The sequence below is a fragment of the Zea mays genome, chromosome 5 (assembly GCF_902167145.1).
Source record: "Zea mays cultivar B73 chromosome 5, Zm-B73-REFERENCE-NAM-5.0, whole genome shotgun sequence".
Taxonomy (NCBI): domain Eukaryota; kingdom Viridiplantae; phylum Streptophyta; class Magnoliopsida; order Poales; family Poaceae; genus Zea; species Zea mays.
The window spans coordinates 73,860,009-73,932,097 of NC_050100.1; the positions used below are offsets into that span (position 1 = coordinate 73,860,009).

The following is a 72,089-nucleotide window of genomic DNA, read 5'->3' on the forward strand; positions in this document are numbered from 1 at the left end:
CAATAGACCCACGACACACCCGCGGGTGCAAGAGACCCGCGAACAAACCCGCGTGGCCGCCATACAACAAGTAATAATTTCAAACACAAGCAATTTCCAAATAGTCCCATACAACAAACATACAACAGCTCCAGTTCCATACATATATAGTTTACAACTTCCAAGACATCAGTTCATAGCAATAATAAATGTCAAACAAGTTATAGGATAACAATCACAAATTTAAGTTTAAACTAATCATCCGAAGCGATACAAGGATCCTCCTTCATTTCCTCTTCAATGTCTTCAAGACATGACCAAAAGCTATTAACATCCACATTATCTTCACCTATATTGTAAAACAAAATACATATTAGTATATAGAAAATTGATTCACTTAGAATATTAGCAAGGCACATTTCTTTACCTTTAAGAGCATGACGAAACTAACTTTGAGTGCACATCAAAGCTTCTAACATTTGTGGTGTGAGACGACTCCGATGCTCACTTAGAACCCTACCACTAATGCTAAAAGTTGATTCATAAGCTACTGTGGTTATTGGAATAGCCAAAACATCACGAGCAATTAACCTCAATGTAGGATAACAAGTACCAGCAACCTTCCACCAACCAAGTATATCGAAGTACTCATTCTCATCATGAGGAAGAGTTTCTTCTTCCAAATAGCGATCTAGCTCATTCTTGCTTTTCACAATGGTTGTTGTCTTTTTACTTGCAGCAAGTGATTTGAATATTGACAAAACAGCAGTTGCACTAATTGTAGTTGTAAAAGAAGCGCCACTAGATGATGTACCCACACACTCTTGATCAGATTGCAATAGGTACTGATTTATCAAATTAGTTAGCACTTCATAACTCTTTGAAACATATATCTCAGCTTCTTCCTCTCCCAACAAAGCAATATAACAAGCATGCAACATTGTCATCTTAAGGCGTGGATCAAGGATAACAGCAATAGCCATAAGTCCTTGAACATCAGTCCAATACTTATTGAAAGGGAAATAGGGTCACACCTTTTCCTAATTGATTTTGGTGGTTGAATTGCCCAACACAAATTATTGGACTAACTAGTTTGCTCTAGAGTATATGTTCCACAGGTGCCAAAGGTTCACAACAAACCAATACAAATATAAAAGAAAGGGTTCAAATCAAAGGAGCAAAGAAAACCGAGGCTGCCCTGGTCTGGCGCATCGGACTGTCCGGTGTGCCACCGGACAGTGTCCGGTGCCCCAGGGAGAATCCCCTCCAACTGCTAAGCTTTGGGTTTCTGAAAATGGCTCTCCGCTATAATTCACCGGACTGTCCGGTGTAGCACCGGACTGTCCGGTGTGCCAAGTGGAGTAACGGCTACAACGCCAACGGTCGTCTGCAAAAGGTGAACAGTGATCTACAGTGCGCGTGCTGCACGCGCAGAAGTCAGAGCAGGCGCAGATGGCGCACCGGACAGTGCACAGTGACTGTCCGGTGCACCACCGGACTGTCCGGTGGCCCCACATGTCAGAGCTCCAACGGTCGAACCCTAACTGTTGGGTGACGTGGCTGGCGCACCGGACAGTGTCCGGTGGTGCACCGGACTGTCCGGTGCGCCCGTCGATAGAAGCCTTCCCCAACGACCACTTTGGTGGTTGGGGCTATAAATACCCCCAACCACCAACACTTCAAGGTATCCAAGTTTTCAGACATTCCACCCAATACAAGAGCTAGTGCATTCAATACAAGACACAAATAGAGTGAATCAAAATCTCTCCAAGTCCCAATTCCACTCAAAGCATTAGTGACTAGAAGAGAGAGTTTTTTGTTGTGTTCTTTTGAGCTCTTGCGCTTGGATCGCTTTTCTTCTTCCCCATTTCTTGTTCCTAAGATCTTTATAATCAAAGCAAGAGACACCAAGTTGTGGTGGTCCTTGTAGCGGACTAAGTGTCCCGTTTGATTGAAGAGAAAAGCTCACTCGGTCTAAGTGACCGTTTGAGAGAGGGAAAGGGTTGAAAGAGACCCGGTCTTTGTGACCACCTCAACGGGGAGTAGGTTTGCAAGAACCGAACCTCGGTAAAACAAATCATCATGTCATCCGCCTTATTTGCTTGTGATTTGTTTTTTGCCCTCTCTTTCGGACTCGATTATATTTCTAACGCTAACCTCGACTTGTAGTTGTGCTTAAACTTTATAAATTTCAGATTTGCCTATTCACCTCCCTCTAGGCGACTTTCAATTGGTATCAGAGCCCGGTACTTCATTAGAGCCTAACCGCTCGAAGTTATGTCAGGAGCTCACGCCAAGAAGGAGATGGTGACCGACGAGAAGCCCGCCACAAGCCACGGGAAAGCTCCATCGGGAGAGTCCGGCAACAAGAAGAGGGAGGAATCACCTCCCCACGTCAAGTCGCACCGGAGTGGCGATAAGAAGAAGAAAATGAAGAAAGTGGTCTACTACGAGATCGATTCTTCGTCGCCCTCCACCTTCGGCTCCGACACGCCGTCTGTGGGGACAGATATCCCCCGGGTCCACTGGAAGAGTAAAAGACCTCACGAAAGGCCCAAGGGCCCAATAAATCATAAGGTCATTCTTTCGTGGGCCTGGGGAGGGACAATCAGCAAAGCAGGTTGACATGAGGCCGGATTGGTGCAAGCCCGGACGACCCACAACGTTGAGCGAGCGACCACAACAGAGATCCGACTTTCCCGCGCTAGAGCCCCCATGCAACGGAGCCATGCGAGGATAGGTCGGCAGAACTATAGAGAGATAAACTCAAACAGTTCACTATCTTTTAGGTGCACATAGTTATCATATCCACGTGTATTGCCCCACGGTCGAATATATAAGGCCTAGGGGGCACCCCTTCAAAACGATCGACCCTTTTTACTCAGCCACCCACCTCAACTCTCTGCATTCTCAATTCAGAGAGCTACCTTGTAACCTCAATCACCAAGCATACTCACCAGGACATAGGGTGTTACGCATCTCTAAGCGGCCCGAACCTGTAAACATTGTCCACCGTCCCTCGTGCACCTGGCACGAACCATTTTGCTACAGTCGGCGACACCGTCCTACTCCTAAAAACACCTTGAGGGGCAACCCCGGGTGTGCGGTCGGACCCAAAACATCGACAGCTGGCGCGCCAGGTAGGGGGTGTGTCGACGATCCAAGCTAGCTCAATGGCCGTCACCTTCCACAGCAAGATCACCCTCCGTCCCGGATCCGAATTCTGCTTCAGAACAATCTCATTCGTAGAAGATGAAGAGGGAACTCTACACAGCATTGCAGATCCGCCGAAAAAGAAGTCTCCTCCAACAAACTCCGAAAATGTCGGAGAAGCACAACATCCAGTTCTCCGGAAAAAGATCGCCTTCAGAAAGTCAGGGGCCGAGAGCCCGCTGACCCGGAGAACTCCCTTGTCTACTTCCCCGACAAAAGAATGGACACAAATCGCGAGGAAGAAGGAGACCAAGGGGAAGCAAGTTGTTCTTTCCGTTCCTCCGCCCTCAAAGGAGAACGGAAAGAAGGTCGCCATGATAGCAGCATCATTCTATCCCGACGTCCTCTTCATCGGGAGAGTAGAGTCGCCTCCCGTCTCCGACGACGAGCCGACCGCACCCGGAGAAGAACCACCTCAACAAGAATCCCGCCGACGGAGAAACCGACGCCGGAACGTTCGGCGACATCACGAGGCCGGAGAACGGGATCCGGAGCAACCTGTCTCGTGGGACGAGGTCTCGGAGATAGGAGAAACTCCGGAGGAACACGTCTTCAGAGAACGAAGGAACTCCCGATGACGTGATCGCCGCCGAGCCCAAGAACAAGCTGAGCAAGACGCAAGGCAACGCCGGGAGAACCCACTCTTCGGGCGCAACTTGAATCCCGACTTCGCCCGAGCCATGAACACGCCGAGTGAAGTTGGGGGAGTACTAGCTCGGATAGCTGACGGACTCCCTCGGACTCCCGACGCCGAGGGCTACCGACGACTGTTCACCCAGGCAGCCAACCATCTTCTACCGCTTGCTCACCCGCCGAACGATCTACGACACACCATCAACAGTCGCCGAGACGCGCGAAGCTCCATCAATGCTTCGCGTGAACGACGGCATGAGAATGAGATCCGCCGCCGGGAGGAGTACGACAGGGATCATGGCATCCCAGCTCAGAGCCAGGCCACCAGAACTGAGTCGGCAACGGCCTCGATTGGCGGTACTACCCGGGGACGGTCGAGGAACCACAACAACTACTCCCCTCCCTGGGACAGACATCATCCCCGACGACAGGAGGACACGTGTGGAGTGTCTGCTCTTACTCCACGCCTTAGGGCCATCCAATGGCCCCCTAACTTCAAGGTATCCAATGTCGATAAATATGAACCTAAGCAGGATCCAGGGGGCTGGCTAGCCGTCTACACCACTGCTGCTCGAGCTGCCGGGGCGTCCGAAGACATGATGATCGCGTACTTACCCATTGTCCTCGGGCAAGACGCGCTGCAATGGCTGCGACTTCTACCCCGACACTGCATCGACGACTGGGGCGACTTCAGTCGACGCTTCACCGCCAATTTCCAGTCCCTCTCCAACAAACCGACGCAACCGTGGGACCTCAAATCCATCAAGCGCCGGGGAGACGAAACTCTCTGGTCATACCTCAAAAGGTTCCAGACCATGAGAAATCGTATCCCTGAGGTCACGGAGGCAGCCGTGATCGAGGACTTCTACAGAGGATCCAATGACTCGGCCTTCGTCCGAGCCATATTGCAAAAGGCGTCGACTACCTCCGAGGAGCTGTTCCGGGAAGCCGACCTCTACATCACCACCGACGAGCGGGCCCAGGACCTCATCGGAGGAGCGAAGCCCGCACCAGCGGCACCACGACGCGACGCGAACCAGCAGCCCGACAAACGCTGGGAGAAGAGACCTCGTGAAGAAGTACACGCCGCCGGACCACCAGCCTCTCGCGCCTGAGGAGGACCTCGCGGAGGCGAGCGCACGCTGGACGACATCCTCGACGCCCCGTGCCTGTACCACAAGGACATGCGCCACACTCTTCGGAACTGCCGGGACTTCAAGCACTCCGTCGGGCACGGCCGACCTTTCCAACCTCTACCTCCTCCTCCGCCGAGGGGAGGACCAGAAGAACCACGACAACCCCATCAGCAGGAGGAGGGAGGAGGAGGAGCTTTCCTGCGCGTTGACAGGGAGGTCAACGTCATCTTCGGCGGACACGGGTCGCAGGAGAACAAAAGACAACAAAAGCTCAACGATCGCTAGATACTGGTGGCGACCACCGGTCCTCTCGCCCCATACCGGTGGTCGGAGCACCCGATCACTTTCACTCGGGCGGATCAATGGCTCAACTTCGACCACCCTGGCAAATACCCGCTCCTCGTCGATCCGGTGATCCGAGAGAGCAGGGTGAAGAAGGTGCTAGTGGACGGGAGGAGCAGCATCAACGTCACCTTTCCCCGGACACTCCAAGGCTTGGGAGTTCACCTCAAAGAGCTCCACGAGTCGGACACTCCCTTCTTCGGCATCGTGCCGACTGAAGGGGAATACCCGCTGGGCCACATCTACATGCCCGTCACCTTCGGAACTCCGGAGAACTACAGAACCGAGTTCCTGAGGTTCGAAGTGGCGAACTTCGACTGCGGGTACAACGCCATCATCGGGAGGCCGGGATTGGCCAAATTCATGGCCATTCCTCATTACACGTACATGATACTGAAGATGCCAGGACCACAAGGAATCATAACTGTGCGCGCCGACTTCCAAGGCGCCGCAGAGTGTTTCCGAGTGGCCATCCAAGCGGCCCTCATCACCAAGCCGTCGACAATTTCTTCAACACAGGCGAACTCTAAGCCTGAGGAGGACCTTGCAGTACCGGCAAACGAAGCTCAGGTCGCGACCTCTATTCGGCCGACTGAAGAAACTAAAAGGATTAACCTGGGGTTCGCTGATGAACGCAAGACTGCCATCATCAGCTCCAGCCTGGACGACAAATAGGAAAGCACGCTCATCCAGTTTCTACAAGATAAACGAGACGTATTCGCGTGGCAACCTGCGGATATGTCGGGAGTCCCAAGAGAACTGGCCGAGCACAAACTGAAGGTCTATCCCTAGGCAAGGCCGATCCGACAAAAACTACGACGTTTCACGCCCGACAAGAGAGAGGCCATTCGCGCCGAGCTAGCTCGCTTGGTCGCGGCTGGATTCATTAGAGAGGTGTTACACCCCCGAGTGGTTAGCCAACCCTGTTCTTGTACTCAAAAAGAATAAAGTGGATTGGCGCATGTGCGTCGACTATACTAATCTCAACAAACATTGTCCAAAGGATCCCTTCGGGCTCCCGAGGATAGACCAGGTGGTAGACTCCACCGCTGGATGTTCTGTGCTGTCTTTCCTGGATTGCTATTCCGGATACCATCAGATTAGTTTGGCAAAGAAAGACGAGGAAAAAACGTCGTTTATTACTCCGTTTGGTGCTTTCTGTTATACCTTCATGTCGTTCGGCCTCAAAAACGCTGGAGCGACTTATCAAAGAGCCATTCAAACATGCTTATCCGATCACTGGGGCAAGCGTGTAGATGCCTACGTAGATGATGTGGTAATCAAAACGGAGAACTCGGAAAACTTCATCGAAGACTTACAGCTGGTTTTCAACAGCCTGAGGCGGTATCGATGGAAGCTTAATCCCGAAAAATGTGTTTTTGGGGTACCAGCAGGAAAGTTACTCGGGTTTATTGTCAGCCACCGGGGAATTGAGGCTAATCCGGATAAGATTGAAGCTATCATGAAGATGGAAGCACCTCGATCACAAAAGAAGGTTCAGCGACTTACTGGATGTATGGCAGCTCTGAGCAGATTTATATCCAAGCTGGGAGAAAAAGGTTTACCATTTTACAAGCTACTCAAGAAAGTGGATAAGTTTCAGTGGACTTCAGAGGCACAGGAAGCTCTAGATGCACTGAAAAGATTCTTGACAACACCACCAGTACTGAAGCCGCCATGGCGAGTCACATCAACTCAACCAGCTAAAGATCTGCTGCTGTACATCTCTTGCATGACTCACGTGGTAAGCACCGTGTTGGTAGTCGAGCAAGCAGAAGAAGAACATACCTACCCAGTGCAACATCCTGTTTACTTCATCAGTGAAGTTCTGGGTCCCTCGAAGAAAAAGTACCCTCAAGTTCAATAGCTATTATATGCAGTACTTCTAACTGCCCGCAAGCTATGTCACTACTTTGATGACCACAAAGTCATAGTAGTCACTGGTTTTCCGATAGGGGATATTCTTCATAACAAGGAAGCCATTGGTCGAATAGCCAAGTGGGCTTGTGAGCTGGGATCTCATGACATCGAATTTCGACCTCGCACTGCCATCAAAACTCAAGCATTGGTTGATTTCGTATCAGAGTGGACTGAACAGCAAGTACCAGATAACCCAGAGACTGCAGAAGTATGGCGAATGTATTTTGATGGCTCGCTGAAGCTGTAGGGAGCAGGAGCGGGAATTCTCTTCACCGCGCCTGGAGGCGAGCACCTCAAATATGCCCTCCAGTTGCTGTTTTCGGCCTCCAACAATGCAGCCGAGTATGAAGCTCTGATCCATGGATTGAACATCGCCATATCATTGGGCATCAAGAGACTGATGGTGTACCGAGACTCTCTGGTAGTCATTAGCCAGATAAACAAAGAGTGGGATTGTTCAAGCGATTCAATGGGAAAGTACTGCACTGTCGTCCGAAAGCTGGAAGATAAATTTGAGGGTCTGGAATTTCATCATGTAGAAAGAGATCGGAACACGACAGCCGATGTATTGTCCAAGCTAGGATCCAGTCGAACTCAGGTCCCACCTGGAGTCTTTGTACAAGAAATACTACAGCCGAGCATCTCAATGGATCAAGCAGAAGAGTGTAATATTGTGAATCAACTGGAGTCAGACTCTGATGACTGGAGAAGGCCAATCATCAGGTATATAAAGAATGAAGAGGAACCAGATGACAAAAATGCGACCGAGCGTATTGCTAGACAGTCAGCTCACTACACACTCATTGGGGAAACATTATATAGAAGGGGTGCATCAGGCGTCCTTATGAAGTGCATCCTCTCATCTACTGGGAAGCAACTTCTGGATGAGGTCCATTCTGGGCAGTGTGGAGTACACGCAGCATCTAAGACACTAGTCGGGAAGGTCTTCAGGTCAGGATTCTATTGGCCAACAGCGAAGAGTGATGCAGCCGAACTAGTTCAGAGGTGCGAAGCTTGCCAGTACTTGTCAAAACAACAACATTTACCAGCACAACAACTGCAGACCATACCAGTGACTTGGCCCTTTGCGTGCCGGGGACTGGATATGATTGGACCTTTCAAGAAGGCCCAAGGAGGATACACTCATGTACTGGTAGCAATCGACAAATTCACTAAATGGATAGAATTCAAACCTATTGCCTCTTTGACCTCAGCTAAGGCCGTGGAATTCATACAAGACATAATATTCAGATTCGGGATACCAAACATCATCATAACTGACCTAGGATCCAACTTCACAAGTTCAGAGTTCTTCGACTTCTGCGAGCAAAAAAGCATTCAGATCAAGTATGCTTCTGTAGCACATCCAAGAGCCAACGGGCAGGTGGAGCGAGCCAACGGGATGATACTAGAAGCACTCAGGAAAAAGGTCTTCGATAATAATGAAAAGTTCGCAGGAAAATGGATAAGGGAATTGCCCTATGTCGTCTGGAGCCTAAGAACCCAGCCTAGCCGAGCTCTGCATGGAAACACTCCTTTCTTCATGGTCTATGGGTCAGAGGCAGTATTACCAGCCGACCTCAAGTTCGGAGCGCCAAGGTTGATCTTCGAAAGCATAGCAGAAGTTGAAGCCACCAGGCTGAAGGACATTGATGTACTCGAGGAAGAACGGCTGAATGCAGTAATCCAATCAGCACGATACCAGCAGACTCTAAGGCGCTATCACGACAAGGCCGTGCGGCAGCGATCCTTCTCAGTAGGAGATCTCGTCCTCCGCCGAATTCTAACAGGGGAGGGACGGCACAAGTTACCACCCTTATGGGAAGGACCCTTCATAGTAGCAGAAGTCACTCGGCCAGGATCATATCGTCTCACTCAGATGGACGGCACAGAAGTCGGGAACTCCTGGAATATAGAACACCTCAGGAAGTTTTATCCCTAGCTGTATTTCAAAAGCTATCGGGACGACGATGTACTCTGTAAAATGGAAATATGTCATCAATAAAAAAGGGCTTCCAAGATACTCAGTTTGTTCATGATTAACTTGCACTCTTACTTAACTCGGGGTGACCACTATGCCCTGCTAACGGAGCAATCGACTTAAGTCGGCAACGACTTAAGCCGGTGCAACATGCTCGCGCTTACTTAACTCGGGGTGACCACTATGCCCTGCTAACGGAGCAATCGACTTAAGTCGGCAACGACTTAAGCCAGTGCAACATGCTCGCGCTTACTTAACTCGGGGTGACCACTATGCCCTGCTAACGGAGCAATCGACTTAAGTCGGCAACGACTTAAGCCGGTGCAACATGCTCGCGCTTACTTAACTCGGGGTGACCACTATGCCCTGCTAACGGAGCAATCGACTTAAGTCGGCAACGACTTAAGCCGGTGCAACATGCTCGCGCTTACTTAACTCGGGGTGACCACTATGCCCTGCTAACGGAGCAATCAACTTAAGTCGGCAACGACTTAAGCCGGTGCAACATGCTCGCGCTTACTTAACTCGGGGTGACCACTATGCCCTGCTAACGGAGCAATCGACTTAAGTCGGCAACGACTTAAGCCGGTGCAACATGCTCGCGCTTACTTAACTCGGGGTGACCACTATGCCCTGCTAACGGAGCAATCGACTTAAGTCGGCAATGACTTAAGCCGATGCAACATGCTCACGCTTACCTATCTCGGGGTGACCACTATGCCCTGCTAACGGAGCAATCGGCTAAAGTCGGTGATAGTCGCCTAGAGGGGGGTGAATAGGGCGAAACTGAAATTTACAAATATAAACACAACTACAAGCCGGGTTAGCGTTAGAAATAAAAACGAGTCCGCGAGAGAGAGGGTGCAAAACAAATCGCAAGCAAATGAAGAGTGTGACACGCGGATTTGTTTTACTGAGGTTCGATTCTCGCAAACCTACTCCCCGTTGAGGAGGCCACAAAGGCCGGGTCTCTTTCAACCCTTCCCTCTCTTAAACGGTCCCTCGGACCGAGTGAGCTTCTCTTCTCAAATCACTTGGGAATCAAACTTCCCGCAAGGACCACCACACAATTGGTGTCTCTTGCCTCAATTACAAGTGAGTGTTTGATCACAAGAAAGAATGCCAAAGAAAAGAAGCGATCCAAGCGCAAGAGCTCAAATGAACACTACAAATCACTCTCTCTAGACACTAAAGCTTTGTGTGGAGTTGGGAGAGGATTTGATCTCTTTTGGTGTGCTTTGCAATGAATGCTAGCTCTTGTATAGTGGTTGGAAGCTCGAAAACTTGGATGCAATGAATGGTGGGGTGGTTGGGGTATTTATAGCCCCAACCACCAAACATGACCGTTGGTGGAGGCTGTCTGTCGTATGGTGCACCGGACAGTCCGGTGCACACCGGACATGTCCGGTGCGCCAGCCACGTCACCAATTCCGTTGGGATTCGACCGTTGGAGCTCTGACTTCTGGGCCCGCCTGGATGTCCGGTGCACACCGGACATGTACTGTTCAATGTTCGGTGTGCCAGCGCGCGCGTTCCTGACTTCTGTGTGCTTCTGGCGCGCATTAAATGCGCTGCAGGTAGCCGTTGGCGCGAAGTAGCCGTTGCTCCGAAGTTGCACCGGACAGTCCGGTGTACACCGGACATGTCCGGTGAATTATAGCGGAGCAGCCGCTCTGATTTCCCGAAGCTGGCGAGTTCCTGAGGCCGCTCTTCCTTGGAGCACCGGACACTATCCGGTGTACACCGGACAGTCCGGTGAATTATAGCGGAGTGCCTCTGGAAATTCCCGAAGGTGGCGAGTTTGAGTTGGAGTCCTCTGGTGTACCGAACACTGTCCGGTGGTGCACCGGACAGTCCGGTGCCCCAGACCAGAGGTGCCTTCGGTTGTCCCTTTGCTCCTTTGTTGAATCCAATACTTGATCTTTTTATTGGCTAAGTGTGAACCTTTTACACCTGTATAACTTATACACTAGAGCAAACTAGTTAGTCCAATTATTTGTTTTGGGCAATTCAACCACCAAAATCATTTAGGAACTAGGTGTAAGCCTAATTCCCTTTCAGTCGGCAACAACTTAAGCCGGTGCAACATGCTCGCGCCTACATAACTCGGGGTGACCACTATGCCCTATTAACAAAAGCAACCGACTTAAGTCAGTAGCAACTCAAGGCGATCTGACGCGCTTACGATTACTCATACAGGGATGACTTCTACATCCCGCAAATAAGTTTCAAAACCATCGCACATCATTTTACTACTGCAAATTTACGAACTGATGAATTCTGAAACAATAGGAGAATAACAATGTCGTTTAAGTACTGAAATGACATCCTCTAACAAATGTCTGACCATGCTAACCGCGCGCTCAAAGCACGCAAAATGTTTCTCTATTTTGTGATATCTTTCTCAGGAGCAATCGACGAGGAAGGGCGACTCGAGGAATCAGGAGCAGCATTCACGTCAGCCCTTATATCTTCGGGAACAACCACGTCGGGTCTCCTCATCAAGATTCATCTCGCCCGAATGGCCTTATACATGGCTCTGTCGCGCTGGTGCTCTGAGAGTAACGGAAGTTTCTTCAGCAACCTTGACAGCCAACCGAGCAGCTTCTAACTCCTGGGCGATGGATTTCTTGGAAGCACAGAGTTCTTTGATAGTAGCATCCTTCGCTGATATCAATTGCTTGAGCCGGGTCACCTCATCCGTGGATTCCTGCAGTTTACAGCGTTGGTTGTCTAACTCTTCCATGGTGAAGCGATGACTCCTCTCCAGGATAGTCAGCGAGTTGCTAGAATCGCGATACAATCTGTCAAGACTGTCGCGAGAAGCAGCAATGATACGTTTTTCTTCCTACAAACAAAAGTCAACTCCCTCAAACATCAAGCAAGCAATAGGAGCACAACGAGGCAAGGCACAGTTTCACAAGTCACCTTTTCAGAATTAAGCTGAGCGTGAAGGGAAGAGCTCAGTGCATTGGCGTCATCTAAGGCAGTAGAGACCTGAGCTAGTTCAGTCTGACTTTGAGAATACTTTTCTTCAAAGTCAGAGCACCGCTGGACCAATTCAGCTTGATCTCGAGAATGTTTTTCTTCAAGAGTGGAAATCTGCCGAGTCATACCTAGCAGGAGACAATCAAACAAAAGGGGTCAGAATGTAAAGCAGTTTAATAGTGAAGACAAAGAGAAGCAAAAAAGCACTAACCAGCATTGGTCGCCTCCAAGTCAGAGACACGATGTTGAAGTAACACTGGATTCCAACGTGCAAGAGACGAAGCTACTTCTGGAACAGAAGCACCCTGTAACCTCAGCTGGCTAGCCATCCCGTCCACCAAAGCCTGATAAAGAGAGCAGATGAGTGTAATGACAACAGTTCCTACGGTGTAAAAATCAAGCTAAAATATATCACAGTACCTGGAGGTTGGAAAAGAACGAAGGGACCCCCAAATCATGAGAGATCAATTGATGACCGGGCGTAAGGCCGCCACCCGAAGCAGCTTGCAACGAACCGACAAGAGCTAACTCAGTGCCATCAACAGAGCCTAAAACTTGGTCAGCGGGGACGCTGCCCTCTAAAGCGACTCCCTGGTCCAAAGCTTGGGCTACCACCATGCAGCCGGAGTGCGGAGGCGATCCCGCATGAACGTCCATGGAAGTACAAGAGGGAGACCCCGCTCGGACACCCTCGGGGGCTGGGTAAAAGTTTGCACTGCCCACTTGAGCCGGATCATCCCCGACAGCACCCTCGGGGGCTGGGCAGTGGCTTGCACTTCCCACCCGAACCAAGTCATCCCCGGCAACATCCTCGGGGGCTGGGCAAGTGTCAACACCATCCTTGGGGTCCAAGTTCTCTGCGGTAGCCACCTCTAAGGCTGATGGGCCCTCAGTTACTTCCATGGGACCAGGACGATCCAAGTCAGTCTCCTGACCCTCGAGATCGCGCTCTAAGGTCGACGAGGCACGGGACGACCTCAACCCAGCATCAAGCACATCAGCACAAACCTCCATCACACCATCATCTGCTGGCTCTGATAACAAATCCTCTGGAACCATATCCTCAAGAGTCTGATCAAAATTCGCCAGGGACAATTCTTGCAGACCAATGAGAGCAGACAAAGCAGGAGAAGGAACTCCACTACTTTCACCACTAGCGATGAACTGCCGACTGTTTTTCCGAGTCAAAGGAACTTCATCCTCTTCCTCCCCATCGTCTTCATTAGCAACACAGGCAGCACCCCCATTGGGATCAACAACAGATGGAGCACCCACATTGGGGTCAGCAGCAGATTGGGCACACCCATTGGGGTCAGTGTCAATAAATTCAGTCACAGGCACTTCTTCAGCAGCAGGAACCAAAGTACCAACGTCCCGATCCAAACTGGATACTCGCCGGAGGCGTCTCTTTTTCTTTTTCTGCTCATCAGTAGAAGGATCAGGTTGATTGGCTCGGCAAGGGCGCCTCGGGCGAGTACTGGCAGGCTTCTGAATATCCAAGATCGTACCAGCCTCTGGGAGGGGCGCCACCACCAATGTCCCAGCAGGAGCAGCATCAGAAGAGTCCTCAGCCAGCAAATCAAGCATAGCACTTATCTCTGCATCACTAGGATTCAGGGGCACCTCAAAATGGACCTGCCGTTCATCATCAGGAATCTCCCCGAGCGAGGCAACCAAGGCGCTAACTTCTTCAGCAGAGGGTCGCACTCTAAGGCCCAAATTGCCATCAGTGACAGGTGGATTCGACACAAAAAGAGTGAAGGCTTTGGGAGGAGGCAAGTTCCAGGCTGAGTATGCCACTGGGGCGCCAACATTTGACACCTTGCCTCTAAGGATCATCTCAAGTCGGTTTACCAAGTCTACGGAGGGAATTCTTCTGTTGGTAACCCGAGTTGAGTCGGCTAGGCCTCGATACAGATAAGCCGGGTATGCCCTGTCTTTCAACGGCTGAATATTCTTGAAGACAAAATCAGTAACCACAGCTTCAGCAGTCAGACCCCTCTCCTTCAGCAATCCAACTTCAGCTAGCAAAGCACCTGCCTCAGCTACCTCCTGATCCGTGGGGGACTCGGTCCAACTCGGGGTGCGAACGTCCGGCTGTCTTCCCGATCGAGGGGGGAGAGAGTTTCCATAATTCTCAACAATGAACCACTCCAAGCGCCATCCCTTGATGCTGTCTTTGAGAGGGATTTCAAGATACTCAGTCTTCCTCCCGCGGCGCATCTCCAAGCTAGCACCCCCAACCAACTGATGTTGCCCTCCGTCCATCCCAGGGCGACAGTGATACAAGTACTTCCACAACCCAAAATGTGGCAGCACGCCAAGAAAAGCTTCGCATAAATGAATGAAAATGGAAATTTGCAGGATAGAATTGAGATTCAGATGGGTCAAGTTAAGATGGTAGAAATCAAGGAGGCCGCGGAAAAAGGGAGAAATTGGAAGACCGAGGCCGCGGAGAAGGAAAGGAGCGTAAATCACGGACTCATGGGTATCCTCTGTCGGGACAGTGACCCCATGGCAAATCCGCCAAGAACAGAGCTCCCTCGGGGGAAGGACCCCGATGGACACTAGGTGGAGAAGTTCGGGCTCGGAGATGACAGACATGTGGTTACCTGCGAAAGGCAACTGTCTGTTGGGGTCGATTGGAGGAATCACCGCGGCAGACGAACTCGAGGCCTTCCTCTTGGGCGCCATCTCGATTCTACCGGCGAGTAGAGTGGGAGGCGAATTGCAGAGAGGATTCGGAAGCAAGAAAGCAAAAACTAGGGCACGGAAAGCAGAGGCGGCTAAAAGCGCAGCACTTATGGGATATTCTCGAGCCAGATACCGTTTCAAAAAGCGCCCAGTCAGCACCCGGCGGTTACTTCCAAAACACCGGCGTGCCACGTCATCACCCGGCAGTTACTTTCAAAACACCGGCGTGCCACATCATCACCCGACAGTTACTTTCAAAACACCGGCGTGCCACGTCATCACCCGGCAGTCACTTTCAAAACACCGGTGCGCCACATCATCACTCGGCTATTATCCTCAAAGTGGCCCACGCAGCCCGCTATCGCTCGGCGTTACCTCTAAAACGCTGACGTCGCCTTCAAGTCGCACGACGTTACCTCTAAAACGCTGACGTCGCCCTCAAGTCGCTCGGCAGTTAACTCTAAAACTCCGACATCGTGTTCAGTTACTCGGCGTCACCTCTAAAATGCTGACGTCGTCCTCAAGTCGCTCGGCAGTTGACTCTAAAACTCCGACATCGTGTTAAGTCGCTCGGCGTTGCCTCTAAAATGCTGACGTCGCCCTCAAGTCGCTCAGCAGTTGACTCTAAAACTCCGACATCGTGTTCAGTCACTCGGCGTTACCTCTAAAAACGCTGACGTTGTCTTCAAGTCATTCGGCGTTACCTCTAAAACTCCGACATCATGTTCAGTCGCTCGGCAGTTACCTCTAAAACGCTGACGTTGTCTTCAGTCGCTCGGCAGTTACCTCTAAAACTCCGACGTCGTCTACAAGTTACTCGGCAGCTACCTCTAAAAATGTCGAAATGATGCCAGAGTTATTCACTTACAAATTCCAAGGAAATCAACTTCACAAATAAGCAAGATAATTGGCACAGAGAAGGCAACATAATTTCTTCATTAAATGGAAGATATCATACTTACAAATCAACTCATTATGAGTTGATACTTCCCTACTACTACTATAACTACATTACATTATACTACTACTACTACTACTACTACTACTACTACTACTACTACTACTACACTACACTATACTACTCTACACTACTAAATAATACTACATTATTCTAACTATACTATACTAACATCTAAGGACCAGTGGCATCTAGCCACTGGCCCTGTTGCTGCCTCTACCGCTGCCGCCCCTGTTGCTGCCCCTGCTGCTGCCGCCGCCGCTGCCGCTCCTGCTGCTGCCGCCGTCGCCATCCTTGCTGCCGCCCCTGCCGCCGCCGTCACCGTCACCGCCGCCACCGCCTTCGTCGTCGTTGTCGTCGTCCTCGCCATCGCCGCCGCCGTCCTCCTCGGACGAGTCCTCCTCGTCCGAGGAGTACTCCGACTCATCCGAGCCCTCGAGCCCGGAGCGCTCGACGGCCCGGATGTAAGTCCAGACCTCCGCCGCAAGCCCCTAGGAGTCGTCTGAATCATCAAACGACTCATGCAGAGGGATGGGAGCCGGAGACCCCTCAGACTCAGAGGAGAACTCCTCCTCTGAGTACTCCGAGTCACCAAAATCCTCCGATGGAGGAGTCGGCTCACGCTTGCGCTTGTTGTTCTTGCCCATGGTGGAAGCGAAAGAGAGAGAAGAAAAGCAGGCAACAGAGAACAGCAAGAGATGTGAAAAAGCCAGAGAGGCAACGACATTATTTATAGAAGAAGAAGGCAACCGCTCACCTCCAACCACGGTCACTGAACAGTCGCAAAGCATTCAATAAGCACTTCAACCCGTCTGAAGACACGTCAGGCGGCTGATGCCGTTTCACGCAACACAACACCCATTGGGACTCCAGTCAGCAACGCGGATGATATGATTACACCCGCTGTCACATCACATTACTACTCAGAAGCAGCCGGCTAAAACACTCAGCGTACCAAGCCGTCCCTTGCCCACACCCATTGGGGGGGGACGCCCAGGAATTATCAGTATATTTTTCAAAACTGTCACATCCGTGCAGGGCATGCAATGAATACCTCAAGACAAAAATGAGATATCAGTAAGGATCAGAGGAAAGCCAAATATAGTCGATGAAGTACAAAATATGACCGACAGAAGCGACGTGAAGACTAGACAGAGAGCGTCCATCAAATGTCCAATCAGTCACAGAGCGAATAAATTGCACCACCTAGCGAGATATGGGCAGATCACGAACTCGGCTGAAAAAGACAAAATACATGCTGACCTCTAAAGCATAATATGGATGACATAATGCTGACCTCTAAGGCATTCAGAAAAAAGAAAGGGTTATTCTCAGCAAAAGGACACAAAATGAAGACCTTCGAGAGGATTATTTTCAAAAATCCACTCAAAGCTCGGGGGCTACACCCATTGGGTGCACCTTCGGTGCACCCCATGAATCACCATTTCAAGCCAAGATGGTGCCGACCTCTAAGGCATAAGACAAGATTAAAGACAAGGCTAGTCCTCAACCAAAGCACAAGAGTAAAGATGAAAATAATTTCTGATGAAGACCTTCGAGTAGATTATTTTCTAAAATCTACTCGAAGCTCGGGGGCTACACCCATTGGGTGCACCTCCGGTGCACCCAATGAAGTTTAGGGTCCTACAAAATGAAATGCCGACCTCTAAGGCACAAGCACGAAACAAAGCTTCAGTTTACGAGTGATCAAAGCAGGAGGAGACAGTAAGAAATCGTTTTCCCCGAATTACCTGCAAGCTGGACCTGGGATCTTTGGGCTGATTACCTCAAAATCAACCCAAAGATCGGGGGCTTGTGGGGGACAGATATCCCCCGGGTCCACTAGAAGAGTAAAAGACCTCACGAAAGGCCCAAGGGCCCAATAAATCGTAAGATCATTCTTTCGTGGGCCTGGGGAGGGACAATCAGCAAAGCAGGTTGACATGAGGCCGGATTGGTGCAAGCCCGGACGGCCCACAACGTTGAGCGAGCGACCACAACAGAGATCCGACTTTCCCGCGCTGGAGCCCCCATGCAACGGAGCCATGCGAGGATAGGTCGGCAGAACTATAGAGAGATAAACTCAAACATTTCACTATCTTTTAGGTGCACATAGTTATCATATCCACGTGTATTGCCCCACGGTCGAATATATAAGGCCTAGGGGGCACCCCTTCAAAACGATCGACCCTTTTTACTCAGCCACCCACCTCAACTCTCTGCATTCTCAATTCAGAGAGCTACCTTGTAACCTCAATCACCAAGCATACTCACCAGGACGTAGGGTGTTACGCATCTCTAAGCGGCCCGAACCTGTAAACATTGTCCATCGTCCCTCGTGCACCTGGCACGAACCATATTTCTACAGTCGGCGACACCGTCCTACTCCTAAAAACACCTTGAGGGGCAACCCCGGGTGTGCGGTCGGACCCAAAACACCGACACCGTCCGTCACTTCTAAGCGCCATGAGCGCAAGAAGTTTAGTAAGATCCCCTTACGCTATCCTCGCATTTCCAAATGCACTCCTTTACTTTTCGTCCCACTAGGCAAACCACCAGTTTTTTATGGTGAAGATTATTGTATGTGGAGTGATAAAATGAGGCACCATCTAACCTCACTCCACGCTAGCATTTGGGACATTGTTGAGTTTGGTGCGCAGGAACCATCCGTGGGGGATGAAGGCTATGACTCGGATGAGGTAGCCCAAATTCGGCACTTCAACTCCCAAGCCACTACTATACTCCTCGCCTCTCTAAGTCGAGAGGAGTATAATAAGGTACAAGGGTTGAAGAGTGCCAAAGAAATTTGGGACGTACTCAAGACCGCGTACGAGGGAGACGAGGTGACCAAGATCACCAAGTGGGAGACGATCGAGGGGGAGCTCGGTCGCTTCATGCTTCATCAAGGGGAGGAGCCACAAGCGATGTACAACCGGCTCAAGACCTTAGTGAACCAAGTGTGCAACCTCGGGAGCACCAAATGGGATGACCACGAAATGGTCAATGTTATTCTTAGATCACTCGTTTTTCTTAACCCTACTCAAGTTCAATTAATTCATGGTGATCCGAGATATAAACTAATGTCTCCCGAGGAAGTGATAGGAAAGTTTGTGAGCTTTGAGCTAATGATCAAAGGCTCCAAACAAATCATCGAGCGAGGCGCCACCTCTACACCCGAGGTGCAACCCGTCGCATTCAAAGCGACAGAAGAAAAGAAAGAAGAGTCTACGTCAAGTAGGCTCCCCATCGACGCCTCCAAACTCGACAATGAGGAGATGTCTTTAATCATCAAAAGATTTCACTAAATCCTCAAGCAAAGGAAAGGGAAAGACTACAAGCCCTGTTCCAAGAAGGTTTGCTACAAGTGTGGTAAGCCCGATCACTTTATAGCAAAATGTCTTATTTCTAGTGACAGTGATAGGGGCGACAACAAGAGAGGGAAGAAGAAGGAAAAGAAAAGATACTACAAGAAGAAGGGCGGCGATGCCCATGTTTGCCAGGAGTGGGACTCCGATGAGAGCTCCACCGACTCCTCCTCCGACGAGGACGCCGTAAACATCGCCGTCAACTAGGGTCTCCTCTTCCCCAACGTCGGCCACAAGTGCCTCATGGAAAGGGACAACAAAAAGAAGGTAAAATCTAGAGCCTCCACTAAATATGCAACATCTGGTGATGAGGAGAACTCTAGTGATGATGAGGATAATTTACTTGCCCTTTTTGCCAACCTCAACATGCAACAAAAAGAAAAACTAAATGAATTGATAGGAGCCATTTATGAGAAGGATGAACTCTTGGATAGCCAAGAGGACTTCCTAATTAAAGAAAATAATAAGCATGTTAAGGTTAAAAATGCTTATGCTCAAGAAGTAGAAAATGTGAAAAATTGACTAGTAAGCTTAGCACTTGCCATGACACTATTTCCAACCTTAGATGTGAAAATGCTAAATTGATTGCTAAGGTTGAGAAGTTAGATGATTGTGATAATTCAATTGTTAGTCTTAGAAATGATAATGCTAGTATGATAACTAAGATTGACAAGTTGAATGCATCTCTCTCTAGCCTTAAAATTGAAAATGAAAAATTAATTGCTAAGGCTAAAGATTTAATTGTTTGCAATGTTTCTATTTCCAATCTTAAGAATGAAAATGCTATTTTACATGCTAAGATTGATGAATTAAATGTTTGCAAACCCTCTACATCTACCATTGAGCATGTTACTATTTGCACTAGATGTAGAGATATTAATGTTGATGCTATTCATGATCATCTAGCTTTAATCAAACAACAAAATGATCACATAGCTCAACTTAGTGCCAAAATTAATGAGCATGACTTAGAAAATAAAAAATTTAAATTTGCTAGAAGCATGCTCTATAATGGGAGACGCCCTGGGATTAAGGATGGCATTGGCTTCCAAAAGGAGACAATGTCAAGCTTAATGCCCCTAAGAAACTGTCTAACTTTATTAAGGGCAAAACTCCCATGGCTCAGGATAACGAGGGTTACATTTTGTATCCTGCTGGTTATCCCGAGCACAAAATTAGGAGAATTTACTCTAGGAAGTCTCACTCTGGCTCTCATCATGCTTTTATGTATAAGAGTGAGGCATCTAGTTTTAGGCAATCCACACATGTTAAATTGCCTAAAAAGAAATCTCCTATTGCATCAAATGAACATAGCATTTCATTTAAGACTTTTGATGCATCATATGTTTTAACTAACAAATCAGGCAAAATAGTTGCCAAATATGTTGGGGGCAAACACAAGGGGTCAAAGACTTGTGTTTGGGTACCCAAGGTGCTTGTTTCTAATGTGAAAGGACCCAAGACCGTTTGGGTACCTAAGAACAAGGCCTAAAATTGTTTTATAGGTTTATGCATCCGGGGGCTCAAGTTGGATCATTGATAGCGGGTGCACAAACCACATGACTGGGGAGAAAAGGATGTTCTCCTCCTATGAGAAAAACAATGATCCCCAAAGAGCTATCACATTCGGGGATGGAAATCAAGGTTTGGTCAAAGGACTTGGTAAAATTGCTATATCACCTGACCATTCTATTTCCAATATTTTTCTTGTAGATTCTTTAGATTACAACTTGCTTTCTATTTCTCAATTATGTAAAATGGGTTACAACTGTCTTTTTACGGATATAGGTGTTACTGTCTTTAGAAGAAGTGATGATTCGGTAGCATTTAAGGGAGTGTTGGAGGGTCAGCTATACTTAGTTGATTTTAATAGAGCTGAACTCGACACTTGCTTAATTGCTAAGACTAACATGGGTTGGCTCTGGCATCGCCGACTAGCCCACGTTGGGATGAAGAATCTTCATAAGCTTCTAAAGAGAGAGCACATTTTGGGACTAACAAATGTTCATTTTGAGAAAGACAGGGTTTCTAGCGCATGTCAAGCAGGGAAGCAAGTTGGTGTTCATCATCCACACAAGAACATCATGACGACCGACAGGCCGCTTGAGCTACTCCACATGGATCTATTCGGCCCAATCGCTTACATAAGCATCGGCGGGAGTAAGTATTGTCTTGTTATTGTGGATGATTATTCTTGCTTCACTTGGGTGTTCTTTTTGCAGGAAAATCACAAACCCAAGAGACCCTAAAAGAATTCTTGAGACAGGCTCAAAATGAAGGATAAAAAAGATTAGAAGCGACAACGGGACGGAGTTCAAGAACTCACAACTAGAAGGCTTTCTTGAGGATGAGGGCATCAAGCATGAGTTCTCTTCTCCCTATACTCCACAACAAAATGGTGTAGTAGAGAGGAAGAATAGAACTCTACTTGACATGGCGAGGACCATGCTTGATGAGTACAAGACTTTGAACAGGTTTTGGGCGGAAGCAATCAACACCGCTTGTTACGCCATCAACCGTCTCTACCTTCACCGAATCCTCAAGAAGACATCGTACGAACTCCTCACCGGTAAAAAGCCCATTGTTTCATATTTTAGAGTCTTTGGTAGCAAATGCTTTATTCTTGTTAAAAGAGGTAGAAAATCTAAATTTGCTCCTAAGGCTGTAGAAGGCTTTTTACTTGGTTATGATTCAAACACAAGGGCATATAGAGTCTTTAACAAGTCCACTGGACTAGTTGAAGTTTCTTGTGACATTGTGTTTGATGAGACTAATGGCTCTCAAGTAGAGCAAGTTGATCTTGACGAACTAGATGATGAAGAGGCCCCGTGCATAGCGCTAAGGAACATGTCCATTGGGGATGTGTGTCCTAAGGAATCCGAAGAGCCTCCACAAGCACAAGATCAACCATCTTCCTCCATGCAAGCATCTCCACCAACTCAAGATGAGGATCAAGCTCAAGATGATGAAAATTAAGATCAAGAGGAGCCACCTCAAGAGGAGGACAATGATCAAGGGGGAGATGCTAATGATCAAGACAAGGAAGATGATGAGGCACAAGACCGCCACACCCAAGAGTCCACCAAGCAATACAACGAGATCACCCCGTGAACTCCATCCTCGGTGATATTCATAAGGGGGTAACCACTCGATCTCGTGTTGCTCATTTTTGTGAACATTACTCCTTTGTGTCTTCTATTGAGTCATACAGGGTAGAAGACACATTAAGGGATTCGGATTGGGTGTTGGCAATCACTACAACCTTTTAGGCCTTCTATGACATTATGATTATGTCACTAACTAGTGTTTATTTGTCATAGGTTGTATTTTGGTGACGCCATTATGACGAAAAGGCCACCGTCATAGAAGGTGCGTGTTAAATGGACTACAATGACGATTATAAAAAAATCGTCATAGATTTTATGACACACACTAGATTCGTCACTAAATCTATGACTCTCTATTTCGTCATAAGTGACTGTAAAAACGTCACAATTAGTACAACCATGCATTGCCACATGGCGATGGTGTGGCAAAACCTTTATAACAAAAACATTTGTCATAGATTTGATTACGTGGCAGATGACGTGACAAAATTGTTGTGACGATTTTTTCCACAAATTGCGAGGTGGCACCTGGCATGGCAAGTGATGTGGCGAAGCATTTGTGACACAACTATAATCGTCATCACAAGAAACACATCATATGAATTCATATCATGGAATATAACCCATAATATATTGAATTATCATGCACTCAACAGAAGCTTCATATGTCCAATTTCTATGTAAATAAAACATCTTTTGATTTTGTAGAAGAGAATGTTCATCACCAGATCAACAACAGCAACAGGCTAACAGATGTGTACAACTTTTACTACCTTGCGCAACATTGGGTCTGGAATCTACATCGTGGAGCTCTCTACCTTGCAAAACATAGGGAGTGGAAGCTACTTCTGAAGTGACTGTCATACTTGTTTATCTGTCTATCTGCACAAGGACCTAAACTTGGATATGTATTTTTGTCGCCTCAACTGTGGTTAGCTACTCCTGTCACCCCATCTCACTGAACTTGAAGGTTTTGTAACTTGACATGTTGGAGTATTGCTTCCTTCACCTGCAGCATTTTCATGGAAAATTACAGCTCACCATTCATGCTGTCATGCAGCGGTGATGTTAGTTATAAGATGAACATATTTATTTTGTAGGATTGAGTTATGTGCGACTTATGATAATTTATGAGGAGAAATGTCAAGTTTACCATGCTAGCCTCCCTGATCACTTGTCCTGGGTAGACTGCATCTCATGCCCACCAGTTAGAGACCTTTTGATTCTCTTTCCAAGCACTCCAGTTTCCAGGGAACAAATAGGTACAACCAGCTGCAAGAATGTTTTAGACAAATACATTTAACACAATATTTGAGATCACCAAGACACTAGACTATAACATTTCTTGACTATTGGGAGATCAAATTGTGTATATACCTCATGCACACTTGTTGGAGTCCTGTTTGAATCCTTACCCACTGTGAAAGCTTCTTGCCCGCTCTGCATGAACACATTCTACTACAACTCTAGTAGCTCCCTAGTACGAGTAAGATTAGATCCAACTGAGTGGATGCAACACATTGTAGAGCCACCTCCCACTTCATGGACTGCGAAAAGATAATTTGGATGTCATCATATTAATGAGGCAATGTAAATCCTGTTGTAAAAGTAATGTGAAGATGCAGGTTGCTGTTAATAACCTCTCAGAAGGTCTTTGTGCTCAGGCTCAACATGATCTATATTGGTGTCAATGGCCTGCATAATGTATTAATGTAGAATGCTGGTATTCAGTGCCTCTCTATTACTGCTTAGCGTCTAATCTTTGTTAGTGGAAGCACAAAATAAATGCACGATGCAGCTATCTCATGTGGTGTGACAAAGAAATGATCCACAACATCTATCCAAGTTACAGTGCTCAATTAACCAACTGATCAGGCATTGCACTATTGTGTTTCTTTTACATAAAAGAAACACCATCTCTCATGATATCTCAGTAAAAGAGCGGAAAGAAGATATACCAATCGAGGTGGAGACAAACGGACAATTTGAACCTTTCTAAGGGCTCGGATGTCTGTAAGTTATTTAGTTTCATAGGATCCATCTACCAAAGAGACATTGGTCTCAAGTATGGACAGAGAAAAAGAAATAGATAGTGATATGTATTTGATCATCTTACCTCAAGGTCACTGTCACGTGGATGGCATCAAACTATCATCCCTTCATATACCTTTCAAACATGAGAACGAAGAGGGGTTAGTACAACTCTTACCCAAGATGGCAGCTCTCAACAATATGTATTGTAGTTACCTCAATTTCAGGAGACACTAAAAGGATCCATGAGCTTCTAAAGTCATATGGGCATGTGAAGTGTTATGTCCCTTACCAACAAATATCTATTTATGAACATATAAAATTTGAGTCAGAGCTGAACAACACAGTGTCATTTAGTATTGTTTTTATTCAACCAAACCTCTTTTTCTTCAATTGTGAAAAATTATTTGCTAATTGCCAAAAATTATTTAATTGAACCCCTTCTTGTTCAGAGTTGGGCCATCATATATTAACAAAAAGAAGGCGCAAGAGCCCCTACAAACCCACCCACCCATACTTACGTCCTCCCATAATGAAGGGCATTCTCTTGCTTGATCTCAAGAGGGTAGAAAACAGGAAGGTACTCCACCTATATATTATCAGATTATCTATAAAATGAGGTTGTAGGACACAAGTGTAAACAAAACGTAAAAGGTGAGAATTCAGCCATTTGTTAGGCCAAATTCAGCAGGTCGTGCATACCTCTAAGAAATTATGAACCGGAATGAACATTAATTTATCTATATAAAAGGGCTTCATGTGAATATGATTGCAACAAAAGCTAGCTGTTTTTACCTTCACCTTTTCCTCTAAGAAATTATGAAACGGAATGAACATTAATTTATCTATATAAAAGGGCTTCATGTGAACATGCTTGCAACAAAAGCTAGCTGTTTTTACCTTCACCTTTTCCTAAATAAAGATAAAATACTCAAGAAAATGAGGGGAAATATACTAGTCATCAGTGTAGCAACTGCTTTAAAATGCAAATTCTAGCACGGTTTTAGAACCTGTGATGACACCAGTGGACATCGGTTGGCATGGTTCTAGAATGCAAAAGCTCTTATCCACATAATATAAATAACTTTGTCAAAGTGACATGCAAACAGTTGGGGGCATGAAAGTGCATGTATATGTACAACTAAAACAAAATGATTGTTGGCTACTAATGCAAGCAGGCACTGCCATAAAGGATGTCCATATTCATCATAAATGAAATGGAGCAATGTCAACATTACTACTATCTCCGATTATTTAAAAAAGAAAGAAAGATGTCCATTCCCAGCAAGAATAAGAGATCAACTATTGGTTCAATTTATTTCATAAGCAATAGATGATAAATAGAAACCATTATTGTGTAGGAAGGAAATTAGATGCCAACATCTACAGAAAAAGAATGCTTCAATTTTGTTTCCCCACAGAAGTATGACAAGAAGTTCATTTCAACAGTAAAAAAGTACACACATGGTTGCTAGGCTCTAGAACAAGAACGCTCTTCTCCATGCATCAGTCCACCACGCGCATGGCACATGGCCCTCAAGAACAAGAACGTGACAACGACTATTCAGCAGATCTATGAAGGGAGCAGTGGCAGAGTCAATGCCTCGCACGCCCGGGCATATGCCCGGGCTCCGCATCCACCCATGTGTGGTGTTCGCCTCGCGGGTACAGGCATCCACACCACCATATAGACACCAGCAAGTACAGGGACAGCAATAGCCAGTAACCAGAGGTCCGAGTGCTCAGGCTTCGATTCCATGCTGGCTTCGCCACTGGACGGGAGAGGGAAGGAAAGAGATGGCGATGCATATATGTGAGAATGCGGCGAAGAGGATCACCGTCAGGGTTGTGTCGCGCCATCTCCACACGAAATTAATGCAAGAAACCTAGTGGTCGCTTCCTAGATCCAAGCATCAAAATCAATAGATGGGATCGTCTACAGATCATGGAGCGCAAATGTATGGGGCCACCATGGAGCCAGGGAAACTCACCCTCATAATGAGCTCGTTGGCATTGAGGACCATGTCGGCACTGGGGTTCACGCTCCCCATCGGCGCATAGGGTGACGAAGACGAGTGCAGTGCGCGCGCCCACATCGAAGACGACGACATAGTAGTCGATGCCGTTGTTGTGGAGGATGGCCGCGTGCATTCTTCCGAACTCGTCGTGCCCGAGTTTGCCGACAAAGGCCGCCTCGCCGCCGAGTCGCGAGACCCTAAACGGTGCTGGGAGGAGTCGCGCGTGTGGGAGGGGAGCAGTTGTCGCTGGAGGGCGGGCAACGAGGGAGGGGGCAGAAGAGGGAGGTGCGAGGAGGGAACCAAGGCGGACAACGGGGGCGGAGGGGGCGGCGCGGCGATTTGCCTCCAACGGCGCGAGAAGGGAGAGTGGGAGACGGCAAGGTCGAACCCAACTGTGAGTTTTTTTCAAAGTACCACACACGACTCTCGCTTAAAAAATAGAGATTTTTGTTTATATCAAATTAAATTATATTATTGGTGTAATGGTATTGGTACATTTGTAAAGGATGCCAAAACTCTATTCAAGGTTCATCATTATTTTTTTTATTTCCCCCATTTTTATAACGATAATGTTTTAGTTTCGTAAGACCATATGTAACAGTTTATTCATAGTTTAGCCAAAAACACTATTTTGCATTATTCTACACTATAAGTTGTGCTGTTCGTAGAGTGAATATTGAATATGTGTACGAGGATAGTCTAAGCCTACATTATTTTACATCATGTGATTTACATGATGTAGAATGATATAAGTTGATCACGTGATATAGAATAATATAGGTTTAGACTATCCCCATACCCACTGAAGATAGTCTAAGTCTACATCATTTTACATCATAGCTCATCATTTTCTTCTTCTAAATTCAACATACATTATTGAATATATAGGGTTTGTGTGCCTATAGATGGTGTACGCTTTTATGGCGTATCTACATGCTACTTTTCTACGTGCAAATTTAAAATTTTATTAAACAAATAAAACACGTCATGTGACCCACAATATCATACATAACTCCATATCCAGTATGACGTGGCCTTACTACAGAACATGAGCACAGAGATAAATTGTACGATTTTATTTTCTAAAAATAGATTAAATCTCTCTTACAATTTGACATTGTTATTTGATATCATCACAATCATGATGTATGACAAGTTATGACGAGTAATTTTTTCAATGACAAATGCAAAATGTCAAGTAATATCGTCATAAATATGATTTGTGAATAATTTATGACATTTTTTATGACAGATGTTAGATTTTTGTCACTAAACTTGGCTGGCGGCTAGAAATCGTCATAAACGAATCAAATTAATGACAAATTTCTTTAATGTCATCGTACAATCGTCATAGAAGGTCATATATGTTGTAGTGAATGCAAGAGGAACTCAACAACTTCACGAGGAATGAGGTATGGCATTTAGTTCCACGTCCTAATCAAAATGTTGTAGGAACCAAGTGGGTCTTCCGCAACAAGCAAGATGAGCATGGTGTGGTGACAAGGAACAAAGCCTGACTTGTGGCCAAGGGATATTCACAAGTCGAAGGTTTGGATTTCGGTGAAACCTATGCACCTGTAGCTAGGCTTGAGTCAATTCGTATATTACTTGCCTATGTTACTTACCATGGCTTCAAGCTTTATCAAATGGATGTGAAGAGTGCCTTCCTCAATGGACCAATCAAGGAAGAGGTCTATGTTGAGCAACCTCCCGGCTTTGAAGATAGTGAGTACCCTAACCATGTTTACAAACTCTCTAAGGCACTTTATGGGCTCAAGCAAGCCCCAAGAGCATGGTATGAATGCCTAAGAGATTTTCTTATCGCTAATGACTTCAAAGTCGGAAAAGCCGATCCTACTCTCTTTACTAAAACAATTGCAAATGTTTTGTTCGTATGCCAAATTTATGTTGATGATATTATATTTAGGTCTACTAACAAATCTACTTGCGAAGAGTTTAGTAGGATTATGATTCAAAAATTCGAGATATCTATGATGGGGGAGTTGAAGTATTTCTTAGGATTTCAAGTGAAGCAACTCCAAGAGGGCACCTTCATTAGCCAAACGAAGTACACTAAAGACATACTCACCAAGTTTGGAATGAAGGATGCCAAGCCCATCAAGACACCCATGAGAACCAATGAGCATCTCGACCTCGACACGGGAGGTAAATCCATAGATCAAAAGGTATATCAGTCGATGATAGGATCTTTACTCTATTTATGTGCATCTCGACTGGATATTATGCTTTCCGTATGCATGTGTGCAAGATTCCAAGCCGATCCTAAGGAAGTTCACCTTAGGGCCATAAAACAAATCTTGAGATATTTAGTTCATACTCCTAAGTTTGGCCTTTGGTACCCCAGGGGATCCACCTTTGATTTAATTGGATATTCAGATGCTAATTGGGCAGGGTGTAAAATTTATATAAAGAGCACATCAGGGACTTGTCAGTTCTTGGGAAGATCCCTGGTGTCTTGGGCTTCAAAGAAACAAAATTTCGTAGCTCTTTCAACCGCCGAAGCCGAGTACATTGCCGCAGGCCATTGTTGCGCGCAATTGCTTTGGATGAGGCAAACCCTAGGGACTATGGTTACAAATTAACCAAAGTTCCTCTCCTATGTGATAATGAGAGTGCAATCTGCATGGCGGATAATCCTGTTGAGCACAACCGCACTAAGCATATAGCCATTCGGTATCACTTTTTGAGGGATTACCAACAAAGGGGGGATATTGAGATTGCATATGTTAGCACAAAAGAACAATTAGCCGATATCTTCACCAAGCCATTAGATGAGAAAACTTTTACCAAACTTAGGCATGAGCTAAACATTCTTGATTCTAGGAACTTTGATTGATTCCTTGCACACATAGCTCATTTATACACTTGATCATATCTCTTTCATGTGCTATGACTAATGCGGTTTTCAAGTGTATTTCATGCTAAGTCATAGATTGAAAGGGAAATGGAGTTTTCGGCGAAGACAAGGCTTCCACTCCACTCCATCGAATTATTCATCCTTCGCCGTCACTCCGCACCGCTCTCCAATTTGGTATAATCTTCACTCATATATTGTTTGCCAAAGGGGGAGACAAAGTAAAAGGGCTTATATTTCACTCACAAGTATCCGTTTTTGGCGATTCATACCAAAGGGGGAGAAAGTATTAGCCCAAAGCAAAAGGACCGCACCACCACCAATTTCAAAAATGTAGTCTTTCAATTTGTATTAAAAGAAGTTTTTTGGTATCTTATTTTTGATATAATTTCAAATTGGTATGACCTCTTTCAAAATTAATATCTAAAACCCTCTTGAACACTAAGAGGAGAATTTCATTAAGGGGGACTTTTGTTTAGTCAAAGGAAAAGCATTTGAAACAGGGGAGAAAATTTCAAATCTTGAAAATGCTTCTCGAAATCTTATTCATTTACATTTGACTATTTGCAAAAGACTTTGAAAAAGAATTTCCAAAACATTTGCAAAAACAAAACAAGTGGTGCAAACGAGGTCCCAAATGTTAAAATAAATAAAGCAATCCATGCATATCCTATGAATTATAAATTGGTTTAATTCCAAGTAACCTTTGCACTTACCTTTTGCAAACTAGTTCAAGTACTGCACTTATATATTTGCTTTGGTTTGTGTTGGCATCAATCACCAAAAAGGGGGAGATTGAAAGGGAAATAGGGTCACACCTTTTCCTAATTGATTTTGGTGGTTGAATTGCCCAACACAAATTATTGGACTAACTAGTTTGCTCTAGAGTATATGTTCTAGAGGTGCCAAAGGTTCACAACAAACCAATACAAATATAAAAAAAGGGTTCAAATCAAAGGAGCAAGAAAACCGAGGCTGCCCTGGTCTAGCGCACCGGACTGTCCGGTGTGCCACCGGACAGTGTCCGGTGCACCAGGAAGAATCCCCTCCAACTGCTAAGCTTCGGGTTTCTAAAAATGGCTCTCCGCTATAATTCACCGGACTGTCCGGTGTGCCAAGCGGAGTAACGGCTACAGCACCAACGGTCGTCTGCAAAAGGTGAACAGTGATCTACAGTGCGCGGGTTGCGCACACAGAAGTCAGAGCAGGCGCAGATGGCGCACCGGACAGTGCACAGTCACTGTCCGGTGGCCCCACATGTCTGAGCTCCAACGGTCGAACCCTAACGGTTGGGTGACGTGGCTGGCGTACCGGACTGTCCGGTGCGCCCGTCGAAAGAAGCCTTCCCCAACAGCCACTTTGGGCGGTTGGGGCTATAAATACCCCCAACCACCAACACTTCAAGGTATCTAAGTTTTCAGACATTCCACCCAATACAAGAGCTAGTGCATTCAATACAAGACACAAATAGAGTGAATCAAAATCTCTCCAAGTCCCAATTCCACTCAAAGCATTAGTGTCTAGAAGAGAGAGTTTTTTGTTGTGTTCTTTTGAGCTCTTGCGCTTGGATCGCTTTTCTTCTTCCCCATTTCTTGTTCCTAAGATCTTTGTAATCAAGCAAGAGACACCAAGTTGTGGTGGTCCTTGTAGCGGACTAAGTGTCCCGTTTGATTGAAGAGAAAAGCTCACTCGGTCTAAGTGACCGTTTGAGAGAGGGAAAGGGTTGAAAGAGACCCGGTCTTTGTGGCCACCTCAACGGGGAGTAGGTTTGCAAGAACCGAACCTCGGTAAAACAAATCATTGTGTCATCCGCCTTATTTGCTTGTGATTTGTTTTTCGCCCTCTCTTTCGGACTCGATTATATTTCTAACGCTAACCCCGGCTTGTAGTTGTGCTTAAACTTTATAAATTTCAGATTTGCCTATTCACCCCCCTCTAGGCGACTTTCACTTATCATATTTGGCTATCATGGCCTTAGACATTTCTCTAATTGTCACATTTTCATCTTCCCTCCATTCTTTCATTTTTAGTTTGATCTCACATACTTTTGGGAAGAAAATATTTGCTGAGACATACTTTATTCCAGAAAAAAGTTCAGTGAGTTCATGTTGGCTGCTATTGGCAGGGGTTGCCATCACAACTACAAGAGAACGCACGTATTCAATTTAACATACCAAATATAGATAAATAATACCAAAACAAATAATATGTACATGTGAGGGCAAAATTCTAGGCTGAAATTGGCACTGGACACTAGAGATCGAGGGCTCCAGGCTGACCTTGGTCCTTGGAGCTTGGACGGCGCTGTGCCGCTGCCGCTGGACGGCTGGTGATGACCGCACTGCCAGTCGGTAGCCGCTGGACGCTGGACGGACCGGTGAAGTGGACTGGCGTAGGACGCTGGACTGTCGCAGCCCGCAAACGCGCTGGGTCCTGGCGACCTGGCCTCCTGGGTGTGGCCGCGTGGGACAGGGGTAGGGCGGCGCTGCCGTGCTGGAGCGGCCGAGCGGTGGAGCTGGAGTGCTGGACCGCCTGGGTGTGGCCGCGTGGGATTGCCGGAGCCGGATGGGGAATGGGGATAGGGGCGACCGCCACAACGAGAACAGACGGGTGTAAGGTTTGCTGAGACCGAGTTAGGGTTTCCAGCACACACACACATATATATATAGTTTATATATTAGGAGCCCAGGGCTTCCAATAACTAGAGGAAGCCCAGGTCGGACGGTGCAATCCGGTCGAGCCGGACCACATCCGGACGTCTATAAAACAGGACCCGGAGTGCTAGGGTTCAGTTTTTACGCTCCACCCCGATTCATTAGCGACGCCGCGTGCGACGACGGCGGTTGCCCTAGAGCGTGCACGGCGGTGGACCCCTAGCCGGTGGCCGCAACTCCATGACCTCGACACGCGGTGGCGGAGGTTCCTCGATCCGGAGTAGTGGCGGCGGTTCCCAGGTCGGTGGCGGTGGCTCCCCGATCTAGAGGGCGAGCGACAGCGGGGCCCTTGTGCGGGCAAGCGGCGGCGGCCCCGAGGTCCCGAGGAGGCGACACTTCCAAGGCCGGCGAGCAAGCGACACCCCTCGACGTGCGAGTAGCGACGACGACGCATGAGGCGCGATGTTTGAGCGAGCGACGTCACGGAAGGCCCGAGATGCGCGCAGAGATGATCGCGTGTGACATCCTCCGATCCGGCGCAGTTTTCTTTTCGATTATTGTGTTTTATGCCTACCACATGTATTATTTACGCCAAAAACTGTATGATTTTATGCTTAAACACGGAGTTCGTATATCAGTTTACTGCATGCATATTGGAAAGACAATTCCTTGATTTATGTTGTTCGTAATTTACGTGCATGCAATGGAAACTCCCACGATTTTTGCCATAATTTGGATCCGTATAAAAATAGAAACCGCATGCATGCGGCTGCCATGTTTTCGGATCTGTCATAAAAATAGGATAGTAATAACAACCTACTAGAGCTATCAACCTCTCACATTGACTCAGTATTTACGCTTATAATTGAGGGATTTTATGCTCAAAACTTAAGGTTTTTACGCTCCACTCGGAGATGCGTCCACCAGTGAACAATATGCCAGATTTTTTACGCAGTGTAACGAATTGCATAAATACCTACATCATGTAGTATAATTTGTATCAATATATATCATAAACTAGTTCTAATGCATGCGGTTGCCATGTTTTTTCGGATGTGCCATAAAAATAGGATCGTAATAACAACCTACTAGAGATATCAGCCTCTCACATTGACTCGGTATTTATGCTTATAATTGAAGGATTTTATGCTCAAAACTCAAGGTTATTACGCTCCAATTCGGAGATGCGTCCACCAGTGAACAACATGCCAGATTTTTTATGCAGTGTAACGAATCACATAAATAGCTACACCATGTAGTATAATTTGTACCAATATATATCATAAACTAGATCTAATGTGTTTAGTTGCATGGCTGTTGGATGGATCATATATTTATGAAGAAAATAAAACATTAAATACGATTTTTTTTGTTTTTATGCGTGCAATTCATTTCCTTTCATTGCACATTATTTTTATCATAAATTTGTGTACATGCAGCTGGTAACAGATTTTTACGCAGTATACCGAATTGCATAATTATCTACATAGGGTAACATATTTAGTAGCAGTATATATCATAAAATGGTCCTTATGAGTCTAGTTGCATGGCTGTTGCAGCGATCCTAAATTTATAGAGGAAATAAAGCATTTAAAAATAGAAACCGCCACACATATCTTTCCTAAATTTATGCATATGCAAGGGGACGTGTTTGACTCATGCATGCATTTATTTTTTGCGCGCACAGACGTGAGTGCGGGTGGTACAACCGACAGCCTGATCCAGTCGGTGCGCTGAGTTGAACCAGGTTGCAGGGATGATCGAATTGGGCTTCCTTTAACTATTGGAAGCCAGGACTCCCGTTATACCGGCCATATATATATATATATATATATATATATATATATATATATATATATATATATATATATATATATATATATATATATATATATATATATCGGGTTCGCGGGTATACGGGCACGGGTTCAAACATTTTATACCCGCGAAGATAAATCTATTGAGTACACATTTAAGCCCGTACCCTTACCTGCGGTTATAAATCCAAACCCAAACCCGTAACCTATAGGGTTTGTGCCCGCGGGCACGTGGGTAATCTGTGCTCGTTGCCATCCCTAATGCCTAGTAGCGACCAGGAAGTGAATAAGATAGCGATCGAGATAATCTAGCTGCAGCTTCTTCAAGCTAGCTATTCTTGCAGGCTAGTTCAAGCACATGGCCATGGTTATGGAACAGAGTGGTGGGCAAAATAAAAAAAAACAAAACAAAACTGCAGTAGAACGGAAGCTCAAAAACATCCGCTAATTAAAAGACCGGGTGATGTCCTCCTGGCCCGGTCGAAATCAGGTGTTCGAGACAACTTTTTGTTTCACTGAGTGATATCAGGGTTTTGATGACACTGTTGAATGCAATTTTGTTGCTGATGCAGGGACGTCTGTAGCCAAAAGTTTAATACGCATCTGCAGGAGAAAGAAAAGAAAGAAAAAGAAATTATCATCCAGAGAATACGTGGGAAATAAGCAGGAATACATAACCAAAATATTTGCCAGGCCATCATGCAAATCCTTGGAGTTGGCGGCCACAAAGATAAGAGTTTGTTGTAATCTTTTCCTATTATTTAGAATAAGTTAGTTTTATATCCAGTTAGAGACGGGATATATAAGCACTATTGTAAGCTGCAAAGACGAGAGATCAACAGTTATCATTTTCTTTAATCTACTACATATTCCTTTAGTTTCTTTCTTTGGTGCTTTGACGAGAAAAGCATTCGAGTCTCTCTGCGAAAGTGAGATCAACGCCTGCTGCTCAACCAATTTCTGGTAGCAGCAGACGCCTGCTGCTCAACCAATTTCTGGTAGCAACAGATTTGGCGACTCCGCTGGGGAACGATTTGTAATCGTTTCACGGCGGCAAACTGCTGGTGATTGGCGTCCTCATCGCCAATCATAGTCGGGGCTATGGAGGACAAGACAGCGAAGAAAGCGGCGCCGGACAAATCTGAAGTTCATCCCTTGAACGTGATCAAGGTCACGATGGAGGACCTTACAGAGGCGGACCGGAAGGAGATTGAAGAAGAAATCGCACGAGAGATGGAGGAGAAACGGAACGAGAGATTAGCTTGCTTTCGAAAAACCAAGAATGGTGTGATCAAACAGATTGGTGGGGCAAGCACGTCCAGCAAGAAGGTAAGTTCATCTGTCACTTGTGAAGAACTAGCTCACATGATTGATATCGCTGTAGCTAGCAAATATGGGACTGATGTCGCAGAAATAACACACATGATTTCTGAGGGAGTGCGCAATTCTTTTGACACATTTAGATCTGAGTTTAAGCAAGATATGAATAATAATATGCCTAGACAGATCCGATCTATAGTTCAACAGGTTCAAGGAGAATTGCAGGGTAAGCGTGTAGAAAATCTTTCATATGCGCCTAGTTATAATGGAGCAGTTGCGCATAATGATGTAAACCAAACTGTTAATGAGAGGAGTGGAGATTCAGTAATGAACTTTAACCTACAACAGCCATATTATCATAGTATGGCATACGGGCCATCTATTCCACCTATAGGGAACAAGATCCCACAAGGATTTGTTCCAAATGATTACAGGATTGGGGAGCAGAGAGCGCTGTTATCAGCATCGGGAGTCACACATACAGCAGCTGAGGGTGAGAGATCTGAGGGTGTTAGAGAACAAGTGGCAAGGACTCTCAGGGAATTTGGTTTTGAGCCCAAAGGGCATACTAGGTCATATAGGAAGCCCTATCCTGAATTTTTTGACACTGTGCCATATCCTCGAGGTTTTAGAATCCCGGACTTTGTGAAATTTTCTGGGGATGATTCAAAAACTACCTACGAGCATGTAGGACAATACCTAGCGCAGGTAAGTGAAATTGGTATAACAGATGCCCACAAAGTGAAATTATTTCCTTTATCATTATCTAGTACCGCTTTCAATTGGTTCACATCTTTAGCACCAAATTCAGTTACTACGTGGGCATGTTTAGAGCAGAAATTTCATGATTATTTTTATTGTGGTGATACTGAACTCAGGCTATCACATCTTACCATGGTTAGGCAGAAATATAATGAAACTGTTTTTGAATACATTAGAAGGTTTAGAGAAACAAGAAACAGATGTTATAGCTTAACTTTAGGGGAAAAGGATCTGGCCGATTTAGCTTTCGCAGGGTTATCATCCTATCTGAGGGAGAAACTAGAGGGGCAAGATTTTACTGACATAAACCAAGTCATGCAGCGTGCTATCACCCATGAAAGTCGTGCTAGGGACAATAAACAGTATAGCCGATTTAGAGATACAAATGGCAGGGAGAAAGAGAAACAGGGGGTTAACATGTTAGAGCCCAATAATGACAGTGATGAAGAGACAGATGTATGTGTGGCTGAATGGGTAGATGCGCCAAAGGGTAGGCCCATGACGTGTGCTTTTTTAAAGCCAAGTCCAGGGAAAAGGGAAGAGATGAAATATACATTTGATGTGTCCAAGTGTGATAAATTGTTTGACATCTTATTACAGAATAACATCATTAGATTAAGGGAGGGGCATGTGATTCCACCCCCTGAACAATTGGCTAAGAAAGATTATTGTAAATGGCATAATTCATTTTCTCATTCTACTAACGAGTGTAATTATTTTCGTCGTCAGATACAATCGGCCCTAGCTGATGGACGATTGACATTTGGAGAAGCTAGCAAAATGAAGCTTGATAAAGATCCGTTCCCTATCAATGTAATTGATTTCGAGGGCAAAAGAGTGTTAGTTCGGACAGATCAGGCCGAAACTACTAAAGGCAAGAATGTGGTTATCTCTGATGATCTCAAACTCAAGATGATAAAACCGAAGAGTCCGGAAGTCGGTGTGTGGAAAATAAACGAGAGAAAAAGGGTTCAGTCTGTCTTTAAACCGACTTCTGAATTTTTGATCAATAAATATACTTCACAATGGAAAAGAAATGAGTTCCAACATCCTAGAGGTTTCAAGAGGCCCAGGACTCCAGAATGGGCACAAGGCAGTTTCTTTGGACAAAGGGAAGGGCCGTTGAACTGGAGAAGCAGGGAAGACTGTGCTCATGCAGAAAGCCAATATTTGTTCTCACAACGTGAATTCCCGAAGCGGCCATATTTGGAGACAGAGCGAAGGCATGGAGGTGGAGTGTGGAGCAGGCTAGGGAGAAGTATGGGGAGTCGGCCCGGGGCTATTACCATATCAGAAGACCCCGAGGAGTCGCGCTCGCAGATTCAAAAGAAATGGTCTCCTCGCAACCCAGTGGATGCTAGAGGGCTATGTATGGGCAAAAAATTAGAAGGGGGAATTATTGTTGATAGGCAAAATGAGCCGCTGAGGAAAAGCTGCTCAAAAATCATAGTGGGAACAGTGGAGTGCGACATATTAAATGCTGCAGAAGGTTCCCAGGCAGAGGTGGCAAAGCAGAATGGTCAGGTGGCTGTCATAAAGAATTACATAAAGAACGGTGAAGAAGTGGCGGCCAAGCCAAACATAGTACATGGACACGTAGCTGCTGCTGGGATAAACAGATTACAGGTGATCAGGCCACAAAGTGGTGGTGGACAAGGGATGAGCAGCAAGCGCATGAGGCTTGACGTAGGGGCTGCACGAGAAATGAATAATTTTGCTAGCTGGGATGGTGAACGCAGGGCTGAAATGATTGCAAATCAACGCATAGTTGGTCCCGGTGTTGTGATGGATGGCCACTATAGGGGGGAGCATCACACATTGGCCGAACAATCAGGTTGCAATAATAAACAAAGAGCAATACCAGCAAGAATGCCGTTTAGAGAACATGTTGATACAGGTGGAAAAAATATGTTGATTGATGTCACCCAGAATGTAGGTCCTACTGGTCGAGCTTCAGCTGGCAGTGTATTGGACGTGGGGGGCAAGAAAAATCATGGTTCAGTTGCGCCCGGTACAAAACCAGCACCGAGATGGTGTCCACCTGGGTTAAGTCGTACGCAAAAGCGTCGTGTCCAGCGGTTGAGGACTATGGAAATGACAGAAAAGATGGAAGAGGAGGAACGTGACAGATGGTTTAACGAGGATAGGCCAATGGTTATCCCTAAGAAAACATGGAGGGAGAAACGATTGGCCAGGGAGGAAAAAGATGATGACAACAGCAGTGGTTCCGATAAAGAAGAAAGCACTGAAGCACAAGGGGACATGGATATAAACATGGTGTTTGTTTTACCTACTGAGTTCAGAGCAGGAGAGGGAGATGTGGCTGAGCTAACATTGGGGGCTGAGCGTGCTGTGTTTGAAAAAACAAGTGAGCAGGGATCTCATCTAAAACCATTATATGTTCGTGGTCACATTGATGGGAGGCCAATGGGGGGCATGCTAGTCGATGGGGGAGCAGGTGTAAATGTAATGCCGCTATCCGTGTTTTCTAAATTAGGATACAAAGAGAGTGAGCTAATTAAGACGAACATGAATCTAAGTGGGTTTTCAGGAGAGCCATCACAAGCAAAAGGGATTATGTCTGTTGAACTCACAGTGGGCAGTAAAACTGTCCCGACGGCCTTCTTCGTGGTGGATGTGAAAGGGAGGTATAATGTTTTGCTAGGGCGAGATTGGATACATGCTAATGGTTGTGTGCCATCTACTCTGCATCAGTTTTTGGTTCAATGGGTAGGTGATCAGGTGGAGGTCATTGAAGCAGACACCGCTATGTGTGTCGCACTCATGGAAACGCCAATGGAATGGCAGCACGGTGATATGCGGTGTTTGACAGGAAGGGATTTGTCAGGATATGATTTTATTAGTGTAGAGCGAGATAGTTTTGTGCCTATTCATGTAAAGCCGGCTGACATAGCACGGCTCAATGACTCAATGTTATAAATGAATGAACACGATAGTTTAAAATGGTTACAGGAGAGGACAGATGAATATCGTTTAAACAAAAACGATATGGGTGAGGTGGTGGATGATTTTGATGATATTGGAAAGTTAGGGCAGGGGTTCTCATCTGTTGATAAGCTAGAGGAAGTGGACATTGGAGACGGGAAGGTGCCAAGACCAACATTTGTAAGTGCTAAATTAATAGCCAGTCAGAGGCAAAAGGTATGTGCTTTACTTAGAGAGTTTAGAGACTGTTTTGCATGGGATTATACTGAGATGCCAGGGCTGAGCAGGGAGTTGGTTGAACATAGGCTACCAATTAAGCATGGGTTTAGGCCACATAAGCAGCCACCTAGACGATTTAACCACACCATACATGACAGAGTTAAGGAAGAAGTTGATCGGCTGTTAAAAGCAAATTTCATAAGGCCATGCAGGTATGCGGAGTGGGTCTCCAATATAGTGCCGGTTGAGAAGAAAAATACAGGGAAGATCAGGATTTGTGTGGATTTTAGGGATCTAAATAGGGCGACCCCGAAAGATGAATACCCAATGCCCATAGCCGATGAACTTGTTAATCAGGCTTCGGGGAATAAAATCATTAGTTTTTTGGATGGTAATGCAGGGTATAACCAGATTTTTATGGCCGAAGAGGATGTATCTAAGACAGCCTTTCGTTGCCCTGGTTTTGTCGGGTTGTTTGAATGGGTTGTGATGACATTTGGATTAAAGAATGCTGGTGCAACATATCAACGGGCCATGAACCTTATTTTTCATGATCTTTTGGGCATTGTATTAGAAATCTACATTGATGATGTTGTGGTTAAATCGGCTGCTTTCAATGACCATTTAGCCGATTTACGGTTGGCGTTGGAGAGGATGCGAAAGTATGGTTTAAAGATGAATCCCCTTAAGTGCGCATTCGGAGTGTCGGCTGGTAAGTTTTTAGGCTTTATGGTGCATGAACACGGGATTGAGATTGATCCAAAAAAGGTGGAAGCAATTGATAAATTGGGAGAGCCGACATGCAAAAGGGACGTTCAAAGGTTATTAGGAAAGATTAATTACTTAAGGCGATTTATATCCAATTTGGCCGGCAAAATTGAGTCATTCGTACCTCTTATTCGGCTTAAACATGAATCTGACTTTAAGTGGGGAGCTGAACAGAGGGAGGCATTCGCTGTTATTAAGGGATATTTGGCAAAGCCGCCAGTGCTTAAAGCATCCAAGGCGGGAGTGCCTTTCAAATTGTACATTGCAGCACAAGAGAAGGTAATCGGCGCTGTCTTAATACAAGAACATGGTGGGAAAGAGAGTGTGGTGGCCTATTTAAGCCGTCGTCTGCTGGACAGCGAGAGCAGGTATGTGTTCATTGAAAAACTCTGTTTATCCTTGTACTTTGCATGCACTAGGTTTCGACATTATTTGCTCTCAAGTACTTGTACTGTAGTATGTCAAACGGATGTGGTTAAATATATGTTGCAAAAGCCAATTCTTAGTGGTCGAGTCGGGAAGTGGGCATATGCTTTGATAGAGTATGATCTAATTTATGAGTCTTTATGTTCTATGAAAGGGCAAGTTATAGCCGATTTTATAACTGATCATAGGGTTGATGTAGAGCAGGAAATCTCATGTCTTAATATTCGTCCTTGGCAATTATTTTTTGATGGTTCTGTGTGTAAAGAAGGACAGGGAATCGGCTATGTTTTAGTGTCACCAAATGGTTTATGGCATGAAACATCAATTAGGATTGAATATTGCTGCACTAACAATCAGATTGAGTATGAGGCTTTGTTGTTTGGGTTAATGCATTTAGATGGTATGGGAATAAAAGATATAGATGTGTTTGGGGATTCATTGCTTGTGGTACAACAGGTGAGAGGGGAATTTCAGTGTTTAGATGGTATGCTGCGTAATTATTTAGACAGATGTCTAGATATTGTTAAAAAAATGGATACTTTCACTATTGTGCATATATCTAGAGACAAGAATGGTAGAGCTAATTTTTTGGCACAGCAAGCATCGGGATATAACATAGAGAGAGGGCAATTCTTTATCCAGAAGGAGCCAATGTTTGCAGGCATCAATAGTATAGAGAAGAGTAACTCAGACCAAAAAAAATTCGAGGCCGAGCTACAAGGTGGGATGGGTAATTCTGATTGGAGGAAACCATTGATTGAATGTTTGCGAAACCCCAGTAGCACCAATGATAGAAGCGTCCGGAGACAAGTATTAAAGTATACCTTGATGGGAGATGAATTATACCGGCGAACGATAGATGGTTTGTTGCTGAAATGTTTGGGTGAAGAGGAGTCAAGAGTAGCTATGGGAGAGGTCCATGAGGGTATGTGTGGTACCCATCAGTCGGCCCACAAAATGAGATGGATGTTAAAACGTGCAGGATTTTATTGGCCGACTATGATGGAGGATTGTTTTAGGTACTTTAAAGGGTGTGAGGCGTGTCAAAGATTTGGAGATATTCAGTCAGCACCAGCTAGCATATTGCATCCTATTATAAAGCCGTGGCCATTCAGAGGATGGGGGTTGGATTTCGTTGGTGAAATTCATCCATCTTCATCTAGAGGGCATCGGTTTGTGCTGGTGGCTACCGATTATTTTACTAAATGGACCGAAGCTGTGCCTTTGAAGAACATGACACATAAGGAAGTGATAAGTTTTGTGCTAGAACATATTGTGTACAGATTTGGCATTCCGCAGACATTAACAACAGATCAAGGAGCTGCTTTTATGTCTCAACAATTTAAAGAATTTGCCAAATCCTTGCAGATCAAGTTATTGAATTCATCGCCATATTACGCGCAAGCTAATGGGCAGGCTGAATCCAGTAACAAGGTATTGATAAGATTAATAAAGAAAAAGATTGCAGAAAAGCCAAAAAGATGGCATGAAGTACTATCAGAGGCATTATGGGCTCATAGAGTTTCTCGGCATGGGGCAACTAAGGTAACACCATTTGAATTAGTGTATGGGCAAGAAGCGGTGCTTCCTATTGAAGTGAATCTGCAAGCTTGTAGAGTGGCTTGTCAGGATGGATTATCGGCAGTAGTGTATGGCGAGTTGATGATGGACAGGATTGATGGAAGTAGTGAAAGCCGATTAACAGCTTTAAAGGAGATACAGAAAGAAAAATTGAGGGTAGCAAGAGCTTACAATAAAAGGGTAAGAGAGAAATCGTTTCAGATCGGGGAATTAGTATGGAAAACGATTTTGCCCATAGGGTCTAGGGATAATAAGTTCGGCAAATGGTCACCAAATTGGGAAGGCCCGTTCAAGGTGGTAGGCATCGTGCATGGGAACGCATATTTTGTTGAGGACGCCCAAGGAAGGAAATTACCCAAGGCCCTTAACGGAAAGTATTTGAAAAAGTACTATCCTAGCGTGTGGCAAGGGGCGTGCTAAGATTTGAAGCTAGTAGCAGAGTTATTTTTTTTTTAAAAAAAAAAACTAAGTCTGGATATAATGTAAGAATAATTATGTCGGCTAAGAGAATTAGATTATACAGCATAGTAGCATCTAGGGCACTAAATTGGTTGAGAGAATACCTAGGCAGGTGCTCTGCAGATGGGGGCAGTTGATTGGCAGCGGATGGCTGTCTTCAGGTGCTGCAGATCCGGATGCCTGGAGATCCAGGTCGGAGAGGCTGTGTTGGCCAAGTGGTGGAGCAGATGCGTGACGGAAAGTTGCTTGAGTCAAAGATGACCGCGCCACCTGGGACCGCTTGCTCGCACCTTTGCCAGGATGGTGCTTCGCGTAGCAGCTGATGCACTGATGCTGTGTACAGCCGCCGTCAGGCTGGCGGATCACAGCCATGGTCGCACTGGCGCCTCGCCGGTGTGCCACTCGTGCTGGTGTCGCGATGCTGGCGTGGGCAAGTGGTGTTGAGAACCCTAGCGACGGATGCGAGGAGCGTTGAGCGCTGAGGAAACAAAGGCAAGGGTAAGGTGCTCGCTGTCCAGTCGTTTGGGCCAGTTTCAGTCGACGGAGTATTGAGAATGAGTATAATGTCGCTAGTTTGGTATGGAGGCGTAGAGCTAGGAAAACAGGAAGAGGCCGGTAATCACAATGGGCTGATTTTGGTTAATGCACGGATCCAATTATTACTAGTGAAGATTACGGCCGGTGAGTTGAGGAAATAGCCCTAAAAAACAGAGAGAGAGAGAAATATTATCAGAAATGTGTTACTATTATTTAAAACATAAGCCGATTCGATGTTGAATCGTTGCCGGGATATGTTTTTCGACACACTAAGTTTGCTCGAAAAACAGGGGGGCATATGTTGAATGCAATTTTGTTGCTGATGCAGGGACGTCTGTAGCCAAAAGTTTAATACGCATCTGCAGGAGAAAGAAAAGAAAGAAAAAGAAATTATCATCCAGAGAATACGTGGGAAATAAGCAGGAATACATAACCAAGATATTTGCCAGGCCATCATGCAAATCCTTGGAGTTGGCGGCCACAAAGATAAGAGTTTGTTGTAATCTTTTCCTATTATTTAGAATAAGTTAGTTTTATATCCAGTTAGAGACGGGATATATAAGCACTATTGTAAGCTGCAAAGACGAGAGATCAACAGTTATCATTTTCTTTAATCTACTACATATTCCTTTAGTTTCTTTCTTTGGTGCTTTGACGAGAAAAGCATTCGAGTCTCTCTGCGAAAGTGAGATCAACGCCTGCTGCTCAACCAATTTCTGGTAGCAGCAGACGCCTGCTGCTCAACCAATTTCTGGTAGCAACAGACACCACATGCTGCTGGCCATGGGCACCATAACAATTCCAAATATGCTAAAATGCAGGGTTAACGGCTGGAATTAAGTATCACTGGGTGATTTTTTTGGTAGCTGCTGAATGCTAAACATGGTTGTGAAACCAACCGCTGCAACCATTTCAACCAATTTATGGAGTCAGTTCTACAGAAGGAAGCATTCTGTAATTCAGACAACCTTGGTTGTGATTGTGATGAACAGATTCTATCCTCTTGACATTCTAGTAGTCAGCTTCATTCTGGTAGTGATGAATCAGATCCTATCCTCTTCGCATTCTGTTAGTCAGCTTCATTCTAGTAGACAACCTTGGTTGCGATGAACAGAACCATGGTTGTAACCCGGTCTGAAACACAGTTATCAAAATGATAGGATCTGCAAAAGAAATCCCACTCATCTCATCAGCGTCAGCAGCCTAGGGCACTGTTAATTGAGCACGCCTGAACCATTGGCAGCCCCAGACATGGGGCCTGTTTGTTTTGGCTTCTAGCAGCTTCTAGCCACCAAAAGCTACTGCGTACTGCCAAACGCTCAGCTTTTCAGCCAGCTTCTATAAAATTTGTTGGATCAAAAACCATCCAAAATCAACATAAACACATAATCGGTTGAGTCGTTGTAATAATAGAAATCCGTCACTTTCTAAATCCTAAGCCCTATGAACAATTTTATATTTCTCCACACGTAATCGTAATGATACTCAGATTCTCCTCACAGCCAGATTTTCCTCACAGTCAGATTTTCAGAAAAGCTGGTCAGAAAATAGCTCAACCAAACAGGCCCATGGATTTGCCAGTAGCCAGTACAAGAGCGCCTTGCCCCACAGTGACCTAGGGCAGCTCCAGGTGGACAGGATCAGACAAGGCCGGCGATTCGCGGTGGTAGTGGATCATGGGTGGGCGCTGGGCGGTCGGGTTCCGGGGGACTCTGGTCACCGGCGCAGTCCAGGTGGCGGTAGCCGACGCGGAGCGCGGCGTGGATGAGGCCGCGGACGTCCGGCTTCTCCATCCGCCACACTGTTAGGAAAGGTGAGTAAGTCTATGGCATGTGGGGCTGTGTCTCTGGATCACTGGTCAGTGCACCACTTGTCGTAGTATACCCCTACCCAAGAGACACGCACACGCCCAGCCCACGACCGGCACCCGGTGCCCGCTGCTTAGCGCCACCGCCACCGCCGCGTCCTTCGCCGCCGCCATGTCAGGCCCTTCCCCCATCGCAGCCTGTTACAGTGAATGGGCCGGTCCGGGCCGGCACCGGGCGTTGTCTGTTTAGCAGTTTGTCTGGCGCTCCCGTGATCTTGGCTTGCTCTCACGAGTTCCATGGCTGCCTGCTCCAGCTCCACCGCCATGATGGCCGCCTCGGAACTCGGAACGACGACGACCACGCGACCAGAACTCGGAAGTCGGAACGGCGCGGCGGCGGCTAGCTGATCAATCTCACAAGCAAAGCTAGTGATAAGAGAGCCAGAGATAAATTAATCAGGCCGCATATTCTCCGTCCGTCCCGGCGCAGCTTCTGCTTGCTTGTTGCTGGATGTACGTATCCGGTCGGCTCTCTCCCTGAAAAATCCTCAAAGAAAAACTTATATTAAATTTAGAGGGCGAATTTATCATTGCTGAATTAGGCACTGTTTAGCAGTAACCTAGTTTTTAAGGAAACAGTTTTTATCTTTTAGCTTGAAGATACCAGCTTATTGGTTTTTAAAAAACTGAGAATTTAATTTTTATAAACTGAGTTATAAATTGGTATGTTGAGAACCACTCATTTTTTATAAACCAGTTTCTTAAAAATTAGGTGTTCCCAAACAGGGCCCAAGATGAATGAATGAATGAATTAAGCAATACGTCTAACCCGATTTTAACAAACGTTGGTGTTGGGGTTCTTTGAAAAGAACCTCTAGCGTAAATTGAACGAAAAACTCATCACCAGCTTAGTTGGTCTTAATGCAAATGATACTTCCTCCAAACGAATGATACTTTCGACGGTCTAAGTATCAAAACAACTTAGAGTGGGGAACAAAGGTAGCATACTCCACAAAAGACAAATAAGATCGTAACAAACAGAGACATTTTGAGTACTTTTTTTAATATATAAAAAAGGACTTAGCTTTGAATGGCAAACTCTTCTCAATATGCTAATGGCACAAAAAAGATGAATAAGACAGCACGCCTAGTCAGATCATAACAAACTCGATCACACGCAAGGTTTCTCTTACAAAAGTTTAATTGGCCATGGATGGTAAATTCATCGCTGGCTTAATTGGCTAACCATGCATATTTAACAGACGGTGGTGTAGGGGTTCTCTAAAAGAAACCCTTTAGTTGCACTTTTTGAAAAATGAGAAACCCTTTAGTTACCACCTTTGGATAGGTAGTCCACCAAACCAACAAGGCATTTTTTTTGAGAGAACAGGAGGGGAACCTCTACTAAAAATTTTATTATTACTAGAAAATTATAGTTCAGAATATACAATGAGCAAAATTACACAAGGGAGGTGCTAATTAAGACTACCATTGCTGAATCCAGTTAGGAATGGAGGAATCGAATCTTCCCCGCGCTCTGTGGATGACCAGAAGTAATTTCTTTGTGAATTCATGCTTGCATTGCTGCACCGTTGGGTCTGTGTTCTCAAATAGCCATGCAATTCGGCACTTACATATGCTCCATGTTATGAGGATAACTATCTCCATAGAGAAGAGAACGATGAGTTGCTGTTTCGAAAAGATTCTTGAGGCAATTAATATGTCTAAATAGATCATAGCAAACTTATATGCATGTATAATTCTCTCTTAAAAAAGATTCTTGATTCTTTTGTCTTAAAATAGTGGTCGTTCTCGTTTCGAATAACTGACTTCTCGCATGGATAACAAACTCATCGCTTGCACAGTTATTGAAAATGCTAAAAGCACACACCACGACGAACTATGCAATATATATAGAATACGTCCAACGTGAGCGGACTGCTGCTAGCTACTCGCCTACTCCTACAAGCTAGTAGTAGCCTCTTGTGAACTGTGATGCGTTCTCGCGAGATTCGTTTCGGGTTCACGAGTCGTCGTAGCAGCCACAGCCAGTTCGTCGCCGTGGTCCATGTAGTGGCTACAAGCCCGGCCGGACGGGACGGAGGAGGACTGCCTGCCTCCGCCGCAAGTCGCCGCCGGACGGTCGGCCCGCCCGTGACCCCGGGCCGCAGTTTGACCACCCGGCCTTCAGTTGCTTCCACGGAGGACGCTGCACTGCACTCAACTGCCCCGCAACAGATTCCGCCTTTTCAGTTGCTTCCAACCAACAACTACCATACCTGTCGTCTGCTTGCGTGTCACTGCCCTACCAGTACCAGCAGGAAGCAGCTAGTACATTTTACTACTCCACACACTGTTGGTCCATCGCCCTATATATATGTGTATACATGTCTAGCTAGTTGCATTGCCAACGACAACGACGATGGCGCCAACGTCGACGGAGACGAGGAGCTCTGCCAAGGCCACGGTGTCATCGTCCCAGCTGGCTCTCGCCGCCGCCGTCCTCTGCCTCACGGCGTGTGGCGGCAACGGCGTGGCGGCGTTCAACTACGCGGACGCGCTCGACAAGGCGCTGCTCTTCTTCGAGGCGCAGCGGTCGGGAAAGCTCCCGCCGGGGCAGCGCGTGACGTGGCGCGGCGACTCCGGCCTGACCGACGGCTCCGCGGCAGGGCTTGACCTCGCCGGCGGCTACTACGACGCCGGGGACAACGTCAAGTTCGGCCTGCCCATGGCCTTCACCGTCACCATGCTGTCGTGGAGCGTCCTCGAGTTCATGCCCAGCGGCGGCGCCGGCGCCGACGCCGGCGTCACCGGCAGGGCCGCCGTGCGCTGGGGCGCCGACTACCTGCTCAAGGCGGCCGCAGCGGCCCCCGACGCGCTCTACGTGCAGGTGGCCGACCCGTACCAAGACCACAAGTGCTGGGAGCGGCCCGAGGACATGGACACCCCGCGCGAGGTGTACAAGGTCACGCCCGACAGGCCTGGCTCCGACGTCGCCGGGGAGACCGCCGCCGCGCTCGCTGCCGCGTCGATCGTGTTCCGGACCTGTGACCCTGCCTACTCCGCCAAGCTGCTCCAGACTGCTCACAAGGTACGCGTGCAGTCACATCTCACATGACATGCCTCTGCCTTGCTCTTGGGCGGCGTGCGTGCGTGCCCGCCCGTGAGCCGTGACGCGACGTGTGCCCTGATCCTCTGATCCGTCGTCGTCGTGTCGCGCTCGCGCGTGCGCTTGCAGGTGTTTGACTTCGCGGACCGGTACAGGGGCTCGTACAGCGACTCGCTCAGCTCCGTGGCCTGCCCGTTCTACTGCTCCTACTCTGGCTACCAGGTAAGCTTTCTGTCCGTAGCTTTGATTCTCTTGTCGCCTTCGTTGGTGTCAGCCTTTCAGTACGGTTTTTTTTCGTCAACCAGGACGAGCTGCTGTGGGCGGCGGCCTGGCTGCACATGGCGACGGCGGCGCAGGGGAACTCGTCGGACATGTACCTGTCGTACATCTACTCCAACGGGCACATCCTAGGCGCGGAGCAGGACGACTTCACCTTCAGCTGGGACGACAAGCGCGTGGGCACCAAGGTCCTCCTCTCCAAGGCGTTCCTGCAGGGCATGGTGGGTAAGGGCAAGGGCCACGCGGAGGACGACGCGCTGCGGCTCTACAAGGCGCACGCCGACGCCTACGTGTGCTCGCTCGTGCCGGGCGCCTCCGGCTTCCAGCCGTCGCAGTTCACGCCGGGGGGCCTCCTGTTCAAGGAGGGCGACAGCAACATGCAGTACGTCACCTCCACGGCGTTCCTCCTCCTCGCGCACGCCAAGTCCCTCGCCGGCGCGCGGGTCTCCTGTGGCGGCGGCGCGGGGGTGCCGGCGTCCGCGCTGGTGGCCGCCGCCAAGAGGCAGGTGGACTACATCCTGGGCGCCAACCCGGCGGGGATGTCCTACATGGTGGGGTTCGGAGCGCGGTACCCGCGGCACGTGCACCACCGCGGCGCGTCCATGCCGTCGATGCGCGACCACCCCGCGCGCATCGGCTGCGACGAGGGGTTCCAGTACCTGCACTCGCCGGACCCCGACGTCAACGTGCTCGTGGGCGCCGTCGTCGGCGGGCCTGACGACAGCGACGCCTTCACCGACAGCCGCGACAACTACGCGCATACAGAACCCTCCACCTACACCAACGCGCCGATCGTCGGCGCGCTCGCCTTCTTCGCCGCCGGCCGCCACCGCTGAAGCTAGTAATTAGGCTAGCCGCCATGATTATTAGCCCCTGCTGCTGCACTGCACGTAAGAAGTGCATGCACATGTAGGTTTGGTGTGTGTCCTGTATGTATGTGTGATCGAAGCGTGTACTGTGCCATGCGTCATGCTAGAGTGCAATGCGTCATATACTTTTCGGCGTGACACAGTGAGCACTTGGTTCTTGCGAGGACCAATAGGAAGCGATACCTTGCGCGGGTGCTCCAATAAGAACTAGTGCAGAGTGCCGACTCTTCGATACCTCGAGAAAAAAATGAAGGAGTATTTTAAACCTTGCTTTACATTTCACACTTAATTCAAGCATTTTACATTATGTATTTGTTTAGCAAGTATTTGAAGTATTGTCCTATCATTGTTGTATTTCTAGTATTATTCTCTTAGTGCTAGTTGTTGGGGTGAAGTTATGCTCTTGCTTAGGTTTTAATTAGTGTTGATTTTTAGAAAAGCCCAATTCACCCCCCTCTTGGGCATCGTGATCCTTTCAATTGGTATCGGAGCCTTGTTGCTCTTAGATTAGCTTAACCGCTAGAGTAACGATGTCCGGTGGGGATGGACCTCCTCCCGTTTTTGATGGTGACGATTTTTCATATTGGAAAATTCGTATGGAAGCATATTTAGAGGCTATAGACATTGGTGTCTACAAAGCCGCCACACAAGGATTCCCCGAACCTAGAGATCCCACAAATCTTGTAGGTGATGAGTTTAATTATGAGAAATGGAATGCTTATGCCAAAAACATCCTTTTTAGAGGCCTTTGCAAAGATGTGTTCAATAGAGTTAGAAATCATAAAAATGCTCATGATTTGTGGACATGATTTGTGGATGGACATTTGTGCTCTACATGAAGGAACTAGGAGTGAGCGTGAGGAGAGATATCACATTGCTATGAGAAAGTTAAATTCTTTTGAAATGCTTGCTAACGAAAATGCCAATGCTATGTACTCACGTCTCAATATTCTTGTAGAGGAAGTGAATGGCTTGGGGCTTACTCAAATCTCACAACCGGATGTTGTGAGAAAGATTCTCAATGTCCTCCCAATTGACAAATATGGACACATTGTCACTGTGCTGCATCAAATGGATCTTTCAGTTACCACACCTACACAGATATTGGGAAAGATCAATGCTCATGAGATATACATGCACATCAATGACAAGGATGAGTCATCTTCCAAAAGAAAGGATTTGGCTCTCAAAGCAAATCAAGAAAGAAAAGGAAAAGCTAAAGTATAAATTGAGGAAGAATCCTCAAGTGATGATGACCTTGATGCTAACATTGCCTTGATGGTGAGGAAGACCACCAAGATGTTAAAGAAGCTCAACAGAGAAGACATCAAATTTGATTCAAGAAAGAAGAAATTCTTTTCCAGCAAAAGAAAGCCCATTTCTGAGATGGATTGCTACAACTGTGGAGAGCTTGGTCATCTTACTCATCAATGTAACAAGCCCAAGAAGAACAAGTTCAAGGGCAAGAAAGAAGATGACAGCGATGATGAGAAAAAGGAAAAGAGATTCTTCAAGAGGAAGGATGGGAAGCACAAGAAGTTCCACAAAAAGAAGAATGAAAAGGCATATATTGTTGGTGATTGGCTCACTGACATTGAGTCATCAAGTGGATCTTCTTCAAGTGAAGAAGAAAATGATGAAAAAGTTGCCACCATCGCTGGGGACTTCTCTTCACCACCACCATCGCCATCATCGAATTCTCACCTATGCCTCATGGCTAGAGGTGAACGGAAGGTACAAAATGATATTGATATTACTGATAATAGTGATAGTGATAGTGATGAGAAATTTGCTTCACCTTCCTATGATGAACTAGCTGACTTGCTTAAAGAATACACTTAAATCATTAGGAAGTCAAAAGCTAAATGTGATAAGTTAAAAAATGAAAATGAATCTTTAAATGCCAAATATGACATAGTTATGAAAACTAGTGATGAAATGAAAGAAGAGAACAAAACTATGTCATCCACTGTAAATGAGCTCACAACCTCCCTAAAAGATGCTAAGGATAAATGTGACAAGTTAAATGAAGCTAACAGGGAGTTGAAATATAGACTAGTGAAAATCAAGGAAGACTATACTAAGATTAAATTTGATCATGATAATCTTTTTGTTGAAAATGAACTTTTATCTTGCAATACACATGAGGCTATTAACCCTGTTGTTAAGATTGATGTAGCAACCTCATGTGATGATTTGAGTCAAGGAGAGCAAACTAGTCTACATGGTGAATTGATCGAAAAAGTTGAAGTCTTGACTTTAGACAACCAAAAATTGAAGAGATACTTGACTAATGCAACTACTAGAGGAAAGGTTGCTATTGAGAACAATGATTTCAACAATGAGCTGGAAGTGGATAATGAAAGGCTTAAAATGAGGTCAAGAAACTTAAGAGTGAAAAAGAACATCTTGCAACAAGTGTGCAAAAGTTCAACAAGGGCCAATACCTCCAAAATGAATTGCTCATGAACACTGTCATGAAAAACAACAAGAGTGGTATTGGATACAATGCTTTTGTACAAAAGAAAGCAACTACTCAATACAAGCCAAAGCAGACTCATAAGCCTATCAAGTGCTTTGAGTGTGGAAAAGAAGGTCACTTTGCCCACAACTGCAAAGCCAAACCACCAACTCCCTTGCCTAAGCACTCAAGACCATTTGCTTTAAATGCTCATTATGTTCTAAGAAAAGTTGCAAATGGAAAGGTCAAAGTTATATTTCTAGGTCCACCAAGCAAGAGTAGACCTAGACAATTTTGGGTTGCAAAGTCCTTGATTGAGAGAGTCACTGGTCCTATGCAATATAGGGCCCTCAAAACTCAAGCTTGATTTGTCTGTGGATGTAGGTGAACTACAAGACCGGTGGGAGCCATTGGGTTATTGACAGTGGATGCACACAACATATGACAGGCAACCCACGGATGTTCACCTCACTTGATGAGAATGTTGATGGACAAGACAAAATCACATTTGGGGACAATTCAAAAGGGAAAGTTCAAGGACTTGGCAAGGTGACAATTTCAAATGATTTATCAATGTCAAATGTTCTCTTGGTTGCACCGTTGAGCTTCAATCTTTTATCAGTGGGTCAACTCTGTGATCTTGGACTTCAATGCTTATTCACTCCAACAGAGGTTATTGTATCAAAAATGGATGATGAATCAATGGTGTTCAAAGGATTTAGATACAACAATCTCTACTTAGTGGATTTCACCTCAGAAGATGCAGACTTAAGAACTTGCCTCATCACGAAAGCATCACTTGGATGGCTTTGGCATAGGAGGCTTGCACATGTTGGGATGAGCACACTCAAGAAGGTATTAAAGAAGGACATGGTTAGAGGATTAAAGGATGTTGTATTTGAAAAGGACAAGCCTTGTAGTGCATGTTAAGCTGGGAAGCAAGTTGCTAACACACATCCTACAAAAGCTTTCATGTCAACATCAAGGCCACTGGAGCTACTTCATATGGATTTATTTGGACCTACAAACTATGTAAGTGCTAGTGGCAACCTCTACTGTCTGGTGATTGTTGATGATTTCTCAAGATACACTTGGGTGTTCTTTCTCCATGATAAATCTGAAGTTGCATCTATATTCAAGAAGTTTGCCAAGAAAGCTCAAAATGAATTTGATTGCAAGATCAAGAAGATTAGAAGTGATAATGGTAAAGAATTTGACAACACCAACATTCATGAGTACTGTGATGAAATTGGGATCAAGCATGAAGTATCTGCAACATATACACCTCAACAAAATGGAGTTGTTGAAAGGAAAAATAGGACCTTGATCACACTTGCAAGAACAATGATTGATGAGTATAACACACAGGAGAGGTTTTGGGCCGAAGCTTTCAACACTGCATGTTATGCATCAAACAGGCTATTTCCTCACCAGCTACTTGCGAAGACTCTCTATGAACTGCTAAATGGGAAAAAGCCAGACGTCTCCTTCTTCCGGGTGTTTGGATGCAAATGCTACATCTACAAGAAACGCCATAACCTAGGGAAGTTTCAAAGACGTTGTGATATTGGTTTTATTTTGGGTTATTCATTAAAGTCCAAAGCATATCGAGTATTCAATCATGCCACTGGCGTGGTAGAAGAAACATATGATGTGGAATTTTATGAGACTAATGTCTCCCAAGGAGCACTTGAAAATCTTGATGATGTAGGTGATGAGCCACTTAGAGAAGCAATGAAGAACATGCCAATTGGAGCTATCAAACCAAAATAAGATGAAGTGGAGGTGCAAAACATTGACAGACCTTCTTCATCAAATGTACCACAAGATGATGAAAAAGATGAGAGCCCTGCAAATGAAGATACATTTGTCTCTCATGAACAAGCAAGGGTACAAGCCGAAGATGTTGATGCTCCAGGATCTTCTTCCCAAGTGGTTGACAGGAGAAACTCATCACTACTTCAAGCTCATCCTCAAAACCAAATCATTGGGAGTCCTTCACAAGGAGTTATTACTCGATCACATAAACATGCTTCTTTTATTGAACATAACTCCTTTGTTTCTTGTGTTGAGCCTACATGTATAGATGAGGCGCTATAGGATCCGGACTGGGTGAACGCCATGCATGAATAACTTAACAACTTCACTCGTAACCAAGTCTGGACCCTGGAAAAGCCCCCACAAGATGCAAGAATCATTGGAACAAAGTGGGTGTTCAGAAACAAACAAGATGATCAAGGCGTGATTGTAAGGAACAAGGCAAGACTTGTTGCAAAGGGATTCTCCCAAGTTGAAGGCTTAGATTTTGGAGAGACCTTTGCACCGGTTGCTCGACTGGAAGCCATCCGTATCCTACTCGCATATGCATCATGCTATGATATAAAGCTTTATCAAATGGATGTAAAAAGTGCATTTTTAAATGGCTTCATAAATGAACTTGTATATGTTGAGCAACCACCTGGATTTGAAGACCCTAGATATCCTAACCATGCTTACAGGTTGTCCAAGGTGCTATATTGGCTAAAGCAAGCTCCAAGGGCTTGGTATGAGCATCTTCGCGACTTCCTCATCGAAAAGGGCTTGAAGATCGGGACCGTCGACACAACTCTATTCACTAAGAAACATAACGGTGATATTTTCATTTGTCAAGTATATGTTGATGACATAATCTTTGGCTCGACAAATGACTATCATTGCAAGGAATTTGGTGAGTTGATGTCGAAGGAGTTCGAGATGTCAATGATTGGTGAGCTGACGTACTTCCTCGGCTTTCAAGTCAAGCAAATGAAAGATGGTAACTTTCTCTCACAAGAGAAGTATACCAAAAACTTGTTGAAAAGGTTCAACATGGAGAAGTGCAAACCAATCAAGACACCTATGCCAATAAATGGACATCTCGACCTAGATGAGGGAGGTAACTCGGTTAATCAAACTCTCTACCGCTCTATGATTGGTAGCTTATTGTATCTTACCGCATCTAGGCCCGATATCATGTTTAGTGTCTGCATGTGTGCTAGATTTCAATCTAATCCTAAGAAAGCTCATCTTCATGCTGTTAAAAGAATTCTTAGGTATCTCAGGCACACCCCAAGTGTTGGTCTGTGGTATCCCAAAGGAGTTACTTTTGACTTAATTGGCTATTCCGATTCGGATTATGCCGGTTGTAAAATTGATAGAAAAAGTACTTCTGGGGGTGCCATTTGCTTGGGAGATCACTAGTATCATGGACATCCAAAAAGCAAAATAGTGTTGCCTTGTCAACCGCCGAAGCGGAATACATTGCCGCGGGTGCTTGTTGCACACAAATTTTATATATGAAACAAACTCTTCTAGACTATGGCAAAGTTCTAGAAAAGGTACCTTTGTTGTGTGACAATGAGAGTGCCGTTAAAATTGCTAATAATCCTGTACAACACTCTCACACCAAGCACATTGATATCCGTCATCACTTCCTTAGAAATCATGTTGCTAAAGGAGACATCCTTTTAGAAGGAGTGAGGTCGGAAGATCAATTAGCGAATATTTTCACTAAGCCACTTGATAAGACCCGCTTTTGCATGTTGAGGAATGAATTAAATATACTTGATCTCAGAAATTTTATTTAAGATGTCAAATGGTGTTGTCAAGCTTGCATTGCATGTTTAAATTTCTTGTATTGTATCTAGGGCTTGTCTAACCTAGTTGAGATAACCGCCAACAAAGCGAGTGAAAAAGCTTAACTCGGGATCAAACTTGACAAGTCTTAGTTTTAAGCTTTTAGTACTTAAATTCTTACTTACTATACAATTGTTGGTTCTTGAGATATGCATGAGGCACTACACTTAGGGGGGGGGTATTCAAAACTCAAATCTTTCATGAAAACCCCTAGTGCAAAGCCAAAATGCAAATCTCACCATTTGCCTATTTTCTCTAAAAATTATCTAGCCTATGGCAAAATATTTTCAAAATTATGAGAAAATATATGAGGGTGCCAATACCTGTCCCAACAAGTGTTATTTTGTGTGATTATAAGTTGGGATTTGGTTTGGTTGAAAACTAGATAGAAAAATTCAAAAATTTCAAAATTTCCCTCTGTCTGGGCTCACCGGACAGTCCGGTGTGCACCGGACACTGCACTGTGCACTGTCCGGTGCACCGGCCGCGCGCGCGCAAGAACTCCTTTTCCTGTGCGCTGTCCGGTGTGCACCGGATAGGCACTGTAGACTGTCCGGTGCGCCCATAATCGGGTTTTTAAAAATTCTTCCCACGCCCGAGCCCGAGGCCAGACACTCCTTCTCAGCACTCCTCTCTGTCTGTCTGCTCTTTGGGATCTCTCCGGCGGTCTCCACCACTCTCTCTCGCCGGCGGCCGTACTCTAGCGAGGTTGTGCTCCTGCCAGTGCCTACTCTTCCCTCTCGGTGAGCTTCCCCCCACTCTTTCCCCCTTTTCTCTCTCTGTTTCTGCCACCAGTGAAGCTCTCCCCTCCCTCCTTTTGTGCAAATTCAAATTCCTATCAAATTCTGTGAATCCAAGTGGTTGTGAATGTGCCTAGTGCTCTATTGAATATCCCTGCAGGTTCCTAGCTCCCTTTGGGAGGGTTTCAATCCTTAAATCAACCATTTCTCCAGAACCCTAATTCACCGCACGCCACATGCTCGGTGAAATGCCCAAACCACTCAAAATTGCTCCGATTGAACCCAAACTTTTCAGGCACCTTCACAACACCTTCAATAACATATTCGCGCAATTTCACGCCAATCCGATATTCTAGGCTTCAATTTCACCCAATTCCTTGTTTCAAGCGATCAATTCTGAGCCGAGTGCCTAAATTTCATTTTCCTTGCCTAAATTCAAACCAAGCACACACTTCACTCATATTTACCCATATAAACCTATTCGTGAAGTATCAGCTCAATTCCACGTCTTTTCATACCTCAATTCGAATTTCAAACCTCCTATGACACTATTTCTTGTTCAAACGCCGTTTTCGCGTCGTTTGACCTCTCGATCGCCATATCTCTCGTTTTCTGTGCCATAATTCTCTGTGTATGTATTTATTCACATTTCATATACTTATGACTATGTGACTAATACGTGCTCACCTCTTCTGTCATTTCAGTGACCTTGCCTACCCGTGAGCCGTCTCCTGCCCTGCCTGGATTTTCACCTCTCGTGTGACCTTTCCAGGTAGACATCTGAAAGCTCTCTTGTGGGTTTTGGTGTTTGGATGACAACCCAATTAAAGGACTAACAAGTGTGCTAAGTGTTGAACAGGTGTTTTATGCAAAGCTAATATGGTTCAACACAAGTGAACAAGTGTGATGGTCCAAAGACTGAATTATTTATAGATAATGGACATCACAAGAAAGATGGACATTGCTTAAGTGAGACTCGATGTGCATAACTCAGAGACAACCAATCAAGCCAAGGATGGAAGCAAGAAGAGCTTCGAGGTACCGAGTGCATGGGAGAAAGTCAAGGAGACCAGAAACCCAAGGCCAGGGGTGAAGAAGAATACTTGCGGAATCAAGGTTGATCGAGTTAAGAAGAGTTATGGTGCATCAAGGAACACTACATAAGGACATGACTTACAACCAATGAGGTAACATCTACAATTATGTGGTGTAAGTCATAAGGCTCAAGACCAAGCTCAAAAGGTGAACAAGGTCACTGGAAGGAGAACCAATGTCAAAATCAGAACTGGAAGCAACCCAAAAGAGCTAAGTGCACCTTAATCTTTAGTTTGGGGTGTTCCTATTTTTGGAGATATTCTATGTGACCTTTGCAGGATGTTGGAACTCAGAAATGACAAATCTGGATCAAGTCAAGTTGACTTGATGGTTTATGAGTCCAACATCAATCTCAATCATGTCAAATGCTAAAGAAGTGCAAAATAAGAACAAGGTGTGTTTCTGTAACACCCGGTTTTAAAGGACAAAGCCGGGTGCATCTCATACATGCGCCAAGAAGACAACATATATAATAACAGAGTGTATAGAGATAAATGTCATAAATCATCAGAGTATTTATTACATAGCGGAAGACTTATTACAAAATAAGAGATAAATATAAAACGAACTAAGGATCGTCGGCGCCAATGTCGACTGAGAAACGCCACCTAGATCAGATCGAACTCCTCAGTGTTAGGCGGCTCCTCTTCGACCACCTGCTCTTCTCCTGTGGGGGGGTGTGAGACAGCAAGAGTGAGCTCACATACGTTCATAGCTCAACAAGTCGTGGGGAATAATGTGGCATGAACTCACTAAAGGTGGGAGTTCATGTAGTGTAAGGCTAATCAATGGAATAAAGGCTGAGGCTGAGCATTGCTTTTATAAGTTGGTCAAAATTTTATTAGCAATTACTAAGTGTAAGTAAATACCAAACCTTAATAATAATAGAGAACAGTAATAGTAAAATAATCCCAAATGCGATGCAAATGTCAAATTGAATTTAAGTTCCATATTTAATCATGTGAGGGTCCGAGCCGCTCTTGACCGTGAGCACGGCTAGTATACTAGTTTTACACTCTGCAGAGGTTGCGCATCTTTACCCACAAGCCGTGTTACCCATCTGCCAAGGGGTCATGAATCCCATACACCTCTACCAAGGAAGCGAGGCAGGGTAACATTACGAGGCCTTTACAAAGTTCCACTAGCTTCAGACTACCCGCTACAGTTTATAGGAAGTTCCAATGCAGGGTTCCTGGCTGACCGCCATCGCAGCAAAATCAACCAGGGACCTCCCTACACTGACCACTCCCCTACTGCCCTTGCCCCTTTCGGGTAAGGTAGCCCTCCACTAGCTTTCCTAGTTAATCAGCCAAGGGCGTCCCATTAAACCCTTGTGGTAGCACTGTTTTCCCGGGTGGTCGCTCCATGTTCCCATTAATTTAATGATCTTAACATGAACAGTAATAATAACAAGATAATAACAGAATAATCATGAGTAGTGTATCTCCATACCCAATCCACATAAAGCAATAGCAAGTACTACCCAAAAATATTTCAGGGGTGAACAAGGTATAGAGGTAATCAAAACTGGGGTAACATAAAGGCTCCCATCAAAATTAACCTATGCAGATCATTAAAATTAATAAGAACATTGCTGGGAAAAGTAAGTGATCAAGGGCACAACTTGCCTTCAATGAGCTCCTGCTCAGCTACTTCTACTTGTTGAACCTCAGTTTCCACAGTGGCTTGCTCGTCTACTCGCATCAACACAATACATACATAGTATAGCCAAAATCAACATCACACCAAACAGATGAATAAAATATACAGTAAAAATCTACACATTAAAATGAGATTATAGGAACTGGAATCACTAAATTTGGAGTTATAGAATTCAAGTTGTGAATTTTCTAAGATTTAATGTGATTATAATAGGATTAGATGATAAATTAATTTTCTTACTGTTTACATGCCAAAACAGAGCCACTAAATGGTAGAGAATATTATTACAAAATTTTAGAAATTTGAATGGCTCAATTTGGACTAAAAATGGAATTTCTATGAATTTTACAAGTTTCTAGAATTGTTTTTTTATTAAAAACTAAATTCTATAATCATTTCTCGGTTTTTTTAATATCCCCTGGACTAGGCCTCGAATTCCAGAAAACACAGGGGCTATGGCGTAAATTTTCCGAGACTCAGTGAATAGAGTTCTCTGGATGGCGGGTTGATTTGTAATTTTCTCGGGGGCTCTTTAACAAAAGTACAAGCCGAAGGGGTATCAGGCTTTCAGGACCGCTCGATCCCGCGCCTACGGCTAGGATTAGATCTTACTATCGCCGAAAGGGGTACTCCATCGGCGCCCTTGGATCGAGATCCAACGGTCCGGATATTATGAACCCGAGATCACGCTGCAGCTCTCCGATTCCCATCGTGCGGCCCGGATTGCATCCCGGCCGAAGGGGTATCGTTCCTCTAATCGGAGCCGTTCAACAAAAGATCAACGGCTCACAACTCTCTCCTACCTCTCGATCCCCTCCGACGGCTCACCGCGCCATGCCGCGGCAAAGCCCTCGCCGGAGCGACCCAATTCGCCCACCCATGAGTTGATTCGCCAAATCAGTGGGTGCAAAATGAAATTAGGAAGATAGCGAACACAGAGGTGGGAGTTTTACCGAGGATTAGGTCACCGGGAGGCCTGCCCACGGCGCACGGCGGAGGTCTTCACTACGGCGACGAATTGAGCTTGCGCAGGACACCGGCGGGGGAAAATTGACGGCGGCCGAAGCTTTGCCGCGCCAAGCAGGTACCCAGGCTCTAGCGCAGAGGACTAATCGCGGTGTGGATGAGGGCAATCACGGCGGCGGTTCTTTCACTCGGCAACAATGGCGGGTGGAAATTTGGAGAAACAGGGGCAGCCGAAGGAACCAACGAGTTACCAGGATGTGGGGAAGTCGTCCGCTTTTGTAGCCAGCGCGAGACGGAGTCAAGCCACGGGGAAATCGGGTGACCCAACGGCAGCTCCGAGGTGTTCGGCGTGGACCGCAAATCCCGTGGAGACGATGACTGGGAGGGTTTGAGGCTTGACTGACGAGTGGGCCAGTCCGGCAGAGAGGGACACCCACGGATGGCAAACCCTGAGCGGCCGGGCCCACCGACCAGCCAAACGGACGAGCGCGCGAGAGAGGCTGACAACTGGGGAGTGGGCCGCGCGTGAGCAATTCAGAGGTGGGCCGAAAGCTGGTCTGCGGCCCAGGTAAGACCTCTTCCTCTTTTTCTTTTATTTCTACATTTCTTTTCTTTCTTTTCAAATCCCATTTGTATTCAAATTTAATTCAAACCTTTGGGGCTCAATTTATCCTTAAATTGTATTGTAAAATCAAGAGTACCAACTTTGGAAATATTTTTAGATATATATTATTTTTATCTTTATATCTTTATATATTTTCTTTTTTTTTCTACTTATATAATTTCTTTTATATTCTGGATTCCACTTTGGGACTTTAATATTTTCCTTTCATATGATTTCTTATATGGTCACAATATGCACACAAAAATGAAAACCAGCATGATACATATTTTAGTGGCTTTTATCTTATTAATTATTTGTTTTTACATAGGGTGTTCACATGTGATGATGCATAAAAGTCAAACTCACATATGGATGAAGTAAAATTGTGTCCCCTTTTATATTATCTCTTACAAATTACAAATTGGGTATTACAAATCCTACCCCCCTTAAAAAGAAATCTCGTCCTCGAGATTTAGGAAGATCTAGGGAAAAGGTGGGGAAAATCTATACGAAGCTCTTCTTCTCTTTCCCAAGTTGCTTCATCTTCACCGTGGTGACTCCATTGAACTTTACACATCTTTATAACCTTATTCCTTGTAACTCGAGTCAAAGTATCCAAAATCTTGATGGGGTACTCAGCATAAGTCAAGTCTTCTTGAACACTAAGGTCTTCCATCGGTAACTGTTCTTCAGGCACCCTGAGACATTTCTTCAGCTGAGATACATGAAAGACATCATGAACATCCGCAAGATGATCCGGTAACTCTAATTGATATGCAACCTCACCCACTCACTTTAAGATTAAGAAGGGTCCAATAAAGCGAGGGGACAACTTTCCTTTGACTTTAAATCTTCTCATACCCCTGAGCGGTGACACCTTTAAGTAGACATAATCTCCCTCCTTAAACTCAAGCAATCTTCTCCGGGTATCAGCATAGCTTTTCTGCCTAGATTGTGCAGTTCTCAAATTCTCCCTTATTTGCTGAACTTGTTCTTCTGCTTCCTGTATAATCTCAAGCCCAAACAACTGCCTTTCACCAGTTTGATCCAAAATAGAGGAGTCCTGCATTTCCTGTCATACAGAGTCTGGAACGGTAACATCTTCAGACTGGCCTAGCAACTATTATTATATGAGAACTCAACATAAGGTAGACTCTTGTCCCAACTACTACCATGCTGAAGGGTACAAGCTCTCAACGTGTCTTCCAATACTTAATTAGTCCTTTCAGTCTGTCCATCAGTCTGAGGATGGCAGGCCAAACTAAACTTCAAATTCGTATCCAAATTCTCATGAAAACTTTTCCAAAGTCTGGAGGTAAACTGTGATCCTCTATCCAAAATGATCCACTTCGGTACACCGTGTAGAGACTCAATCCGAGACATGTATAACTTAGCCAATTGTGATCCCTTATAAGTAGTCTTGACCGGAATGAAATGAGCCACTTTGGGTTAGTCTATCCACAATAACTCATACAGAATCACATCCTCTTGAGGTGCGAGGCAATCCAGTAAAGAAGTCCATACCAATCTCTTCCCACTTCCACTTGGCTATCTTTGGTGGATGCAGTAGTCCAGCTGGCCTCTCGTGTTTAGCCTTAACTCTTTGACACACATCGCACATAGCCACATCTCTCTTTAATCCATACCACCAGTACTTCTGCTTCAAATCCTGATACATCTTGGTACTACCAGGATAAATAGAATAATACAAGTCACGGGCTTCCTTTAAAATAGTCTCACGAAGGCTTTCAGTCTCAGAGACACATATCTTGTCCTTGAACCATACGGTGCCTTGCTCATCTTCCGTGAATTTCGGACCTCGACCTTTAGTAATCAGATCCTTAATCTCCTGGATTTTAGCATCACCAATCTGACCTTTACGAATCTCTTGCTCCAAGGTAGGTTCCAATTCAATAGTCACTCCTTCCATATGTGTAACAATTCCCAGGTTGAGTCTCTCAAAATCTTTTGCTAGTTCATCAGGTAGCTGGACAACGAAAGCGGAGTGAACATGTTCCTTCCGACTCAAGGCATCTGCAACCAAATTTGCCTTGCCCGGGTGGTAATGAATTTCTAAATCATAATCCTTAATAAGCTCCAACCAACGGCGTTGCCTAAGGTTGAGATCCTTCTGAGTGAATATATACTTCAAACTCTTATGATCCGTATATACTTGGCACTTAGTTCCCATAATATAGTGTCTCCAAATCTTAAGTGCATGCACAACGGCAGCCAGTTATAAGTCATGCGTGGGGTAGTTCAACTCTTGTTTCCGCGGCTGACGAGACGCGTAGGCGATCACATGTCCTTCTTGCATGAGCACACATCCCAATCCTTGGCCACATGCATCACAATAAATATCAAATCCCTTCTATAGATTTGGCATAATCCACACTGGTGATGACATTAATCTCATCTTTAATTGATCAAAGCTATCTTGGCACTTCTTGTCCAACTTAAACTCTCTTCCCTTCTCCAAAAGTGAGGTCATAGGCTTAGCAATCTTAGAAAGTCCTTCAATAAATCTCCAATAATATCCTGTAAGTCCCAAGAAACTCTGGACCTCAGTAACTATAGTGGGTATGCTCCACGCCACTATCTCCTTTACTTTAGCAGGATCCACTGATATTCCTCCATTAGAAATGACATGTCCAAGGAATGACACCTCATCAATCCAGAACTCGCATTTACTGTACTTGGTGTAGAGTTGATTATCTCGTAGCTTCTGTAGCATCAACCTTAGATGTTCTTCATGACCACTTTCACTCTTAGAATAGATAAGAATATCGTCGATGAATACCACGACGAATCTATCCAAATCATGAACACCTTATTCTTCAGATCCATAAAATAGGTTGGTGCATTAGTTAGTCCAAATGATATGACGGTGAACTCGTATAAACCATATCGGGTCGAGAAATCCGTCTTGAGAATATCCGATGGCCTAATCTTCATTTGGTGATAACCTGATCGGAGATCAACCTTCGAGAATACCCTTGCACCTCTCATCTGATTAAATAAATCTTCAATGTGGGGTAAGGGATACTTGTTCTTCACAATAACATCATTAAGGGACCAATAATCCACACACATCTCTTGTGATCCATCCTCCTTCGGTACAAACATACCGGTGCTTCCCAAAGTGAGGTGCTCGGACGTAAGTAACTAGCCTCTTGTAATTCCGTTAACTGATTCTTCAGTCCCTTTAACTCTTCTACAGGCATCCGAAAAATCTCTAACCACATGGATGTTGTCACCAACAAACTCCTCAGGCATAAGGAACATTTCACGCATGGATGAGGAGGTTACTGCAATATTAACTTGAAACCTTTCTCCTTTAGTGGTAGTGAGTTCCACGGTACCTCTACCACATGCTATAACGGCCTTTGCCTTTCTTAGCCATGACATACCAAGTATTACGTCTATAGTGCTCTCTTCTAACACTATAGGGGTAGTCCATCTGGGTTAGAAACACAGGGTAAGAAAGGAAGAATTGTAGACAAGGCGAGTAATTACGAGAAATGTTACTGCGGGGGATTTATTAGCTAAGTAGATTAGTGTGTTATCCACTAAAGCTAATACATTACCTTATGGTGGTACATGCTAAGATGCCCGTCTATACTATTTCAATCAATCAAAGAAGCAAATCAGGCATTGATCATCAGAACAATCAACCAACATTTTTAATAGAGAAAATATTTTTAAATTTTTTTTGTCTTAGGTCTTCTATCTCTTAAAAAGGTCATAAATGTAGGATTCCAAGGTGTGAGATTCATCTTGTCTTAGAGTAGAAAGGATAAGATTAATCAGAGTAGAAAAGCAGAAGGTGAGACAAGACCAAGGTGAGATAAGTATATAATGAATCAGAGTAAGGTAAGTAGGTAAGGGTTTTGTCCATTTCTATCTAGGTTTCGTCCTACAGTCAACATTTCCTTTGATACCACTTCTGTAACACCCGGTTTTAAAGGACAAAGCCGGGTGCATCTCATACATGCGCCAAGAAGACAACATATATAATAACAGAGTGTATAGAGATAAATGTCATAAATCATCAGAGTATTTATTACATAGCGGAAGACTTATTACAAAATAAGAGATAAATATAAAACGAACTAAGGATCGTCGGCGCCAATGTCGACTGAGAAACGCCACCTAGATCAGATCGAACTCCTCAGTGTTAGGCGGCTCCTCTTCGACCACCTGCTCTTCTCCTGTGGGGGGGTGTGAGACAGCAAGAGTGAGCTCACATACGTTCATAGCTCAACAAGTCGTGGGGAATAATGTGGCATGAACTCACCAAAGGTGGGAGTTCATGTAGTGTAAGGCTAATCAATGGAATAAAGGCTGAGGCTGAGCATTGCTTTTATAAGTTGGTCAAAATTTTATTAGCAATTACTAAGTGTAAGTAAATACCAAACCTTAATAATAATAGAGAACAGTAATAGTAAAATAATCCCAAATGCGATGCAAATGTCAAATTGAATTTAAGTTCCATATTTAATCATGTGAGGGTCCGAGCCGCTCTTGACCGTGAGCACGGCTAGTATACTAGTTTTACACTCTGCAGAGGTTGCGCATCTTTACCCACAAGCCGTGTTACCCATCTGCCAAGGGGTCATGAATCCCATACACCTCTACCAAGGAAGCGAGGCAGGGTAACATTACGAGGCCTTTACAAAGTTCCACTAGCTTCAGACTACCCGCTACAGTTTATAGGAAGTTCCAATGCAGGGTTCCTGGCTGACCGCCATCGCAGCAAAATCAACCAGGGACCTCCCTACACTGACCACTCCCCTACTGCCCTTGCCCCTTTCGGGTAAGGTAGCCCTCCACTAGCTTTCCTAGTTAATCAGCCAAGGGCGTCCCATTAAACCCTTGTGGTAGCACTGTTTTCCCGGGTGGTCGCTCCATGTTCCCATTAATTTAATGATCTTAACATGAACAGTAATAATAACAAGATAATAACAGAATAATCATGAGTAGTGTATCTCCATACCCAATCCACATAAAGCAATAGCAAGTACTACCCAAAAATATTTCAGGGGTGAACAAGGTATAGAGGTAATCAAAACTGGGGTAACATAAAGGCTCCCATCAAAATTAACCTATGCAGATCATTAAAATTAATAAGAACATTGCTGGGAAAAGTAAGTGATCAAGGGCACAACTTGCCTTCAATGAGCTCCTGCTCAGCTACTTCTACTTGTTGAACCTCAGTTTCCACAGTGGCTTGCTCGTCTACTCGCATCAACACAATACATACATAGTATAGCCAAAATCAACATCACACTAAACAGATGAATAAAATATACAGTAAAAATCTACACATTAAAATGAGATTATAGGAACTGGAATCACTAAATTTGGAGTTATAGAATTCAAGTTGTGAATTTTCTAAGATTTAATGTGATTATAATAGGATTAGATGATAAATTAATTTTCTTACTGTTTACATGCCAAAACAGAGCCACTAAATGGTAGAGAATATTATTACAAAATTTTAGAAATTTGAATGGCTCAATTTGGACTAAAAATGGAATTTCTATGAATTTTACAAGTTTCTAGAATTGTTTTTTATTAAAAACTAAATTCTATAATCATTTCTCGGTTTTTTTAATATCCCCTGGACTAGGCCTCGAATTCCAGAAAACACAGGGGCTATGGCGTAAATTTTCCGAGACTCAGTGAATAGAGTTCTCTGGACGGCGGGTTGATTTGTAATTTTCTCGGGGGCTCTTTAACAAAAGTACAAGCCGAAGGGGTATCAGGCTTTCAGGACCGCTCGATCCCGCGCCTACGGCTAGGATTAGATCTTACTATCGCCGAAAGGGGTACTCCATCGGCGCCCTTGGATCGAGATCCAACGGTCCGGATATTATGAACCCGAGATCACGCTGCAGCTCTCCGATTCCCATCGTGCGGCCCGGATTGCATCCCGGCCGAAGGGGTATCGTTCCTCTAATCGGAGCCGTTCAACAAAAGATCAACGGCTCACAACTCTCTCCTACCTCTCGATCCCCTCCGACGGCTCACCGCGCCATGCCGCGGCAAAGCCCTCGCCGGAGCGACCCAATTCGCCCACCCATGAGTTGATTCGCTAAATCAGTGGGTGCAAAATGAAATTAGGAAGATAGCGAACACAGAGGTGGGAGTTTTACCGAGGATTAGGTCACCGGGAGGCCTGCCCACGGCGCACGGCGGAGGTCTTCACTACGGCGACGAATTGAGCTTGCGCAGGACACCGGCGGGGGAAAATTGACGGCGGCCGAAGCTGTGCCGCGCCAAGCAGGTACCCAGGCTCTAGCGCAGAGGACTAATCGCGGTGTGGATGAGGGCAATCACGGCGGTGGTTCTTTCACTTGGCAACAATGGCGGGTGGAAATTTGGAGAAACAGGGGCAGCCGAAGGAACCAACGAGTTACGAGGATGTGGGGAAGTCGTCCGCTTTTGTAGCCAGCGCGAGACGGAGTCAAGCCACGGGGAAATCGGGTGACCCAACGGCAGCTCCGAGGTGTTCGGCGTGGACCGCAAATCCCGTGGAGACGATGACTGGGAGGGTTTGAGGCTTGACTGACGAGTGGGCCAGTCCGGCAGAGAGGGACACCCACGGATGGCAAACCCTGAGCGGCCGGGCCCACCGACCAGCCAAACGGACGAGCGCGCGAGAGAGGCTGACAACTGGGGAGTGGGCCGCGCGTGAGCAATTCAGAGGTGGGCCGAAAGCTGGTCTGCGGCCCAGGTAAGACCTCTTCCTCTTTTTCTTTTATTTCTACATTTCTTTTCTTTCTTTTCAAATCCCATTTGTATTCAAATTTAATTCAAACCTTTGGGGCTCAATTTATCCTTAAATTGTATTGTAAAATCAAGAGTACCAACTTTGGAAATATTTTTAGATATATATTATTTTTATCTTTATATCTTTATATATTTTCTTTTTTTTCTACTTATATAATTTCTTTTATATTCTGGATTCCACTTTGGGACTTTAATATTTTCCTTTCATATGATTTCTTATATGGTCACAATATGCACACAAAAATGAAAACCAGCATGATACATATTTTAGTGGCTTTTATCTTATTAATTATTTGTTTTTACATAGGGTGTTCACATGTGATGATGCATAAAAGTCAAACTCACATATGGATGAAGTAAAATTGTGTCCCCTTTTATATTATCTCTTACAAATTACAAATTGGGTATTACAGTTTCTACACTTAGTGAATTGTTTTTGAGTACTAACATATTATGTCTAAGTGCTAGAAACAGCGAGAAAAGAATTGCAAAAAGTCTTGGCTCGGTGCAGCCAAAAACTCTGCTCAGTCTGGCACACCGGACTGTCCGGTGGTGCACCAGACAGTGTCCGGTGCGCCAAACTGAACTCCGGTAAACAGGCCGCTCTCGGGAGAAGTTTGGCGGCGTACGACTATAATTCACCGAACTGTCCGGTGAGCCAACGATCGACTGTGCCAACGGTCGGTAGCGCGATCAGTGGGCGACGTGTGGCCTGAGCCAACGGATAGTTGGCGCACTGGACTGTCCGGTGTGCACCGGACAGTGTCCGATGAGCCAAGACGACCGTTGCTCCAACGGTCAGCTGAGCCCGATTTGGAAGGAGATCGCGCACCGGACAAGCTACATGACCTGTCCGGTGGTGCACCGGACTGTCCGGTGCGCCACCCGACAGAAAGCAAGTATTGCCTTCCAAAATGAATTTCAACGGCTCCTAGGCCTTTGGGTCTATAAAAGGGACTCCTAGGCGCCTCCAACAGGTATACAAGAGCAGCCAACAAGTGCATACATCATTTGGATCAATTGTCTCTCTCGCTCTCTTGTGTATCTCTCTAGTTTGTGTAGAGGCGAAGTTATAAGCCTTTAGAGAGAGGGGAAGTGCTGCTGAGAGCTAGAGCAATATCTTGAGCGCATTGTTACTCTGCCGGAGTGCTGTCGATAAGATTGTAAGTATCCATGACATCGTTGTAATTGATATCAACATAGTGGAAGGCTCTATCTGTCGTACTGACAGATCTGAGCAAACGGAGGAAGGAGTTGAAATAGACTCCATGCCAAGGTGTGGCTAACTCCAACGAGGACTAGGGTATTTTAAGACAGGAACTTCAATTCCGCTGCAACCTACTCGAAGGGTCCTTCATTCCACTGCGATCCAGCCTTCGAGTAGAGTAAGAATTTCCAGCTATAAAGTGATAATTATTATTCACCTATTCACCCCCCTCTAGGCGACATCTAGATCCTGTTCCCGGGCATAGGGAACTTTCAATTGGTATCGGAGCTAGGCCTCTCCAGTGTGGGCTTAGCCGTTCGGAGATGACGATGTCGTCACAAGAGGTAACTCTAGAACTTCTTTTAGGCAATGGTTCTAATTATAAATCTTGGTCTGTGTCTATTTATAATGCTTTCATGCATATTGATCCTGATTTGAGACAGATCTTCAGTAGAAGTATTTTTCCCTCTGATATTAGTAAAAAACCTTCTAATGCTGAACTAAGATGTCTATCTCTCAATCACCATGCTTGCAACATCTTAGTTGACTCTCTTTTTAGAGGTGCTTATTTTGCCATCATGAGTAGTGATAGTGATTTATTTGTTGATGCTCATGATCTATGGACTAGAATTAAAATAAAATATTCTGAGTCCAATTGTACTACTTCTACTCCCTATGTTGCTTGTGGTACTAACCTTTCAAAGGGAGAAGAAAAACGATGGCAACCAAACGATGAATCCACCTCACCAACATGTTTGTCTTCCACTAGTTATAAATGTCTTATTGCTAACAATGATAGTGGAGACGAAAGCGATGATGAGGAGGAATATGAGGATGATAGCGAGGATGAGTCTTCACCACAAGGTACATTTTCCTGTATTGCTTCCACTGATAATAATGACAGGGAAAATGAGACCGTCGATGTGGAAGAAGAGGAGATTCGTCGGTTCTACACCCATCTCAACAAAGAAGACAAAGTGCTCTTGGTTAAGCTATTGAGGAGGAACAAGGAACAAGGCGAGATGCTTCTCAGGCTAGAGGAGACTCTCATCAAAACCAACGACAGTCTGGAGAAGATGACCAAAGAACATGAGGAGCTAAAGTGCTCTCATGATAATTTGGTCCAACAGTATGAATCTGTTTTATTTGAGCAAAGAAATAATCATGATGTATTATCTAATGTTGCTCAACTTAAAACTAAGAATTCTATGCTTAAGAGTCAAGTAAAAATGATAAATTTAGAAAAACTTGCTCTAAGTGAAAAATATGATATGCTATCTTATTCTCATAATGAATTAGTTGATGACCATATCATGCTTGATGTTGCTCATGAGGTTGTAATTGCAAACTTAAATTCATGTGAACCTCATTCTTGCACACGTGCGCATTTAGATAATATATCACCATGTGCTAACCCCTGTTGCTCAAAAGAAGCCAATTTTTGAATGAGCATCAAGCTGCAGGATCAAAAGAAAAGTTGCTCATCAATAAAGAAAGGAACAAAAAAGCAAAGCAACTAAGGAGAAGACGCATTGCTCAACCTCCTCAAGATATATATCCACGGGCACGTGGTGAAGAAGCTTGAGATGGGAGAAACCGCAACAAGTGTTAAACTCCATAAGAAGGATGTTCCTAAAGCAATAAATGAAGAAATCAACATGAACAAGGAAAAAGGTAAAAATTCAATTAGTCATGTTGTTTGCACTGATCATCTCTCTATGTCATCCAAGAGAAAAAAGGGAAGAGGAAAAAAGGAGGTGTTTCAAGTGCAAGGAATTAGGTCACTTCATTGCATCTTGTCCACACAAAGACAAGGATGAAGGAATGAGGAGATGTTTTGGATGCAACGATAAGGACCATATGATCACTTCATGTCCGCTCATGAAGAATCAAAGACGTACACCCTCCAAGATGACCCTCACTAAGGAAAAAGACAAACAACAAGTGTCATGTCAGGTTGAGCGACGCTTCTGCTACATGTGTGGTGAGCATGGTCATCTATCCAAGGTATGTAAAAAGGGTAAGGTTCCTAAGTAAGTAAATTTATCTCAATCTTATTCGCTTAGGAGACCCAAACCATACACTTGTGCTAGATCAGTAATGAGATCACCTAGAACTAGCACAATTGCTATTTGGGTACCAAAGGCTCTTTTGGATGATCGTTATGGACCCATCCCGAGATGGGTACCAAACTGTGCCAACTAGACCATGCAGGTGCCTCGAGATGGACTGGAGACCATGGGAGAGCTTAAGATGGTTAATTCAAACTCTATGCTTAAGCTATTAATCTTTATTGTCTATCTATTAACCCAAGGTTGAATTATGGTGCAATATTAATCCCATGTTCATCCCAAGTTAAATATGTTGTAGAGGTCCTTAATCATTATTGGTGAATCAAGCAAAGGACCTTGATGAGAATCTGCAACTTGCTCTCCAAATGACGGTACCCGTGTATCTTAAGTACATTATTGCTCTTAAGATTGGATTGTTGTGCTACCTATCCTTGGAGTAGTTATGCTTTTGAGATTGCCTGTGTTGAATACCTTTCAATCAATGGTTCATGATTTCAAAGATCATAATGATGCTTGCTTAATCATGATTGTCTGTTCTATATGATATATCTCTTGAATCATTCAATGGGTAGCTTGTCATTTGATATATTCACCATGATTAACTCTTTCTGTGTTCGTGGATAAACTTGTATCTTTTTGTAAGTCATGCTATATGGTGTTTAATGATTAACCTATGTGTGCAAGCATGACATCTTGTTTAGTCCATGTTCACATAATTACCCTATTTTGATACTGTGTGTATACCAAATCCATGTTGTGCCTATAATGCACCTTCTTGAGCTATGAGGTGCATGAGCAAAAGGAGCCCTAAATTGGTGACAACAAGTGCTCTCATGGCATTCAGGTAAAAGGCAAAGGTATGAAGGATGGAACTATGCAATTTCATTGAATATCTTGAAGTTTCGTTGATTGTGATCATAGCTATGTTCTTGCCTTTCAATTGGTAGTATCTTGGCTTAGGTGCCTTATGCTTTAAAATGTTGTTTCCTTTGGTGTACCTAAGAAAATACTTCTTAATCATGGTGTGCTTAGACATTGTGCTTTATATGCATGATCTTGTCGTTTTTTAATTGGTATATATGTTGCAATGATCATCATGTGTGAAGTGTGCCTACGTTGCTTTTAAAATGTTATATATCTTGAGGCATGCATTGTTTCCACTAGTCATAAGTTGTATTATGTCATCTATTCAATTGGTATCTTTTTTTGATGCAATTGATATATTATGCCTAGACCAAGGTATGTTGTGATCCCCTCTAGTTCTGAGGACGCTAGAATGTGCAAAGTGCAAGTCATTCAAATACTTGATGCACAACTTTAGGGGGAGCACACATAACTTGTGTCTTTTGAGACTAATTGTTTCTTGAGTGATATTGTATAGTCTCAAAAAAGGGAAGATGAGCAAGAAATGGAATAATCAGGACTTGGGTACCTCCATAAGTCAAGTATTTAGTATCTTAAGTTGTGAGTAATTGCATATTTATAGATTGCTCATGCTCTATAATATTTGGTGATACTAGATGCTTATCTTTAAATATCATGGAGCTATGATAGTAATGATTTTTCAATTGGTAGCCGTGGTAGTGTGCTTCAATTGATATCTTTTGGTAATCACTAGATTAGAAGCCTCATCTTGTGCCACAATACTATAACTTGTTCTAAGTCTGGTGTCTCAGCAACAAGACAAGGTTAGGATAAAGGATCAGGCACAAGTGTGAAGGAGCTTCCTAGAGATTAAACTCTCAAGATGGAAAGTACATCACAACAGGGTAAAAGTACAAAAGGAAGTGTTGACCTTTTGCATATTTGTATCTTAATTTTCCTCCAATGCGTGTGTTGCATATGCTTAATGTGTAAGGGGGAGTAATGTTAGTGTGTTGTATTTTATCTACTAAATACCCTGCTGTCCCTTGACATCATCCTATGTTCTTGCTTGAATATGGTTTTGGTGTTTGATGTCAAAGGGGGAGAATTTTGTGCATTAAAGCTTAGGTTTCCTTGAGTTCCTTTGATCTTAAGGAAGGAATGTGTTAGTTTGTG

General features: G+C 45.0%; 1 protein-coding gene and 1 long non-coding RNA gene across 5 annotated transcripts; one reads left to right on the plus strand and one right to left on the minus strand.

Moving 5' to 3' along the window:
- Positions 1-22,928: 22,928 nt before the first annotated feature.
- On the minus strand, positions 22,929-26,788 carry LOC109939929 (uncharacterized). 4 transcript variants are annotated; one of them, XR_002262303.2, is made up of 7 exons: positions 26,339-26,767; positions 24,869-24,936; positions 24,564-24,649; positions 24,433-24,483; positions 23,957-24,011; positions 23,694-23,863; positions 22,929-23,588 (listed from the first exon to the last, which is right to left on the minus strand). It is a non-coding gene; the product is annotated as an uncharacterized lncRNA (long non-coding RNA). The 4 variants fall into 4 exon arrangements; XR_002262301.1 differs by lacking the exon at positions 24,869-24,936 and having other exon boundaries at positions 26,339-26,788; XR_002262302.2 differs by lacking the exon at positions 26,339-26,767 and having other exon boundaries at positions 24,869-26,329.
- A 20,170-nt stretch (positions 26,789-46,958) lies between these two features.
- LOC103626552 (endoglucanase 4-like) lies at positions 46,959-48,760 on the plus strand. Its single transcript, NM_001301486.1, has 3 exons — positions 46,959-47,627; positions 47,775-47,867; positions 47,951-48,760. Exons 1-3 carry the CDS (start codon positions 46,959-46,961, stop codon positions 48,758-48,760), a joined length of 1,572 nt encoding a protein of 523 aa, NP_001288415.1.
- The last annotated feature ends 23,329 nt before the right edge of the window (positions 48,761-72,089 follow it).

Coding starts and splice junctions, on each gene's coding strand:
- LOC103626552 (NM_001301486.1), top strand. CDS start 46,959: ATGGCGCCAACGTCGACGGAGACGAGGAGCTCTGCCAAGGCCACGGTG. Junction 47,628..47,774: donor TGCTCCAGACTGCTCACAAG/GTACGCGTGCAG, acceptor GTGCGCTTGCAG/GTGTTTGACTTCGCGGACCG. Junction 47,868..47,950: donor GCTCCTACTCTGGCTACCAG/GTAAGCTTTCTG, acceptor TTCGTCAACCAG/GACGAGCTGCTGTGGGCGGC.